A 65,318-nucleotide genomic window follows, 5' to 3' on the forward strand; every position below is an offset into this window, starting at 1 on the left:
GGGGTACGGGAGGGCCGAGGGGCAAGGGCTGTCCAAGGATGGGGATCCGAATGCTGATCCCACGGGCGAAAGAAGAAAGCCAGGGCTGATGGTTCATTTCCAGCATGGGCTTGGAGGCGGGCAGACCTCGGGTCGGTCCGTCTGGACTCTAACCTCTTGTCTGTAAAATGGGGTGATAATAACAGTACTTGCTTTGTGGTAGATGAGGTCACAAAGGCCTTAGGCAGTTCCTGGCCCCCGTGGGGGCTCGCCTCCGTTGGGGAGCCTTTATCTCCATGGTTTTTCTAGCCTGGGAGGTTGGGAAGCTGAAGCTAAAGGCTGAGCAACACCTTGTAGGACAAAGAACCCAAGGGCTGGAGCAAAGGGAGTGGCGGGGGAGGGTGCGTCTGGGGAATGGCGCACAGGCAAACGGGAGGTGACAAGGAGGAGAGGGTGGCCGGGATCCGAGCAGTCTCAAGGTCACACAGGGCAGGCCGGCCGGACAACTGGCTGGCTTTTCCACACGCGGGCGGTGTCAGTGAGGATGCTTCTGGGGGCAAGGAGCAGGCATCCTGACTCAGGCTGGCATTAGCAGTGAGGACATCAGAACGAGACGTACCCGGTGGCCCCGGGGTGGGGTGGGGGATGGGAGGGGGCGCTGTCCGTTCTTCAGCAAAAGCTTAATCCCCAGGGAACAGTGGAGGCCACCTGCTTGAGTCCAACAGGAGGGAGAGAGGGCATCCCACCGCCATTGGTCCAAAGTCCCTCCCTTCTGAACGCGGCAGCCCAGGTCTCCGGAGATGCTGGGCACTGGTTGGCTTAGAACAGAACTTGAGCTGGCTTACAGAAAACAAGGCCCAGCCTGGAGCTGGGGTGGCCCCAGAACTGGGGAGGGTGGGGTGGATGGGGGAGAGCAGGCAGGAGCCTGATCTCTCTCTCCCTCTCTCCCTCCCTCTCTTTCCCAGGCTCAGAGCATGAGGGCTGGGTCCACCTCACCTTAATGTCCACAGCATCCAGAACAGGGCTCGGCACCGCGCGGGAGCTTCATGAGGGCTTGTTAAACAAATGCTGAATGGTGCCCCATTTCTGTAAGCTCAGAGAATCATGAGAGAGCAGCCATCAGTTAAATAAACAAACCTACAGACTAGGGTTTCTCAGGACACTATCTGGAATCGCCAGGGCAATGGGGGTGGCCTGAATAATCTCCCCTAAAGACATCCAGGTCATAATGCCTGGAATCTGTGATGTTACCTTACAAGGCACCAGGGACATCAAAGATGTGATTACATTAAGGGTCTTCAGAGGGAGAGGTTATCCTGGTTTGTCTGCACCCCCCCCCCCGGGTGGCCCCCCAGTAGGGAAAGAAAGGAGGAACTCGTGGAGAGTGGACCCTATACCAGGGCTGGAAGGGGCAGGTTTGGGGAAGGGCGGTGCGAGGGGAGCCAGCTCTGTCTTGCATTTGGGACACCTGCTTCTCGCCTGTCCTTGCCTCTAACCAGCTGGCCACTGATCGTGAGCACCTGCCTTTCCCCTTCCATCCCTTTAGCCCACAGGACAGAGCTCAGGAGCAGGGCCCCCATATCCTGTTGGAAGGCGCGACGTCCACGCGTTTGCTTTTAGCACTAATGGCTTTTGTGGGGATGCAGACCCCCCCCCAAGTTCTGCGGCTCCCCGCTGTCGACCCCAACTGGCTGAGCTTGCCCAGCTCCGAGGACTTGTGGGTCTTTCCCCGCTCCGTTCCCAGGCATAAAGCAACCTTGCAAATAGGGGTTGCGGGTGCCCAGCCCGGCCCCTGGTAGGCTGTTGGCACACGGGGCGAAGTCCAGCCCTTCTTTCTACCAACCCAGGCTCAACCGGTGGCTCCTTCAGTATCACTCCCCTCCTGACACACCCTTGATGGCTCCCCATTGCCTCCGGCAGTGGTTTCCAAACCTCCCATTTTAGCAGAGAGACTTTCCTCCTGCCCTTATGATTGTAAAACGGTCGAATGCTGAGCAGCTCAGGTCAAGGCAGGGGTGAGGGGCAAGGCTGGCCTCCTGCCGCACCCTCCCCTCCTCCCCTCTTCTCCGAGCACAACAGCACACCGCTGGCAAACCATTAGCCAAAAGATAAGAAAGGTATGGAGGTGGCCCACACATCTCCCACCCCTCCTTGGTTCCCACCCCTTCCTTGGCAGGCCTCCTGGGTGAAGGGTCATGGCTACAAGGAACCTCCGCAGGAGAACCTACTCCCCAGGGGAGTCCCTACCTCCCTACAGAGGCACCTGCACGTGTCTGATTGATCACTACTCGAAGCCATGCTGGCCCCTGGGATACACAAGGCAGAAGTGCCCACCTTCAGAGAGCAGGAAGCTTCCAGGAGGGGCCTGGCACCCAGGAAGCGAGTACAAGGATAAGATGGTTGCCCGTGGCAACAAGTGCCACATAAACCAAAGAAGGAAGGACCGGGGGACATTAGTAGACCAGGTGGTAGGCCAGGGCCTCTCTGGGAAGGTGACAATGAAGCTGAGACCTGAAGGATGAGAAGGAATGCTGTGTGACACCAAGGACTGAGAACAAAGAATTTCAGAAGCGGGAACAGCAAGTGCAAAGGCCCTGGGGCTCTGTGTGCTCCTAGGCCAGAATGGAGGAATAAAGAAAAGCGTCCCATCAAGTCCCTCCACAAGAAGACAGGTCCGTGGATGTTCAGAGCAGCTTCCTCAGAGCCTGGGACCAGAAGAGAACTGGGACAGCCAGGGACAGAAGGGACAAACAATGAAATAAACCGAGCAATGAGAAAAGGACAAGCTGGAGCGAAGCGAAGGATCTCAGAGATACCACGCTGAGGGACCGGAGGGCACACTCCCAGTGCGTTTGTGTAGACGGGCAAGAGTGTCTATGGTCATGGAGGTCAGACTCCCGGTTCCCGCCTGGGGAGGGGGCGTGAGGGAACCCTCTGGAGGGCTGGGAACGTTCAATATCTCGTTCAAGGTGGCGGTCATGCGGTGACACCGATGTGAGACGGTGTGGAGCCGTGCACGCAAAACTGGAGAATTTCAACCCGTGTAAAGTACACCTCAAGGAAGTACGGGCAATAAGATAGAGCGCCGTTGGCCCTATTTGGAAAGGAAAAAAGCCCACCTCAGCCCAGCCCACCTCGTCCACATCAGGAGGCATCTTTCTCTTTTTTTTTTTTTTTTTTTCCAACGTTTATTTATTTTTGGGATAGAGAGAGACAGAGCATGAACGGGGGAGGGGCAGAGAGAGAGGGAGACACAGAATCGGAAACAGGCTCCAGGCTCTGAGCCATCAGCCCAGAGCCCGGCGCGGGGCTCGAACTCCCGGACCGCGAGATCGTGACCTGGCTGAAGTCGGACGCTTAACCGACCAAGCCACCCAGGCGCCCCAGGAGGCATCTTTCTTTTTTTTTTTTTTTTAATTTTTTTTTCAACGTTTATTTATTTTTGGGACAGAGAGAGACAGAGCATGAACGGGGGAGGGGCAGAGACAGAGGGAGACACAGAATCTGAAACAGGCTGCAGGCTCCGAGCGGTCAGCACAGAGCCCGACGCGGGGCTCGAACTCACGGGCCGTGAGATCATGACCTGAGCCGAAGTCGGACGCTTAACCGACCAAGCCACCCAGGCGCCCCAGGAGGCATCTTTCGACCCTCGTCTGAGGTCAGATCCGGGGCTGACCGTACTGGAAACACAACCCAGACCCCATCTCTCCATCATCTACATGAGCCTGCAGCCCCCACCCCACCGCCACCACCCGCTCCTCTTTCCAGCTCCTTCCCCTCCCTCCTGGGGCCTGAGGCCTGGAGAGGTTCCAAGGGTGGGGACGGGGTGGACCCGGACACCCGCCATCCGCCATCCGGCACCTCCCCACCTCCCGGAGCAGCTAGGCTGTAACCCGAGAGCCTTCGGTTAAGCGGATTTCTCCCGGGGCAGGACCCCCTCCGGTTCTGGAATGTGCAGCCTGGGGTGGGGGGGGCGGGGCCGGGAAGGGGTAACAAAGGGTGAAGCCGCTTTGAAATTCTGCTTCCTGCCCCCCCCTTCCCCATACCCGCCCCCACCCCAGCCCCAGCCCCAGCACTGAACAAACAGGCTCTCTCCTCCCGGCCAGTCTTTGTTGGGAGTGGAGGGGCACCGGCCTACATCCTGACCCCCCACCCCGCACCCGTCCTCTGGGCCGTCCTGCTCCCGCTGGCCGTCCCCCCAAGCTCACCGCCGGCTCCCCTGGGGCCAGAGCAGGAGACCCAGGGGGGCTCTTCTGCCACCTGATGGGGACCCTAATGTCCGGCCCACCCGTCAGGGCCCTGGGGGGAGGAGGCAGCGACTGAGGTCGTGGGATGCCATTACCTGCCACCCTGGGGGGGGGGGGGACCTGCCGCCTGCTCACACCTCCTCTTGCGCACCCCGCTGACCGGGGCTTTCCTACAGCTCCCAGAGTGCCATGGGGCTGGGACGAGGCTGTGGCCTCTGTGGGGGGGCCCTGTCTGCAGATTGCCCCAGGCTGGTCCCACTCCCAAGTAAGAAAACTGGGGAGCAGAGGGGCATCGGTGACCGCCGGCCCCTCTCCCCTCCTTCAGACTTCTCCCAGGGTGAAGACAGGGCCTTTGGGGAGGAGCCAGCCACGCCGGAGGCTTGAGAGTGTTGACCTGCAGTCCACACACGATGACCTACGCCCGTGATGACAGACGGGCACCCGTGGGCCACACGGACCTGCCTCCCACAGAGCTCCCAGGTCGGTCAGTGCTGCCAACAGTTGAAGCCCCCCGAGTGTCCTCTGGAAAGCCCAGCCTTGTGGTGGCTTCGGCCACTTTCCCAGGAGACGCCCTGGCCCACCCACCGCCCCACCGCTGAGGTCCCCAGCTCGGCCTCCCTCCCGCCTTCCTGTCCCTCCTCCCTGTCCTGAGAACCCACCTCCTTCCAGCCCCCTCCTCCCCCTCCTACCTCCCTTCTTGCCCTCCCATGGCTGAACCCCACCCTCGCCCCCCCCCCCAATTCCCATCTGCACCCAGTCCTAGCACGCAAGACTCCGCCAAGACCACGGACAAGACCACCAAATGGTCCTTGGAACCTTTCCATCCACGGAGCCTGCTGCCCTTGGACCACTGGACCCCACGTGGGGACCCCTCGCTCCCTTCTCAGCCTCTCGTCAGCCAACAGTCCCCCAGCACTGCCCTGCCGAGGGTCAGGGGCTGGGGCTGGGGCTGGGGGCGGCGGGACAGCCAGCCCGTTGGAGGAAGTCCCCAACCTGGTCTCTCAGTGCAAGGAAAGCAAAGGCAGAGGTGGGCTCAGATGGTGCCATCCTGACAGCAGAGAATGTTCCAGAAGTTGAGCTGGGATGGGGTGGGGCCAAGAGGCTGAGGGGCCCTCCGCAGGGCACAGGACCCGCCAGATGTGGTCCAGCCACAGGAGGTCTGCAGGGGTCCTCTGCGGCCTCACCTTCTCCAAGCAGCTTAGCCCATTCTACCTGGCTGAGTTGGGGGTCTCCTCTGTGCTCCCCCAGGCCCCTGCGCTGACCACTCTGGGCTGTCCTTGTCTCCACTGCTCTGTCCTCACACCAGCCGGCCCTCTAGGGTTCTGCTCATTGACAGGCGCAGGGAGATAAGGGAGTGAATGAACGAACGAACGAACGAATGAATGAAGAGCCTTTCCACCAACTGCTCATTACAGGTTCCCCTATCCTTGCAGGTCACGCCCACCCTCCGGGGAGGAATTTGCTCCCTCCCCAGCCTTGTGCTGGTCATTAACTCGGTGCCTGGACCTGCCTGGTTAATGAATAATTAAGCTGGACAGGATCTGACCTCAGGCTGACCTTGAGCCTCCCCACAGGTCATCCCCGCCCTCCCCCCACCCCCCACCCCCCAGTCTGGATATGTGACCGATTCTCAGTGACCCTTCCCTTCCTCCCTGCTGCTGTGTTGGGCATCGGCATCACGGGGAAGTGCCAGGCGCAGAGAAGTCGTGGCCCTGCCCCTGGGGCCCTCCACCCTGCTCATGAGGCCACCCCCTCCCCGGGGACTCCCTTACCTCCACACTCTGTGCCAAAGCCCAGAAGGGGCAGAACTGAGCACAGGCACACGGGCCTCCAGCTGGGCTCCGTCCCTGATGCACTGAGCCCTCTGGGGCCCAGCTGTCCCCCGCCCCCCTCCACCGGGCCTCGGATTCCCCGCCAGTCAAGCAAGGAGGATGTTTTCGGCAGGACTACAGAGTGGCAATCCTCTACATGACGTCTACATTCCATGACGCCGTGGACACGCGTCGGTGTCACGACCGATCCCGACGAGACCCCGGAGACCACTGGGTTGTGTCCAGTGATGGCGTGAAATCACGCAGCAAGTTGGGGCAGGGCTGGGAGATGGCTGCTAGTCTCCTGAGCTGCGGTCCCGGCCTCCCTCCTTATTGAGCCTTGTCCACGATTCCATTCTATTCATCCATTCACTCATTCACGTATTCGTTCATTCAGCAGATATGTTGGGCTGAGCTCAGCATGAGGGGCCAAGGTCTCGCCCTCGGGGATGCCCCACCTAGGGGACACGGTCACCCCAGGCAGGAGGTAATGGGGTCTGGGGAGCCATGACAGGGGCCGGGAGAGAAGCCAATGGATTTAAGAATCATTAGGAAGTAGGGGAGCCTGGGTGGCTCAGTCGGTTAAGCGGCCAACTTGGGCTCAGGTCATGATCTCTCGGTCCGTGAGTTTGAGCCCCGTGTCGGGCTCTGTGCTGACAGCTCAGAGCCCGGAGCCTGTTTCAGATTCTGTGTCTCTCTCTGTCTGACTCTCCCCTGTTCATGCTCTGTCTCTCCCTGTCTCAAAAATAAATAAAACGTTAAAAAAATAAAAAAATAAAAAATGAAGAAGGAACCATGAGAGAACAATAGTCTGGTGCTGTCACAGGGATGGGAATAGTGCCCGTTCCCAACAGCCAGACTGGTAAACTCAGCATTCACGGGGCAGGGGGTAGAGCACTCAGGAGGGTGTTGCTTCAGAGATGGGGAAGAATTAGTCTCAGACCGAGCACTGCTAAAACCCACCTAACAAATCATCAAGCAAGACCCAAACGGATCAATTGGTTCCCAAGCAATTTACTGCTTTCCAGAACAAAACTCAAGAAGATTGATAAGAATACAAAAATATCCAACCTTCACAATGTCTGGTATCCAACAGAAAATTATCAGACATTTGGGCGCCTGAGTGGCTCAGTCAGTTAAGCAGCCTACTTCGGCTCAGGTCATCATCTCTCGGTCCGTGAGTTCCATCCCCACGTCGGGCTCTGTGCTGATAGCTCAGAGCCTGGAGCCTGCTTCCAATTCTGTGTCTCCCTCTCTCTCTGCCCCTCCTCTGCTCGCGCTCTGTCTCTCCCTCTCAAAAATAGATAAACGTTAAAAAAATAAAAAAGAAAGAAAGAAAGTTACCAGACATCTTCTTTGACAAAACACCAAATGGAGAACGATGCTGGTGCCACGGAAGGGCCTGGAGAGCCCAGGCCTGTGGCTTCCACAGAGGCTTCGGCAGCAACATGTGGGGCCGGAGTCATGGCCATGGTCAAGGCTGGGCCAGGACCACGGAACTCACAGAGGAAACACCAAGGACAAGGAGTGGATCTCCATCAACAAGCTGAGCCAACTGGTCGACATCATGAAGATCAAGTCCCTGAAAGAGATCTCTCTCTTCTCCCTGCCCATCAAGGAATCTGAGATCATTGACTTTTTCCTAGAGACATCTCAGGAAGTGATGAGGTTTGAGGTTTTGAAAATTATGCCTGTGTGAAAGCAGACCCAGGCTGGCCAGAGGACCAGGTGCAAGGCATTTGTTGCCATTGGAGAGTACAAAGGACACGTAGGTCTGGGTGTTAAGTTCTCTAAGGAGGTAGCCACTGCCTTCCATGAGGCCATCGTCCTGGACAAGCCTTCCACCATCTCATGTGGCGAAGCTACTGGGGGAACAAGATCGGCGAGGCCCACACTATCCCATGCAAGGGGACCAGACACTGTGACTCTGTGCTGGACGCCTTATCCCCTACACCAGGGGCAGGGGCATTATCTCGGCCCCTGTGCCCAAGACGATACTGATGATGGCAGGCATTGATGACTGCTACCTCTCCACCAGGGGCTACACTGCCACCCTGGGCCACTTCACCAAGGCCACTTTTGATGCTATTCCCAAGACCTACAGCTACTGTGCCCCTGACCTCTGGAAAGAGACGGTATTCACCAAGTCTCCCTGTCAGGAATTCACTGACCAGCTTGCGAAGACCCACACCAGAGTCTCTGTGCAGAAGACCCAGGCTCCAGCTGTGGCCACCACATGGTTTTACACAAGAAAAATAAAGTCAGTTAAAGCCCATTAAGAAAGAAAGAAAGAAAGAAAGAAAGAAAGAAAGAAAGAAAGAGACAGAAAATTACCAGACATACAAAGAAGCACGAAACAATGATCTGTAAAGAAAAGAGTAATTAAGCAATTGAAACTGACCCAGCACTGACACAGATGTTAGAGTCAGCAGAGAAGGATTCTAAAACAGTTTTTATAACTGTATTTTATATTTTCAAAATGTGAAGTAGAGACATTAAGATATCAAAAAAGATCCCAATTGAACTTAGAAGAGTTGAAACATACAATGTCTGAGATGAAAGGTATACTGAATGGGATTAATGGCAGATTAGACAAAACAGAAGAAAAGATTAGTGAGTTGAGGTGCCTGGGTGGTTCAGTCGGTTGAACTTCCGACTTCAGCTCAGGTCATGATCTCTAGGTTCATGAGTTCAAGCCCCGCATCAGGCTGACTGCTGTCAGTGCAGAGCCCCGTTCAGATCCGCTGTCCCCCTCTCTTTCTGCCCCTCCCCTGCTTCTTCTTCTCTCTCTGTCTCTCTCAAAACTAAATAAACATGTTAAAAAAAAAAAAAGATTAGGGAGATTGAAAGCATAGCAGGAAAAAACTATCCAAAATGAAACAGAAAAAAAAAATTTTTTTTTTTCAATTTTAAAAAGAGAGAGAGGAGGTACCTGGGTGGCTCCATGGATTGAGCGTCTGACTTCGGCTCAGGTCATGATCTCACGGTCCGTGAGTTCAAGCCCACATCAAGCTCATTGCCGTCAGAGCAAAGCCTGCTTTGGATCTTTCCTCCCCCTTTCTCTCTGCCTCTCCCCCACTCATGCTCTCTCAAAAATAAATAAACCTCGAAAAATTAAAAAGAGAGAGAGAGAAAGTGGAAGCCGGGGAGAGGGGCAGAGGGAGAGGGAGAGAGAGAGAGAGAAAGAGAGAGAGAGAGAATCTTAAGCAGACTCCGCACTCAATGCAGAGCCCAATGCAGGGCTCCAGCCCACGACCCTGGGATCAAGACCGGAGTCGAAATCAAAAGCTGGACACTCAACCGACTGAGCTACCCAGGTGCCGCACACACACACAAATTTTCTAGTGGAAAGAGCATCAGTGAGCTGTAGGACATTTCCAAACAGCCTGATGTATTGGTATTTGGAGTCCAAGAGGAAGGGGGAGAAAGAACAGGAAAAAAAAAACACTGGAGGAAATGGTGGCTGCTGTGTTTCCAGACTTAGAAAAATGTATGTCCAAGAAGCTCAGTGAACCCCAAGTGCAGACACTTGGTGACTGATTGCATGTGGAGGGTAAGGAAGGAGAATCAGGCAAGGGTGAGGTCCCAGCTTCCTGCCCGGGAGCCAAGGGCTGGGGTACCACCCGCTGAGCGGGAGACACGTGGGGTGGGATGGACCCGTGGGGGGCCGTGGGGACACGGTGACAGCAGACATGACGGGTCTGGCGTTGAGAAGGCAATGACCTGGAGGTGGGAGTCCAGGAGCCCGTGGACGCGGTGGGCACTTCAGGGAGGGCATCCGCCCTGGCCCACCCTCAGTTCATCAAAAGGCAAAGCCAGCAGAGCCAGCAGGGGAGATGGGACACGCAGAGAGGGCACAGGAAATCCAAAGGGCGTGGCGTCGGGGGGTGGGGGGGAAGCCGTCTTGAGGAGAGCTTGGTCTAACGTGGCAATGATGTCACTAAGAGGTGAAGCCTGGTGAGGCTGGCTTGGGTTCCTCCGGGCCCTGGGCTGGCCCTAGGGCAGGACTGGCCCACAATACTGTACAGAAAGTGATAGACGTGAGGGGTCCCGGGCAGGAGCAGGACCTATAGGACAGGGTTTTCTGGAAGGGACGGGGTGGGGGACCGGCCAGCGCAAGCTACTTCTCAGGAGCGAGAGGGCTCTCTGGGCAGCAGGCGGGGTGGAGGCGGGGGTGACTGCGTTTCCAGCTTCAGAGGCACAGCCCCGTAAGCCGTGACCACAGGTGGAGAGGACCGCAGTGCAGGGCAACCGGTGGACCCCCGCGATGACAGCGTGGACGAAAGGCAAGGCCAGCGTGTGGACCCGCGGGTCCTCGTGGTGCCCCGGAGGGTTCCTCTGAGCGGGGAGAGGAGGCCTCCAAGGACTTCCAGAGACGAGTAGCTCTACCTGGGGTGAGTAGTGACCCCAGGGACGGGGGGTGCAGGAGCCACAAGGGTGGGGGGTGAGTAAGTTGCAGGGGCGAGGGGAGCGGTGCACAAGGAGGCACGCGGTGGTGGGCGGAGGGGCATCCCGGACTTAGGTGAGGGATCACAGTGAGAGAGAGGGAGGGAGAGCGAGGGTGCGCGCCTGCTGGTTTCCTGCACGCGGGCTCCGTTTCTGCCACCTGAGGAAGGTGATTTGCGCATCTCGCCTTCGTAGGCAGCTCTGGTTGCCTAGGAGGGGACCCCCGGCCCAGCCCCAGCCTGGGCCTTGAAGCCGGGGCCGCAGGATGGCGAGAAAGCCAAGAGGAGCCAGACCCCAAGGCCTGGCCGCTGGAGCCCCCCACGGCTTGAGCGGAGGCTGGGGTGCAGGTGCAGGGCGGCGGAGGCTGGCCTCCGAAAGATCAGAAGCTCCTGAGAGCCTCCCCTGGCAGGGGACCCTGTAGGGGTGAGCCCTCCGCCTGCTCATCAAGGCCACCTGCTGTCTCCTGCCCCCCCCCCCTTGCCATCGGCCCTGGAGGCCATTTCCTGGACCCCAGCTGGGCGCAGGGGGGCAGCTGGGCGGTCCTGGCCGGCTTCTGCCTCCCTCTTCAGCATCCCCTAGCAGGCAAGCCGCAGCCAAGCGCTGCCCTGTTCTCTCTGTTCTCCAGGGCTCTGCCGCCATATCCAAAGCACCCACCTCCCCATGGCAGTGTGCTGTGCTCCCTAGCGAGGGTGGGATTGCACACCCCCGCGCGTAGGCTTGGAACGTGCGCGGGGGCCAACACAGACACAGGCACAAACATAAGCAGCCTCAGAAACGTGAGCGCGCGCGCGCGCGCGCTGGGGAGCGTCCCCTGCGCCGACGTTCACACGCGAGCACGGAGGGGGGGCGGAAATGAAACCACAAAGGTGGGTGTGCCAAACATGGGTACGTGCATCCCCGTGTGCGCCAGGGTGCACGCACCGTGCACCCACAACGCCAATGCACCTCAGATGGACAGGCACACACGGGTTCCATACACATTCACGCAACTCCACGCGCCCCGTGTGCTTCCAAGCGTTCCCAGAGAGGTGCGCCCACGCGCGCAGATGGGCACCGAAAACCAGGTGCAAACAGATACACACAGGCACATACAAGATGCACATACAAACCTGTGCAAAGGCGCACATCTACGTAAGCGCATGCGGGCATATGGGCAGGTGCATGGTTATTCACGCAGACACGGAGTGACTCACGCTCATACGTAGCAATAATACACACGCGCCCACGTACACCGTGCATAGACTTGTACACATACAAAGATGTACTTGCGAGGATGTATGTGTCTCCATAAATTCCTGCATGCTTACGAACGCAAGCGCTCGCGCACATTCCTAGAGACATACACAGATATCGGCACGCTCCGCGGAAAGCTTCACGTGCTGGTGAGAGCGCAGAGCGCCCCTCTGGTTCACAGCCACATCCCTGATGCCCAGCACAGGGCCTGGTGCACAGGGATTTGCTAAGCGGAACATCGGGGAACAGCCTCAGCAAAGGCTCAGAGGCAGGAGATTCCTGAGGACTGGCCAGGAGTCTCATGGGACTGGGTGGGGATAGGATGGGACTGGGTGGCCAAGGCTTCCAGTGGTCGACTGGGGAGGGGGTGTTCAGGGCCAGGTCCCTCCTGGGCTTCACCTCCCTCCCTGCACCCCGCCTCCCCTCCATCCCCACTCACACTCCCCCCACGCCCCCTCACATTGTGCTGACAGCAGGTGCAGTCAGATACTGGCAGGGGGGGCAAAACATAGGGGAGGAGGGAGAGGGGTCACAGGAAACACATGGCCTTGAGGCCAGGTAGGCAGGTCCTGGACCCACAGGCAGGTCACAGGGTGAGGACTTGATTCTCCTGGGAGCCCCCAGAAGCACATTCTAGGCGATGCGCTATATGGAACTCTACAAAGTGAATCTACTTGTATAACCAGCATCTATCTAAATAATAAATAAATAAATAAATAAATAAATAAATAAATACAACATATCCCACTCTCTAGAAGGCAGGGAGGGTCTTTTTTTTTTTTTTTTTTTTAATGTTTATTTTTGAGAGACAGAGGGACAGAGCATGAGCAGGGGAGGGGCAGAGAGACAGGGGGGAGGCACGGAATCCGAAGCAGGCTCCAGGCTCTGAGCTGTCAGTACAGAGCCCAACGCGGGGCTTGAACTCAGGGGGCTCGAACGCACGCACGGACTGTGAGCTTTGTTTTCCCTTGTAGCCAGCAAGGGGACACTCAGCTCAGGACCCCTTTGCCCCGGGCCACCACACCCTCATCTTCTCACGTTAGCCAGGGTCCCAGCAGCCCCAATGGGTGAGAGGCAGGGACAGTTCGTCAGCCCCCACCCTGTGGTCCTGCCTCTCCTCTGCATCAGGCCCAGGCTCCTGTGGCCAGCCGAGGGGTCACCATCTCCCCTATCGGGGGAGAGACCTTGTTCCAGATCTTGAGCAGCACCTCTGGAGCCCCCATTTTGGAAGCCAGGAAAGCTGGGGGGAAAGAGCACAGAGCCCTTGAGTGTCTATGCTGGCCCACCCCTTTGAGCCTCTTGTTGACCCGGCCCAAGGCCCCATGGCTTTAAGGAAAGACTCGAACTCAGGGCCGACCCACTCCAAACTCCATAGCCCCTTCAGCAGCGGAGATCACGACCATTATTTTACAGATGAGGAAACTGAGGCTCAGAGAGACCAAGAACAGAACCAAGATTCCCATGCAGGAGTTTTGAACGCCAGGCTTCCGGTTGTGGGGCTGAACTTGACCCCGGCATTCCCCTGCTCAAAGCCCTCCCCATTCACTCAGGACAAACCTCCTTCACAGGTCCCGAGCCCTCCATGGCCTGACCCTGCCAACCTCACCCGCCTCTCCTGCCCACTAGCACACTGGTCCTTCCCAGATCGATGACCCCAGTGCCTTTTGGACTCCAGGTATCGATATGCAGCTGTCATGGGGCTCGGTACTCGTCTTGCCCCAGGAGAGGAGGGACAGGCGCTGTCTCCTTTCAGCTGCGCCCACTGTGCGCAGCACGCTTCCTGGCACACAGTAGGTGCTCAGTGGAGGGATGAATGAGCCTGTGGCAGGCTGGCAGGCAGGGGAAGGTCAGCAGAGGGAAGGGTGGTAAGCACAAACAGGGGCCTGATGCGGAGGGATTTGCTAGGTGGAACATCGGGGAACAGCCCCGGCAAAGGCTCAGAGGCAGGAGACTTCTGAGGACTGGCCAGGAGCCTCCTGTGACTGGATGAGGATAGGATGGGACTAAGTGGCCAAGGCAGGAGTGGCTCCCACCCTCTGCACCCTCTGTGTAGGAGGTCTGGGCTTGGGACAAGGACTTGCCCAAGATCACGAGCTGGTGAGTGGACAGGCAGGATTAAAACTCAGATCCTCCCCAGCCCCCAGCCCAGTTCGGGGTTGGGAGACCCTTCCCTCCTCACCCCCCTTCCCCTCTCTCTCTCCTCTCTCCCTCCTTCCTAGAGGATGCAGGGCCAAACTGCCCTAAGACAGGGGGGTTGGAGGTCCCTGACCTGGGGCTCCTTCCTCCCTGACCACACCCCTAGCCCAGGCTCTGGGATATGTCAGCACCCTGCTGAGAAGAGCCCACCCCCCTGGGGTCTCCCCTCTGAGAGCTGTGGCTTTGTAGAGTCCTGGGGCCACTAGCTCACTGTGTGGCCTCCTGGGGCCACTAGCTCACTGTGTGGCCTAGATGAGGCGTTCTCCCCTCTCTGAGTTCCGCTTTCTCATCTACAAAAAGGGGATAAGACACAGCTCCTAGAGGCGCTGGGCAGAATCGGTGGTATAAACTCAAAATAACCCCCCAACAAGCTCCCTCCCGGGCAGCCACAAACGCAGGCTCTTCTCACGAACCCTCACATTGTAGCCTCTCGGTAAGCAAGACGTGGGAACTACCCTGGTTTATAGAGGAGGAAACTGAGGCTCAGAGAGGTCACGCCACCTCCCCAGGCAGCAGGGCCCCGAAGCCCAGCTTCCAGGGGCGGGAGTGGCTCCCACCCTCTGCACCTGCCGCCCTCCCTCCGCGGGAGCCACCCTGCCCCGCCCCCCCCCCCCCCCCCCCCAGCGTCGGTCCTTCCTCGGGGCCAGCTCGAGGGCTCCCCCGAAGCAGGGCCCGCGGGCGGGGTGGCCGAGTGAGCGGGGACGCGGGCAGTGGGAGGGGGCGCCTGCCCCGCGCCGGCCGACGAGGGTCGATACTGCGGCGGGATGAATGGGAGAGGCGAGCCGGGCGGCGGGGAGGGAGGGGGGAGGGGGAGGGGGCAGAGGAGGAGCGGGAGGGCTGCCCGCCCCCCACCCCCACCCCCACCCCCACCCCCGCCCGGCGGGCCCGGCCCGGGTGTGCCGCCGTCAGCGCCGAGCGCGGCCCCGCGGCCCCGCCGAGGGATCGATAACTAATTTCACCGCAGCGGCCGCCCCAGTTTTTTCCCGATAATTGTGCGCCGGCAGCTGCGAGCGAGGCCCCCGGCCCGGCGCGCGGCCCCCGCCCGCGCCCGATCAATTGACATCGCCACCGGGCGGCAGGAAAACTCATTTTTCTCTCCCTCCCCGGCTCCCGGTGGGCGCGGGCTAAGCCCCGCCTCGGGCCGGGGGCTGGGAGGGGAGGGGCGGGGCGGGGGGCACGAGGGGAGGGCCCAGGGCGTGGAGTGGCGGGGGGGGGGGGGGGGGGGCGGCCGGGGGGGAGGAGGCTCCCGGGGAATCCGAGGAAGCCGGAGGGGAGGGCGTGGGGGGTGCCTCAGTTTCTCCACTCTACGCCTAGGGGCGTGGCCGACGGCCTCGACGCAGGGCCGGCCCCGCCCCCTTCGCTGTTTCCGGAGCGGGAGGGCGAAGCCACCCCTGGCAGCTGGGTGGAAGGGCTGAGCGCGCCGGCGCCGGGGCCCGGACGCTGGGCTTCGCACCCGGTCTCCAGCGCTTACGGCCGTGACCTTGGGCTCGGTCCTCCCTCTGGGCGCTGCCTCTCTGAGCCTCCGTTTCCCCGTCTTCCCAAAGGGGCCCGACAGAGTCCGGGGCACGCAGAGCTGTTGATCAGAGGCAGTGGGGCGGTGCACATCAATGGTGGCTCTCAGCGAGCGAGCGGGGAGGAAATCAGCGGTTACTAAGCGCCTACTGTGCGCCAGGCCCGTTGGAGGCGTTGGGGACAGACGAAAACCCCTGCCCTCGTGTTCTCGCGAGATGCACGATAGATATAATGTATAAGCGACGTAAACGGTGAGAAGATAGGAAACGAGCAGGGCGAGTGGGATAGGGGATGGGAGAGAGGGAGAGGCCCCTTGGCAAAGCTCTGCGCTGCCGGCTCTCAACCTGCTGGCTGCTCAAGGTCGCAGGAAACCTGCAGACTTGGCATTCTCTCCAGGAGGGTGGTCAGGAGGAGGGAGAGAAAGAGGAGGGAGGAGGCACGACGTGGATCGGAGGAGTCAAAGAGGGGGGCAAGTCAGAGGCCAGAGTGGCGGCAGGAGGGGGTCCAGAGAGAAAGGGGGTGCAGGCAGAGGGAGAAGGGAGGGCAAGAATTCTGATGGCCAAGGAGTCCTGGAGGGTCAGGGGCAGAAGGGACTCGGGTAGCTGACTTGCCCTAGCCGGGTCACTGAGGCTCACAGAGGGGCAGGAGTCTGTCCCATGCCACAGTATATAGGAGGGGGACAGCAGTGGGCCCCTGGCTACTGTTTCCAGACCCTGGAGAAGGGTGAGAGGCCCAGGGGAAGGAGAGAAGAGAGAATTACGGAGGGGAGGGAGTGGTGTGGGGGGCGGCCCATAGGCTGGGTCAGGAGGCGCTGGGGAGCCTTAACTGTGCCTCTCAGAGGCCAGCCAGAGCTTCCCCGGGGCTCAGTACAACTTCTACACCTTCCGGAGGATTCGGAATGACTGGTTGGGACTCAGGGAATCCCATCTGCTGACCAGACCCTTCCCTGCCCCCATCTGGGCAAACTAGTTACCAAACTCTGACAGAGAAGTCCTAAGGCTTCTCTGCAGGGTAGGGAAGCCGGGCAGGAGGGGGGGGGGGGGCGCGGGCAGGCTGCTGGGAGTGAAGGGGGTGTGCAATCCAGGGCTGAGCAAACCTCAGGACTCTCCCCCTGCCTCGGATTTCTCATCTTGTGAAAGGTGAGGTGTTGTTGGGGCTCTGAGGTTCTGTCAGTTTCTCTTCCCTCCAAATTCCTGGCACACGGAGCCCGCAAGGGGTTGAGAGAGAGCAGTGACTCCGCAGATTGAAAGGCCGATTGCCAGCAAGCAAATGAGGCTAGCCCAGGAAGCCGGAAGTGGGAAGTGGGAAGTGGGAAGCGGGGCCTGGGAAGTGGGAAGCGGGGCGGGGCTGGCTGGCCGGGACTTAGAACAAGACCGGGCGAAGCCCCGCCCACCCTTTTGTCCGATCCATCCACCTACCCAGACCTCCGATCAGTCGTTCGGCACATTTAGGAAGCACCTACTGTGTGCGAGGCACTATGGAGGGGGGTGACCTGGCCCATCCTCTCCCTCTCCCCACGACCCCTACATTTTCTCTGGGGAGTGTGGTCGTGGGAACACCGGATGGGGACTCGAGGCCGGACTTAGGTCCGCCTGGTGGCCTAGGCCGCAGGCTCCTTGGCCTCTTGGCACCTTGGCGTTCTGCTGCCCGGTACACAGAAGCCACGGCCAGCCAATGATGCTGCGTCCCCAGTAGCTGGCACCCAACGTCCGGGATCAAGCTGTGGAAATAAGATTGCCTCCCTCCGTCCCTTCCAATGTCCTCCTTCCTTCCTCTATTGGATTTGCCCTTCTCCTGCCGGCCACCTTAGGTTTGTCGGGTAAGAGGTCCCGGTTACCTGCGCTGGGGGAGGGGGAGGGGAGGGGAGCCAGGAGGCCGGGCTGTGGACAGTTGGGGAGGGCTGCAACCCGCACTCTCAGGGTGTCACTGAACTCAGAGCTTTGACTGCCCTCTGACCACTTTGGGGTCCCCGCACCAGAGATCAGCGGGCAAAGACAGGAGTAACTGTTCAGGCGTGGGTCGTCCACCCCAGAGGCAGCAACTGTCTGCAGAAAGTCTCTACAGGGCCCGCAGGTAGCCGGTGACGCGAAGGGGGCTCTAATGGCCTGGACCCCGTGGAGGACAGGGACAGAGCCGAGTGCTGCAAGGGGTGGACTGTATGAGCCGCTCTCGTGCAGGACTTCAAGCCTCTTAAGCCAGGCCAGCTGCAGGGGCCAGCTCCAGGCAGCCACAGCCCCCACCAAGCTTCGGCCTGTGTCTTTCTTGTGTCTCACTTCCTGTCCTAAGGCTTCTCCGATGCCCGGGGTGGGACACGCCTCCCTGCCCAGGGAACCCGCTCAGCAGCCATAGAGGCCCAGCCACAACATCCCACAGGCCAACCCTTGATCCAGGGCAGACATAGCCTCGGGATAAACGCCTCCCCCGTTCTTCCCCCGGCAGGTGGTCCTGAGATGCACGTCATGAGGAATCTCCGACAAGCCCGAGGGACTGGCCACCCAGACTTCCCTAATGGTGAGCTCAATACCGTGTGTTTGTATCTGCTCTTTTCTGTGTCACTCTCCCCCCTCTCCACCCCTCACTCTTGCCCCTGGGCGCACGCTTCCAAGCCAACTCCCTGGCCCTTCTTTTCACCTGCTTTCAGGGACCCGAAACAGGCGTTATGGACTGACTTGTGTACCCAGCCCACCGCCAGATTCGTAGGGTGAAGTCTTTTCTTTTTTCTTAAGTTTGTTTTTAATGATTTGTGTAAACGCCCCCCCCCCCCCCCCCGCCGATTCATAGGGCGAAGTCTCTTTTCTTAAGTTTTTTTTTAATGTCTATTTATTTGGGGGGGGAGGGGCAGCAAGAGAGGGGGACAGAGGATCCGAAGCAGACTCCCGTGCTGACAGCCGAGAGCCCGACGCGGGGCTCAAACTCACAAACCGCGAGATCATGGCCGGAGCTAAAGGCTTGACAGAGGGAGCCACCCAGGCGCCCCTCGTCTGGTGGAGTCTTAGCCCCCAGTACCTCAGAATGTGACTGGACTAGGACATAGAGCCTTTATTTATTTTTTTTTTAATTTTTTTTTCAACGTTTTTTATTTATTTTTGGGACAGAGAGAGACAGAGCATGAATGGGGTAGGGGCAGAGAGAGAGGGAGACACAGAATCGGAAACAGGCTCCAGGCTCCGAGCCATCAGCCCAGAGCCCGACGCGGGGCTCGAACTCACGGACCGCGAGATCGTGACCTGGCTGAAGTCGGACGCTTCACCGACTGCGCCACCCAGGCGCCCCAACATAGAGCCTTTAAAGAGGGAATTAAGGTAGAATGAGGTCATTAGGGTGGGCCCCAATCTAACATGGCTGGCGTCCTTTAAGAAGAGGAAATTAGGACATAGACATGCACAGAGGAAGGACCGTGCGAAGACACGGGGAGGCGATGGCTGTGTGCGAGCCAGGGAGGTTTGCTTCAGGAGAAACCAAACCTACCCAGACCTTGATCGTGCCCTTCCAGCCTCCAGAACTGTGAGAAAACACACTTCTGTTGCTTAAGCCCCCCCGGTCCGTGGTGCTGTGTCACAGGCGCCCTGGCGAACTAACACACAGGTCCGTTCTGTGTGAATCCCAGTTTTTACAACCAGAGAAACTGAGGCTTCAAATGGCAAAGGACCCCCCCCCCTGCCCCGCCCCCGGGTGGTACAGCTGGTAAGAGGCAGGGCCCAAATTCAAACAGGGGTCCTTGGGCGGTGGAGGGCAAGCCCTTGACACTAGAGGTGCTAGGGAACCAAGGGAGAGCCTCTGGTCCAGAAATCCAGAGGCCCCTCTTCCCCTGCCCCCCAGCAGCCGTCCACACGCTTTATTGCCCTGCCTTTGGAGGACCCTCTGGCTCCCTCCTCGGGGCCTCTGTTTTCACGGCTGCTGCTGCAGTGCTGAGCTCTTCCAGCTCATTCCCTCCCTCCCCTCCTCTGAAGGCTCCTCCTCATCAGCTAACCCGCTCACAGCGCACACGCGTGTGCACGCACACACGCACGCACGCACACGCACGCACACTCGGTGCTCACCTCTTTTTGGCAGCCACTCTGAGGCTCTCTCTACCACCCTCCCTAAGGCCTGCTGCAGACTAGCTGCAGAGTGGCTTTGGGGATGCCCCCCCCGAAGACCACACCGTGTCCCTCCCTGTGTCCCCAGTGCCCAAGTGAGCCCCCTCCTGCCCCAGCGGCACCCTGTGCCGAGCACCACGCCGGGAATCGTGCTCAGATCGTTTCACTGGCTCCCGCCCGCCCTGTGGCAGAGACTGGTATTGTCTCCATCTCATACAGGAGCAACTGGGGCCCAGAGAAGGACAGGGCTCTGCCTAAGGACTCACAGCAGTGAGCGATAGGGCTGGGATTCATCCTGGCCAAACTCAAGAGAATTGAATTTATTCCAAGATGTCACGGAACTCTCCCTGAGAGCGGACTGCAATTTGGGGCAGAGGGCAAAGACTGAGCAGGACAGCCAGAGGTCGCTCCCTCCCCCACCACCTGGCCCTTGAGAGTTCCATCCTCCAAAGGACAAGTATGAACCTCCGTCCAGTCTGCGCTCATTCCTGTGTGGCCACCTGACCCTCAGGTAAAAGGGTGTTGTGTAGAGACCATCAAAGATCCCACTCTGGCTGGGGTGGGGTGGGGGGGTGGCGGGGAGGGACGTAGGCAAAGACCAACCTTTTGCGAGCACCTCCGACGTGCCGAGCTCCTGGTCATTTTATAGCAATGGAAGGGGGAACCAAGCCTGGGCTCTGACCCCCAGAGCGCTTGGTCTAGTGGAGAAAACACACCCAGTTATCCCACCAGCAGCTGTAACTTTCAGACTCAGCAGATGCTGGGACGGGTGAAGGCGGTCAGTAATGGGAGCGGCAGATCTGGAGAACAAGGAGCAGTTAGCCAGGGGAAGGGGGAAGGAACAGCCTGTGCAAAGGGCCTGTACAGGGAGGGACAGAGGGAGGAGACGGGGCAGACAAAAGGAGCAGGCCTGTGCACTGGAGCTGGTGGAGGCTTCTGGAAGGGGCTGGAAGGGCTCCCAAGGGCTGGGCTGTGCAGGGCCCTGTGAGCCACATTAAAGGTTCTTGTCTATTCAGCAGAGATTTGTGTATTGAAGATCCCTGCAATCAGCTGTCCGGGATGGAGAATAGGGTCAAAGCACAGAAGCAGGTAGAAAAGCGAGGGGTTGGCTTGGGTCCAGGTGAGAGGGCCTGGGGAAGTGACAGCTGGCACGAATATTAAAAAAAGAAAAAAAAAAAAAGACCCAAGACTCCGCACAGGAGCGGGTCAATAACATCCAGTCTTGATTTCAAAGCGGGAGGGGGCCTCCGAGATTCCCAGCGTGTGGACACAGGGGTTTTACAGGCACAGGGAAACAGAGGCCCAGAGAGAGGAACCGTCTTGCCCCCACGTGACTCTGCCAGTTCATTCATTCAGCTGAGTTTACTGAGTGCCTACTAGGCGCCAGGCGCCGGGCTAGGGTCTGGGGATAATACAGAGACGAGCCAGACAGATCTGTCCTGCTGCGCTGGGTGGGGGTGGGGGGGGGGGGTCCAGAAGCACCATCCCCTGGACACACCGAAGGTTCCAGCCCCTTCCCCCCATTCAGCGGAGGGGCCCAGGCTGGCTGGGGGTCACGGGGAGGTCAGGGAGGAAGGAAGGAAAATGTGTCCTCCTGGGGCGTGTTCTGCTCTCTCTCCAACAACAAAGGAGCCTCAGTGAGTCTGCTCCGTGGGGAGGTGGGGGGAGGGGACAAAGGTGGGGAGCCACGCGCTGTGGCCTCCCCTTGCTCCAGCCCCCTCCAAGGCACAGTCTGGGCCAAATCCCTGTCCTCCCCTCCACCCCCCATCACTAACTGCAGGAACAGGGGTGCCGGGGGCGGGGGGGGGGGGGGCTCAGACAGTTAAGTGTCCGACTCTTGGTTTCGGCTCAGGTCATGATCTCACGGTTTATGGGTTTGAGTCACATGCATGTGACTGCAGCTTCCTTGCTCATGCATCCAGATGTGTGAATTCATTCATTCATTCATTCATTCATTCAGTAGTGTTCTGAGCACCTGCTCTGGGCCGGATTCTGTGCTGGGTGCTGGTGACAGGGGAAGACACAGGATTCTGGGTCCCCGCCATTGGGGGCGCATGGCCTCAAAGAAGGACGCTCGGGAGCCATTATTGAACAAGGTAGTGCTGAGACCAGGGGAGCACACAGGAGGGAGGGACCACGTAGTGAGACCGGAGGGACGATCACCCCAGTAAGGGTGGCATTCAGGGAAGGCTACTTGGAGGAGGCGATAGCTTTCCAAGACCCAAAGACTGGACAGGGGCCTCAGGAGCCAGACGGGGCTGGGGTCTCGTAGGCCATGGTGAAGATCTGAACTTCTCCCTTGGGTAGGGAGGGGCTGTGAGCAGGGGAGAACCAGGTCAAAGGTAAACTTCGGAATGTTCTTCCACGCAGTATATACACCTGCGTACGCGTTCCTGTGCAAGCGAACCTGCGCGTGTGCCCCTGTTCACAAGTACCTACACAGGGATACACCTGCGTGCCCGGCCCCGCGCAGAGCTCTTCACAAACACGGCATCCAGTGTATCTAATCTGTGCCATTTACGGAGGAGGGCACCGAGGCTCAGAGAGATGGAGAGATTTGCCCAGAGATGCCCGTGATGGCTCAGAGACTCCGAGCCTGGGCAACTTGTTTCCAGCTTGTGCTTGTGACCACAGGGCTCCTGGTGAAGACAGACAGGGGGTTAGAGGGCAGCTCTCCTTTTGAAGGAGGTGCTAATGTGTCCTTCCACTCACCTTGTAGGCTGGGGGGGGGGGGGGGGGCCCAGAGACCCAGCCGGTCAAACAGGCTGTACTTGTTCCCTGGGGAAACTACAGATGGAAAGGCCCAGGGAAGGACCCTCGTATGACCAGGTGGCTTCATGAAGCTCCCACCCCTGCCCCTTGGCCCTTTAATCGTTTGCAAAGCAGGGTCGCTCAGATTATTTCTTTTCTTTCTGGAACATCAGAGCTGGCTAAGACCTGGCTAAGCTGGAGGTGAGGTGGTGCAGCCCTTCTGCATCAGTTTTCCGTGGCTGCTGTGACCCATGACCCGCAAATTTAGTGGCGTTAACGACACGCATTTATTCTCTTACGGGCTGGAGGCCAGAAGACCCAAGGCCAAGGTGTCGGAGGGCCGTGTTCCCTTCGTGGGCTCTAGAGGAGAATCTGTTTCCTTGCTTTCTCTAGCTTCTAGAGGCTGCCCACAGTCTTTGGCTTGCGGCCCCTTACTCTTTCCTCAAAGCCAACGGCAAAGCATCTTCCGATTTCTCTCTCTCTGACGCTGATCTTCCTGCCTCTTTTTTTATCAGGGCCTTTCCTCACTCCTCCGTTTTATACCCGCTGCTGCACCTTGTTCGTGCTTAATAAAGAAGCACACTTATTACGACATCACAAACGTGTCTTTAAAAAATCTTGATAGCTGTGTTTCAGGCACAGAAAAAGTCATGACCCACCCCGTGCCCTGCGTATGTGCGCGCACACACACACACACACACACACACACACACACACTGCTGGGAAAAGGCTCGGGACCTTGGATGTTTGGACAAGCTGAGGCTGAAGCCTGCGGGGAATCTGGTGGGGGCTTGGCAGACGGGTGATCGGTGTCTAAGGAGCTTCAGGAGGTGGCCTCTCTGAGTCGCCTTGGATCAGGCCAGGCTCAGTCCTGGAGGCCACAGCCTGGGCCCCGAGCCAGCCCAAGGGGCAGGGGGAGGAACCCTTATCGAGGGGCACCCAGTCCATTAATGGGGCACACGGAGACAACGGCACATTCAGTCAAGTCAAACACCATAGAGACAATCAGCTTTGGAGCCAGCGGGCCTTAGGTTCAAATCCTAGCTCTGCTACTTACCGGCTGGGTGGCCAGGGGCAGCTGACTTGACCAATACTTAAGGATTGTTGTGAGGATTATAGGAATGACTTCAAAGGACAATACTACATACCCGTTAGCTGCCATGATGGTGGCAATGACCATGATTCTCCCTATTGTTATAGGCCGGGAGGCCGGGACTGGAGGCAGTCTGCCAGGGATCTCTTCCATAAGAGGTAGTCGGAAGAAAGGGTATTCTAGGCTAGCGGGTCAGGCCCTTTCTACTTCCGGCCACATTGGGGCCAGCCTCGGCCAGCCCGCCTCCTCCTCCTCGGAGGCTCGCTTCCCGTTTCTCCATTCCCACCTCTGGCCAGTCCGTTCCAGGTGGTCTGAAATCCAGGCTGGGCTTTTCTTCTAGCCCAACTTAATCCCTCCTGCTTCTGTGGGTCCCACTCAGTGAGCCCCCTCACCGGAGGAGTGGGGACAGCCTGGGCTGAGTTCTGTAGGTGCCCAGGTCCTGCGGGGTCCTGCTCCACCTACCCAGACCCTGCGCGGTCCCCCTGGCCTGTGCCACACCAACCTGCCCTCCCTCTCTGCGGCAGGTCCTTCCCGTGTCTCCCACTCACACAATCCAGCCCCCTCACGGTGCCCTCTGCCCTCCCACCACTTAACTCTCCCTGTCCTGGCCTTTGCTTCCAAGCTGCCACTTTCTCCAGGAAGCCTTCCCTGATGTCTGCCGCTGGGTGTAGTTCTATCATCATAGCCCTTATTTGCGGGTCTATTTTATTTGTCTGTTTCCCCCACTCGGGGATGGATCTGCCCTTGCCCAAGCTGGCACACAGTAGGTGCTCAGTAAACATTTGTTAAAGGTGGGAAGGAGGAGATGAGTCCAGCCCTCCGGGAAACAGGAGAAAACAGGCTGAGAAGCTTGACAGCGGTGGGGGTCAGCTCTCCTGCCTGCTGCCCACCATAACGGGAGCCCCCTGTTTTCTGTCCTCTCTCTCCTCTGCTGAACCCAGCAGACAGCACAGTGGGGTGGGCTGGCCTGGGGAAAGCGGGAGTGGCGGTAGTAGGGAGCTGCAGACAGAATGCCCAATGCCCTGGGGAGAGGAAAGCTGAGCTCTGAGTCTCTAGAAAAGCTGGAGCTGGCGGGGAGGGGAGGCTGAGGCTCACATCTGGCTTTGCCCACCCAGGCAGGCGCTCCTGCGGGTAGCGCATTCATCCCTGCATCACTACCACCCCCTACACCCTGCCTGACCCCCCCCCCATTCTCCTCCTCCTGGGGAGGCACTGGAGGGCCCCTTTCAGAGCTGTCCTGGGGTCTGTGTGCATGTACATAGCCAGTTATACGGTGGTGTGTGTGTGTGTGTGTGTGTGTGTGTGTGTGTGTGTGTGTGTAAACCTCAGTTCCTGAGGCACTGGAACCTACTTGAGGCTCCTGGCCAATTTGCTCCTGTGTTTTTTAACTTATGGAAACCCCCCCAAAGGAGGGTACCTGGGCCCTGTCCCCCTCTGAGGCGCCTTGGTTGAACAGAGTCCCAGGATGGAATCTAGCCTGGGGTGGGACGGGGGGGGGGGGGCTCTCTTTGCTGAGCCCTACCTAGCACTGCGCTGAGAGAGGCCCAGGAAACCAGCAGACTGAGCAGAGGGTTCAGCGCCCATGATGCCGCAGAGCATCATGGGATCCCGGGGCAGGGAATCAAGAGGCTGGGGCCGTCAGTGGTTGATGCCAAGGGCAGCAGCTGGGGGCCCTGTGCAGTCAGGACAAGGCCCCGGCTGGAGGTGGGGAGAAAGGTCACCCAGCTTTGTGATCCAAGGATATGGCGGACGCCTACCTGTGATGTACCCTAGGAGTCTGGAATTCTCTCCGCTGCCCCCCCCCCCCCCCACGCTGGCTTGCCCCAAAGGCTTCTTAGTATCATGACTGGTATGACTGAAGAACTCCTCTCTGTTTTCCCGGCGCCCACCCACCCAGGGCCAGGCAGGGGGCTGCGAGGGTGCCCTCCTGGAGCTCACAGCTAGGGGGCAGCAGGCGGAGGATTAGGAGAGTTTGTGCTGCGACGGTGCGGGGGGCGGTGGAGGGGGGGATCGCTGAGGCCGTGGGGGCCTGGCAGGGGGGTAGGGGGAGCGGTTTCCGGGCAGGCCCACGCAAAGAGATGAAGCCCAGACCGAGGGGCCGACCCTAAGGCCGGGGAGTCAAAGATGGGAAGGGCGTTTCTGGCAGGAGGAACAGCAAGGGCCCGGGACGGGGCGATATCGGGGAACCACAGTCGTTCCGTCCGGCCCGCGGGCCGAGGGGAAGCGTGGCAACGGGTGGCGGAGGCGGCGCACCCACCCGCGGGGCTTTGAACGCCGAGGACAGCCCGCCCTCTCGCTCCTGGGGCGGGGCTTCCCCCCCCACCCCCGCCTCCGTGGGCGGGGCCCGGGGAAAAGCTGGACGACCGCGGCCGCCCTTTCAAGTCGGCCTCCCGGAGGCTCCCGAGCCGGCCGGGCGCGGGGGGGGGGGGGGCGCGCTGCGCCGACTTCAAAGCCCGGCGCCCCCAGCCAGATCCGGTTGCGGAAGGGGCGGGCGAGCCGGGGCGGGAGGCAGGTTTCGGCGGATTCCCCTTTCATCCCGCGGCTGGGCGGGCGCAGACCTCCGGGAGGCCCCGCACGTCTCTGCCGGGCAAGTCCGCGCACGGCCGCGAGCAGCGCCGCCGGGCCGGGCGGGGCGGCGCGACCTCGGGCCGGTCCCTGCCCTTCTTCGGGCCTCGGGCACCTCTCCCCACCCCCACCCCCACCCCCACCCCACCCCCGTGCGCAGGAAGCCTCGGCGCGGGGCCTTCTTGGGAGGGACGTTGGGGGACACCGGGGACGTCTGGACCGACGAGATCGGGCAGGGAGCCGGGGCCCGCGGTGGCGCACCTGCCCCTCACTGCCCCTCAGTCCGCGGGAGGGAAGTCTCCGAGCCCCCCCCCACCCAGCCCCTGCAGCGTTCCCACCCTACCCGCCCACCGTGCCCCGAAGCTTGAAGGAGTGGACGCTGCCCGTCCTTCCCCCGCGGTTGAGATTGAACACACCCCTTCTTGTGAAATCTTTCTGAAGTCACAACAGTAACAACGATAATGGCCACACGCCGTCCCACCGAAGCCTCACAGGGTGGTTAGGGACATCCTTCCTCAGGTGAACAGCTTGAGGCCCAGAGAGGGGACTGGACTTGCCCCAGGTCGCACAACCAAAAAAACCGGAGCCAGACGCACGCTGTGTGGACACGATGCCCTTGGTTCCCGTGGATTCTGCGCTCCGCTGTTCGGGCCCGCTGCCCCCGTATTGATCAGGACCCAGGCGAGGGGTAGGGTGAGGCCAGGATGGGAATAATGAGGGTCGATGACTGATTTGGCACGGACAGCCGGCAGCAGCTCAAGAGGAAGGTGTCTCCGTCGCCCCCATTTTACAGATGGGTAAGCTGAGGCACCGGGAGGTCGTACGGCCAGCTAAGCAGCCAGGTCCGGTATTGACCTAGGTTTCTGTTGGCTCCAGGGACTTGAGGCTTAGCCGCTGCCGCGGGGGTGAGAAAACCGGAGCGCTTGACCCCCAGAGCACTTAACCGTATGTCAACTTCCAGGCCAGGAACCAGCTGAGTCAGCCCCTGAACCCCAGCTGGGATGTGCTGGTCTATGCCTGCTATTCAGCAGAGGGACAGAGGCACAGAGAAGTGGAGGATGGGCCGCAGTGGCCGGGAAGTGACAGAGGCCGACTTTGCACAAGGCCTGTGTGGCTCCTGGGCCCCAGCGCTCCACTTGATAGCTTTGGTGGGAGAGAGGACTGCCGTTGCCATGGCCGTCGGCCCACCCCCATGGGCCAGGCAACGCAGTTAAAGAGCCCTTGAAGGGTTTCTCTGCACACGGCCTTAGCTGCCAAGAGGGGGCAGTTTTAACGGGCCTCCCCAGGATGCCAGGTGCACTCAGGCTGGTGGGACAGGATGGGTGCCCGGGTATGAGGCAAATACCACCCCAACCCACAGATTTAAAATTCCTCCCTGGAAAATCAGATAATCAAGGAAGTCAACTACCGTGAAATGAGTATGATCCCTGCCAGAAACCCAGAGGGAGCATCAGAACATCATCGCGTGGCAAGTACAGGCGGGTGACCCACCCCCTCGTTTTGCAGGCCGGGAAACTGAGGCACAGAACATAGCAGGGAGAGTCACACAGAGAGGATCCCTTCTCCTTGCCCAGCATTTATGGAGGGCCTCCTGTGTGGCGGACTCTGTCGACCCCCCCCCTTCTGTGGCTACGCCCTTGAGCTCCGGGCCTGCCGAGAACGGTCCCCTGTGTGGCAGTAATCTTACCGTTGTTCGCTTCTGACCCAGGAGGGTTTCCTCGAGGAGGAGACATCTAAGCTGAGACCTGATCTTAAGGAGGAGTCAGTGAAGCTGGTGAGAAGAACATTTCAGGCGGCGGGGAAGACATGTGCAAAGGTCCTGCGGCATGAAGGGGTTTGGCTCAGGAGAGTAAAGAAACCAGAAGCCTGCGGCAAGGGTAAGGGGGCAGTGCATGGCGGAGAAGCCAGGAGGAGACAGAGGGGGCAGGACCCGGGTCTTGGGGGAGCCTGCCTCGGCCAAGTCAGTGCTGTGGGCTCAGCCGATGCAGGAGGCCAAGGGGAGGCCTCCCAGGGAGCGCCCAGGGCTACCCGGACTTGGTTTGGGCTTCTCAGAAGTGTGCTGTGGGCTGTTTGGACCACAGGACGCACAGCTGCTTGTGGGGGTTGGGCAAGACGTATCCTCCTCCGTGGATGGGGAGGGGGGAGAAGGGAAAAGGAGGAAGAGGGACAGAGAGGAGGGAGGGAAGGGGAAGGCCATGCCGGGTAGCAGTCACCGCAAGGAGGCCTCTGCACCACGGGGACCCCCGCTGTCGGTTCCTTCGGTTCCTTCCCTGACGGTAACATCACCTCCGCCAGTGGGGGTGCCCCTGTGCTGGCACCAGGCCAAGGGAATCTCCTCCAGGTGGGTCTCATCTGACCCTCACAAAGGACTGGACCCCAGTCACCTGCTTGGCCAGACCCCAAGCCTGGCCGCTTAACCTGGGGCTCTCCATCCCCACGTCTCTCCGGACTTAACCCACAGGTTTACTCAGATGTCCAGCACCGTGTGTGTGTGTGTGTGTGTGTGTGCGCGCGCGCACGCGTGCAGATGTTAGGTTAGGAGTGCAGACTGGGCCAGACTGGTTGGCCTTAGATCCTGGCTTAGCCACTTGCGGGCTGTGTGACCTTGGGTAAGCGACCCAACCTCTCTGTGCCTCAGTTGTGAGGAGGTAATGAGTTAATCTGAGAAACCCCATAGCACAGCCCCTGAAACAGAGTAAGTGCTCACTTTTAGCTACTAAAAGGCTGACCAGAAGATTCATTTAGGGACGGGCTCTACACTGAAGGGAGGGGAGTGGCGCCTGGGTGGCTCAGTCCCCTGGGTAAGGGTTCGACTCTTGATTTCGGGTCAGGTCGCGATCTCAAGGTTTGTGAGATCGAGCCCTTGCGACAGCGTGGAGCCTGCTTGGGATTCTCTTTCTTCTTCTTCTTCTCTCTCTCTCTCTCTCCTCCTTCCCCCCAATAAATAAATAAACATTAAATAAATAAGTAAATAAACACACAAACTGAAGGGAGTGGGTCTGTGGATGGTCCTCCGAACGTCCTAGAAGCTCCCAGAATTGACTGCAAAGCTTTGGGCGTAGGTACGTTTTTCTGAACTGAGAAAGAAGATCCTCAGCTTTTATCACAAAGTCTCACGACCCCCAAAAGTTGGGCATCCTGGAGCCAGCGTGGACGGCGTCCCCTGTGCCTGGAGGGTCCACCTTTATACAACTTTCGAGGGGCTGCGTGTTGCCCGCCCCCAGCTGGGCCCCTGCAGGTGGGTGCTAAGCTGTCCTGTAGACCCACCACCGGCACCCACACGTGGGGGTGGGGGGGCATGTGTGCGCAGGGACAATGAGCCCCTAACTCAAAGGGAAGTATTTTTAAGGCCGAGCAACACCGCACATTGTATCCAAACCGGCTCCTTTCTCCGGGATGGGGAGGCTTAGAAACAGACTTCAAAGGCCAGCTTTGAATAAACAAAACACAATAAAAATAACTCTGGGAACCCAAATGCTGAATCACAGCCCCAGGCCAGCCCTCCCTGACAATAGGCGCAGGGCCTTAGGGCTGGGGCCTGGGGGGGGGGGGGGGGGGGGGGCCGCCAGGCATCCTCAGTTGCCTCGCTCCCCCCCACCCCAGCAGGCCACCTGGCCCAGCCCCACCCTCCTGGCCTTGCTGGGACCCCCACCAGCTCCATTCTGGTGCCTCTGTCAGGCTGGAAGGGTCTTTTGCCCAATTCTTACCTGTTGAGGACAGGAGAGGGGCTGGGTGTCTGGCTGGGTGTCTGGCTGGGTGTCTGGCCAAGGCAGGCACTGTGCATGGGTGACCAGAACGCCCACCTTGCTGGGTGACAGTCCGGATGTCTCCATCAGTAAAGTTAAACGACCCCCCCCCCCCCCGAAAGAGCCTTCTATGGTATCTCAGACTGTGAAGTGAGAACACAAAGTGCAAAATAGTGTGTATGATACAGAACGTATGGAGAATTGACATTACACTATAAAAATAGAGGCCTGTCCATACTCCCTCGTCTGTGCGCGGAGTATCTCTGGAAGGTGCCCAGGAAACAGGGTTACCTAGTGGGAGGGGCCAGGACTGGGTGCTGGGGGGGGGGTGCTGGGAGGGGTTTGGTGTTTGGGGCTTGTATCTGCCCATCTGCCCAGCCTCCCTCTGTCTGGCCTCTCGGTCTCTGCCCAGCCAGCCGGAACTCGCCACAAGCCTTCCAACCAGCCAGGCGGGGGTCCAGGCTTCAGGCCAGTGCACCTGCGGGTGGCTCGAACCCTCTTCCTGGGCAGTCTATGTGGCCCCCGCAAAGCACTCGCCAGTTTAACGTCTGTGTCCAGGACCAGCCACACAATTTGCAAGGCCCCAGGGCAGAACGGAAACGCAAGGCTCCTTGCTTACAGTCGATCGTGGGGGCGCCTCTCTGGCTCAGTCGGTGAAGCGTCCAACTCCTGATTTCGGCTCAGGTCAGGTCATGATCTCACGGGTTCGTGAGATCGGGCCCCCTGTGGGGCTCTGTGCTGCCAGCACAGAGCCCGCTTGGGATTCTCTCTCTCCCTCTCTCTCTCTGCCCTTTCCCCATCTCAAAATAATAAGTAGATAGATAGATCGATCCAAGTAAATAATAAAAATAAATAAAATGGATTGAGAATTTCTAGATCACTCCAGAAGACCATTAAGCCCGGGGCAGGGCCCTTCTCCCGCAGGAGTCACACATCGGTGAAGCCGGGCCCCTCTGGATCTCCCTCACCAAGGCCCCCTGAGCTAGGAACACCATCTCTTCTGTTCCTGGAGCCCAGGACGGAGCCTGGTACACAGTAGGTGCTCCATTAATGTGTTCTGTGAATGAATGAAGGAGCAGCAGTGGAACCGAGGAGCAGCAGCCAGAGCCAGCCTGCTTACGGGGGCCGCAGCCCTGCCCTCTTGGCAGGAGGAAAAGGGAGCTTCTGCCCTGCACTCCCCGCACACCCGCCTGTGCTTCCCCCCCCACTCCCATCACGGCATGAGCCACTGTTACCTTCTCTGGAGCTTAGCTGTGTGACCGTAGGGAAGTGACTTACCCTCTCTGTGCCCTGTTCTTCATCAGTAACTTTGGGCTCGGGGCTCTACTGCATCCCAGAGTTGTGCCCTCCTTCCCGGATAGGTAAGCTTTAAACCTGGCCATCTTTCAACTCCTTCTGCCACCAGCAGTCACCAGCTCAGTAACTGCCACACAGTCATCATTCCTCTGTTGACTCCCGGCTGCGCTCTAAGCTCGGTGAGGGCAAGGCCCAGGTCTGTCCTGCTCGCCCTCGTTGATATTACAGAATGGCTGTGGCTGTTACAAGTCACTGGCAAGCCAACCTGGCCGGGGGCAGGGGGGTGGGGGGGGGTGGCGGTGGGCAGGGGCATCTTCCCCCGGAGAACACAGTCTGGGTCCTCAAGGTGCCTGGAAAGTGTCTCAGCCAGCAGGTACTTGTAGGACGATCCTTTTAGGGGATTGCTGGGCCCTGCAGCGGGAGAGCAGGAAGCCTGCCCAGAGCCCAGCAGGGGGAGGGGGGCTCCCTGGAAGCTTGGGGGTGTCACCGCAGTCCCCAGAGCGGCCAGGTGCAGAAAATAAACCAGGCAAACCCTGGTGGGTGAGTCATTAGTGGTCCCCAAGGCCCCCTGATGAGAGATGGCAGGCAAGCCGCTCCTGGGGTCCGAGTGCACCCTTCAGGAAAGTTCCGGAGCCCATCCTGGTGGGTCCCATCCCTGCTTCTGGGTTGGACTCTGCCCAGCACCCAAAACTGGTTCCGGTGGGCCCCGGGGACACAATGAGCACGTCTTGCTTCCTGAGGCTGTTTATAGGAGAATGTTGAGGCTTACACGGGGCTGCTTGGAGGAGGCAGCATGCGTTGTCTCCAAGCAGGGCTTAGATGGCCTTCGACAGGAGCCCCTGGAAGGTACAGACCATCTGTCACTCAGGACATATTTAGGAGAGAATGACAAAGGGGCCCAGAGGGGCAGAAATGTTGGGGAGAGGGAGGGGGAGGGATTTAGATAAATGACAAAGGCAGAGGGACTGGAAGGAGCAGTGGACAGCACCTCATGGCTCGTGGAACACCGGCCTTTGCTTCTTTCCAGTCCTCTCTGGCCCCTTGCCCTCCCCCCGCCCAGCCCGTGTTGGGACTTGTGGCACCAGCCTCACGGCAGACCGTGGCTGCCACCTCCCTACCCGGAGCTCCCCGTGGCTCTGTCCAGGTCTCACCCCGCCCCCATCTCATGGCCCCGGAAGGCCCAGGTGTCCACCCCATGCCCCGTGAAGTGGCTTGGGTCCCCCTCTGTGCTCCCAAAGCCACGGGACCCCCACCCTAGCCTTGACACTCTGTCCCGGAATTGCCCCTTTGAGCCCATGTCCCCCGCTGGACTGTGGCTTCCTGAGAGCCGAGTTGATCATTCTGGGGCCTGCTGTGTGCCCAGGGCCCCGTCTGTGTGTGGCACACAGTAGGCGCTCAACAAAGTGCCTTCGTAATGCAACAGGCTGCGTTCCCCAGGGCGGCTCATGTCCCCAGAGCCCCACTGGGGACTGGCTTCACTCGGGTTCCCATTGCTAGAGGGACTTAGAAGCCTGTCTCTGGCTGGCCCCTCCGCCTGGAGCCAGGACGGCCTTTCCCACTTCATCCCCCCTGGGAAATCTTGCGACTCCCTGTCTCCACGCCCTCCCCAAATTTCCACCTCTCCAAACAAACCTCTCCCCCTAATCGAGGCTCCCGGGTGGCTCAGTCGGTTAAGCGGCCAACTTCGGCTCAGGTCACGATCTCGCGGTTTGTGAGTTTGAGCCCCACGTCGGGCTCTGTGCTGACAGCTCGGGGCCTGGAGTCTGCTTCTGATTCTGTCTCTCTCTGTCTCTCTGCCCCTCTCTTACTCATACTCTGCCTCTCTCTCAAAAATAAACATTAAAAAAATTAAAAAATAAAACAAACATTAAAAAAAAATTTGTTTTAAACAAAAAAACCTCTCTCCCTGATCGTGCCCTGCTTCTCCCCGGTGCCCTTGTGCTGGAGTGTGGACCCGGGCAGGAAGCGTCTTCCAGAACATTCCACTTCGCCCCAGGGGGAGAGGGAGCCCACACCGCATGGGGACACGGGCACCTGCTAAGTGACGCAGTTGTGTGTTCGTGTCATCTGCCTAATTTGAATTCTGACTCCGCCACTTAATCCATGTGACCTTGGGAAAGAGCTTAACGTCTCTGGGTCCGGGTCCCACATGAACGGTTGTACTGAGAGCAGTTTCTGAGAGAAGAGCCAGAGGCAGGGCGCTGGCTTAGGACCCAGTCCCAGCTCCGGCTCCCACGTGTGTGCCAGCCTGGGCAAGACCCCTAATCTCTCTGCACCTTGGAGTCCTTATGAGCAAATGGGGCTCGGGCGACGCCCTCACAGGGTGGAGAGGTCCGGGGAGGTAGGGAGAGACAGGGGAGAGGAGCAGCCATTGTCCTGCCTCTCCATCACTTCCTTCTGCCCTGGGTCAGGGGTCACTCCTCCCTCTCGGCCACCCACCAGCCGGAACCAGCCCCCACGGCCACCACCTGGGTCTGACACAGCTCTGCCACGTGGCCTGGGGCAGGGGCAGGGGTGCAGGGGTGCCGGGGATGGAATGGGGCCCGGGGATATGAGAGCTCAGGGCGAGGCAGAAGAGCTGGGGTGAGTGGGGGAGAGTGCACCTGCCCGTGCACCCCGCCCCCCATGGGGGTCCGTTCCGGTGGGTGTGAGGTTCGGGGGGACAGAAGCCGCCGTGGCCACTTTCCGGGCCTTCCAGACATGCTTCTGCCTGCAGCCCAGGAGGGGGCTGGCCACCTGCCAGCTCTCAGGGGAAATGCACCCGCGAAAAGGGCCCGATGGGGACCCCTGGGGGAGAGGACCCTGGGTGCTATCAGGGAGGAGGAGAGGGAGGGAGAGACCCAGAACCCGGGGACAGCTGGACAGGACCTGGAAAGGCGCCCATCCTCCTGCAGCCTCCGTCCCTTGCTCCCCCCCCTCACCTTGCTGCTCACCCCAAGTTCAAGGAAGCCCTGCCCGCCCAGGGGCCTGTTGGACCTCCAGGAGCCCCCAGGACAGCCGGCACTGGGGCGGGCCCTCTTGACACAGAATCCCTGCTGTCGAGGAGGCAGAGAGGGAGAGAGAAGGGAGTAGGGCAGCCTGGGCAGAGAGGAAAAGCAGAAACCCGGGGCGGGGAGGAAGCCAGGAGGGGATGGGCGAGGCCGCGGGGAGGCGGGGAGGCGCGGGACCCCCCCCCCACCCCGCCCCGGGTGCAGGGTCCCCCCTCCCTCCGCCCCGGACGCCAACCGGGATGGTCCCAGCCGCCCCCACTCCCTCCCCCTCCCTCGTGTGCTCCACGCGGGCCTCGATTTCCAGCGCCGTGGGAAGCCGCGGTGTGGGGAGCGGGCCGTCCCCCCGAGGTCCGCCGCGAACCCGGGGCAGGTGGAAGGCGGCGGCGCGGGCCCGCGGCGGGAGGAGCGCGCGGGCGGGAGACGCGAGCGAGCTCAGCGCTAGGGGAAAAGTTTCCGACCCCTTCGCCGGAGGCTGAGAAGTTTCGGCCGCACTGGGCGGCGCCAAAGCCAGGCCAACACTGCCCCCTGGTGGGCGCGGCGCGGCGCTGCAGCGGGCGGCGGGGCGAGGGCGCGCCTCGGCCCTCCGGGAGAAACTGAGGTTCAGAGAGGGCGAGGTGGGGGCGGCGCAAGGTCGCTGGGAGGGGGTGCGGTAGAACCAGGCCTCCTCTGAGATCCGCGGGCTCTCCAGGAAACGGAGATAGCAGGGCGGGGTGGGGGTGTCGTGAATGCGCAGAAAAGGGGATCAGGGACCGAAACCCCATCCGGTGCCCCTGGAAGGGGAGGTGTAGCCTTGCCCCCATCCCATTCCCCACAGGGTTTCTCCAAACTGCCTAGACCTGTGGCCTTTCTTCTGGAAGCAGGGCACCCCTGAAAAGCAAATCTTCCCCATCCACTACCCTCCTGGCCCTAAGATCTCCACAGCCTGTCCCCTCCAGCCGTCCTTCCCCTACCCCCCCCCCCCCAACTCCCCTACCCTCGCCGCGTCCTATCCTTCCCTTCTCCGCAGGTGCCTGGGTGTGGATTCCGTGGCTGTTTCCTCACTGGCCAGGAGGTGGCGATAAAGACCTGGTTGGGGCCCCAGCGCAGCTTCGCGGACAGAGGGAAGGGGGAGGAGGGGGCTTAAACTTCGCTCAGGAGATTGGGCCCAACCTGGCAGACGGCTGTACGGGGGCGGCGGTGGGGGTCGGTGCAGGGATCAGATAACCTCCGCCTCGTCTTTTGCCGCCTCTTGATGGGATTTTGAGCACCGCCCGCTCCTCCCCCCACCCACCGCTGGGGGAGAAACATCTGGCCCCCACCCACGCTGCTGCTCGCCCCCCCCCCCCCCGCCTCCCCCCCGGGACCAGGTGGTGTGAACCTGGCCTGGGGAACGCAGAAGGCAAACGCTTGTCCACCCGGTGGGAGTCTGGCCCCCTTCCCTCCATGGTGGAGGTCAGCAGGTAGATAGACACTGGGGCTGGGGCTCGGGGCAGGTGTGGGCTGATCTAGGTCGACAGAGGCTTGGTCCCAGACTTGAGGCGTGGCAGGGCCTCCCATCTTCCAGGAGAGGGGTTCACTTGGAATAAGCCTTGGGCCTTGAGGGTGCCTTGCCCCCACCCCTCAGCTTCATCCCAGCCATGACCTTGTCCTCTCCCTCCCTTCGGTCCAGGACTCCCAGAGAGCAGCAGTCTGGCACCTAGAGAGCCTTGTAGGGTGAGACCCGGCAGCAGGTCCCAGCCACCTAGAATGTATGTTTATTTGTGGGACAGGAAGGGCCTCTTCTCAGCCCCGTGTCCACACGTGGGCTTGGGCTCCAGTGGTCATTCACCTGGGCGCCTGCTGTGGTGTCACAGAAGGCAGGAGCCCTTAGGGCGGCCTCGGTTCAGGACCAGCGCCACGCTGGGCAGGAAGGACTCCTGGAGTGACAGGGAGGGAACAGCTGGGCGCTGCGGGGCCTCTGGCCAGGAGACGGGGCTCTCTGGGCCCAGGGGGTTCTCTGCCACTGCCCAAGAGGGCAGGCAACTGGGGTCAGCCCCGTTTTCCAGAGGAAGAGACGGAAATGCAAAGAGAGCCCAGCGCTCGCAAGTACTGGGCTGGGGGGCTGGGATCCGGATCCGTCCGACCCCTTAGCCCCAGGGGGCCCGGCCACCCCGCTGGGCAGGGGTGCTCTAGGAGACGCTGCCAGCAGGGGCTTACCAGCTTCTGGCTCCAGGAGCTGGGCGATCTGTCCACCTGCTCCAGGATGCTGTGGGCTTCCAGGAAGGTTTTGAGGCCACTTTGCGGCCTCTGGGTGGTGGCCCTGGGGATGAAGGGCAGGCTGCTTTTCATGGAGGCATCCTCAGAGAGGTGGCCCTGTGGCTCCTGGGGGGCCCTGAGGGGAACAGAGGTCTGTGAGCTGCACGGCCCCCGAATCCCTAGTCCCCCCGTGGCTTCCCCCGGGCCCTCAGAGGCCCAGACCCTTAGCCTGCCGGCTGCGGGGTGGGGAAGTCTACGGGGCGAGGGCGGGGTGGGGGGCGCCCTGGCGATGCGTGTGGATCCTGCCTCTTCCCCCTGGAAGCCTCACAGGCCCGGGCAGTCCCAGCCGAACGAGATGCTGGCCGTGGCCTCCTCCTGGGCCCTGGGGCACAGGGCTTTGGGCAAACGCTCCAGCCATCTCCCGACACTCCTGAACACCCGTTCTGATGTCATTGACCCGGTGGCTATCCCCTTCTCGATGTGGCCCTGCCGGACTGGAGGAGAGAGGGCTCCAGTGAGAACTCTACCTGGAGGGGGCACCGGGTGGCACCCCCACTCTCCCCTCCTCCCTCTAGCAGGGAAGGCCGGGCCGAACCCCGTCTCCATGGCAACCCAAGGCTCCCCAGCGCCTTATGGCTGCCTCCAGAGAAGGCTCAGGTTTTAAAACTATCTTGCGTGACTGTCTCTGCCTTTATTACCCACGCTGTGCCCCACCACACACGTACCCACTCCCGCGGCAGCCCCCACAAGGGCCTTCTTTCCCGTAGTGGGAAGGCCAGTCACGCCCCCATCGAAATCCAGAGACAATACCGAGATTTCTGCAGGGATGGAGGGGGCTGGGAAGTCAGCAGCCGAGCCCCACTCCGGCGCCCCGGGATGTGACCACAGCTCCTGGGGCCCGTGGCTGACAAGGAGGCTTCTCCCAGCCAACTGCCATTCCCACGAAACCGTGTCTCCCTGGGGGAACCGCGGCTTCTCTTGTCGGCCACCGTGTGTCACCTGCTCTCGGGGCTTTGGCTTCCCCATCCAACGACGAGAAGTTGGGCGAAACTGCAGCTTCTATTTGCAATTTCCTATGACCTTAAGGGGCCTGGGGAGGGTCCCTTCCTAATCAGCGAAGGTCCGGGATTTGGGGGCTTTAACCCACAGCTAGGCTTTGGAGCAGCCTCTGCTCAAACTGCACACAGTCGGTGCTCAATAAATGGATGCAAGCTGTTGGAGGCCCTGGGGCAGCTAGATCCTGTGAAGTGAAGAGGCCGGGCAGATGGAGAAGGGGGCGGGGGGGGGGGGGGGGGGATGAGCAGGGCAGGTGGTAAAGGTTATACCAGAGCAAGGACACGGTATTCTTCCCACCTGCCTCTTGACACCTTTAGAAAACACTGGAAACTATGCCAACGCAGACACTACCACATCCATCCCCCGCCAAAGAGCTGAGAGCAAACTTCCATCCCAGAACCCAGGCCCGGTGGCTGCCGGCTTCTTTGCTGGACCAGGCAGTGCCTGCCTCCCCCAGAGAGACGGTTTGATCTTCTGGACCTTTCTGGGCATCTCCTCAGCCAGGCAGGCCTTCATGGATATGGGGAGAAGATGCTTTCGGTGGCTTCCCGTCTTCTTCAGCCCCTGTAGGCCATGGAGGGGACCAGACGTGGGGTCAGGAGGCTGTGGGGCCTGTCCCCAACGTGGGCAGATATGACACGTGCGAGCCCTTGGCAGGAAGAAGTCCTCCCGTGGTGCCCGGGCCCGGGCACCCATTGTTCCCTCCATGGCGGCTGCTCCCTGGTGCCACCCACGTTGGGACACCTCTGCAGGACCTCAGCCCCTCTCCTTGGCCCTCGAGGAGCCTCCGACACTCTCCGGAGAAGCCAGTGCAGGTACCTTTTCCGTAGGGTCAGTGGATTCCTGGCCTTTTCTGGGCAGCCCTCACTCCCAGGACCCAGGGCCGCCGCCTCTGCTCTCTCGGCTCCAGGCTGGAACTTTCTGGAGTCCTGGGGCTCCCCCTGCTGTCTGCTTACCTGCCAAGGCACGTTCCCAGTAGCGGAGCGCGCTGTCCCGCAGGGTCTCATCAGCAAATCGCACGCGGAAGGGGCAGAAGCGCCTATGCTTCTTCCCGGAGCCTTCTCCCGAGGAGCTGTGAGTGAGCACAGCCTTGAGCTTGGGGGCCTGGACACCGTGGGGCCTGGCGAGAGAGGCAAGGGGGCCGGCTGAGTCCCCAGCCCCACGTTCCACCCGGGCCACACACACCCGCTGGACCAGAGCTCGCCGTGCATCCTGAGAGCCCCAGCAGCCGGCCTCTCCTGAATACCCCACGCCGGCCGGGCGATGGGGTCAGGCACGTGACGGGCATCAGTCTACCCGTCACGCCCACACCACCCTGGGCGACATGATTATTGTTCCCATTTTACAGACGAGGAGAACTGAGGCACACAGAGATGTTCTGCAACTGCCCAAGGTCCTACGGCCGGTAAAGGGTGGAGCCAAGATCCGAATCTTAGCTCCAGAGCCGGCACTCTTATATATCAATCAGTTCAGCAGCGAGAATACGGCCCTTCCCGGCCACGTGACCCGGGGCAGCCCGCACCCACGTCTCCATTTTGCAGTTTCCCCCTTTAAGTTACATATTGTGTCTCGTAGGTATGATAACAGCATCCTTATAAGAGGGTGCTAGGTCTCCGATAACTTACTTGAGGCATCCAGGACGCATTTATTGCTATTAATTTCAGCCTCAAGGGCAAGGCTGCAGAAGGGCCGGCCCGATCCGTCCGTGGATCTGTTATTCAGAAACGCCACGTTCAACTCTAAGTACACACAGATGGACGTATCCGCAGCCATTTATCCGACCGCATCTCTGTGTCTGAGTGGATCCCCGGAAGGGATCCTATCATCAGCCCACTAAGGAGCCAGGAAGCCAGGAGATGTCAGGACAGTGCCAGGCTATGGGCATTGGGACCTAGCGCTCCCCCAGCTGCCTGCTCTGTGCTGGCCGCAGGGCCATATACAGGTGCACCCCAGCCCTGCCCCTAGGGCTGGAATCTCAGCTTCTCCCGTCAAAGGCCCCCGGAGCCTAATCCGACGCACCCCGCTGTCCCCTGCGGGGCCTACCAGGGAATCTCGCACACCATAAGGCGCGCAAGCATTCGGTCTTCAATGCGAAACGCTGCGAATGTGTCTCTCTCTGCCGTGTGTCATAGTGGGGATAACGAGTTCCACACTTTTCCTTATTATATCTTGGGAGAAGTGTGTTTATTTGGCCCCACTGATTTAAAGTTCCCGGGTTGGCAACTGGGTTCCGCTCCCGGCACCCACGCCGATCCGTTGGTGGCGCCGGCCTGGAGCGCTGTGTCAGGGAGGGTTCGAGGCCCAGTGGGGAAAAATGCTGTGATCCGATGATAACTGTCAGCCATGGGCCCAGAACGAGAAGGAACGGCATGGATGTCACGTATTTACTCTTTGGTCTTTAAACTCATGGGCGATGTTTTTCACCTTTCACCTCTCTAAGCCTGTGTATGCTGGGGGACTTTTTTCTGCATTCTTTTTCCTCTCCATTAGAGCTATGGCATCGAGTGCAGGTAAGCTCTAATGCCCAGGCTCTTCTCCAGCCTATCCCTTGTCTTATTTCCCCCCATATTTCCCTCTAACTCTAATCAGAGTTAGAGGAAGAAATGGACCGGTGAATGGGACGAACGACTGGGTGGGTGGATGGACGGACGGACTGATGAATGAGTTCAGGAAAAGGTCTGAATAGAAGGACTGGATCTTAGGAGGAGGCATAGACGTATGGACGGGTGGATGGATGGCTAGACAGACAGGCATGTGGACTCATCTCTGGCTTTATAACGAGATTACAGATGGACAGTATCCTGGATTTACAAGTGCGTGGAAAGGTTTGTAGATGATTGATCATTGGATTCCTGGATGGTGGGTAGAATTGTCAGAGTGTGCGGATAGAGGGATGACCGGCTAGATGGACGAATGGAGGGACTGACGGATCAACAGAAGACCTGACTCACGGATAGACACATAGATGTATGTATCGGTGGACAGATGGATGGACTCACAGGTGAAAGACAGAGGAAAGAACAGAAGAAACGCTTTCTCCCACCCCCCATAATGCCAGCCTCGTGTAACTCACTGGTTGGCCTTTTTGAAGGTGATGAATTGCGAGCGATCTCTCTTCAGGGTCCCCAGGGCAGGTATCCGACGCAGCAAAATCTTCTTAAGACTATTCTGGAAGTACGATGACTGACCCCTTGAAGACACACGAGCCACACCTGGCGTGAGTGGCCAGGGTCCCCACCCTCGGAGCACTGATGGCAACCCTGTCCCCACCAGCAGGTCAGCGACACTCACCGCAGGTCTGAAGGGAAGGAACAGTGGGGACACCGGGGAAGGTGCTGGCAGTGCTCTGACACACTCTTTTTTGATTGCCGTGCTGAGGATGCTGGGAGCCAGGAGGAGGGGGAAAGAGCTATGAGCCTTCCCTTGGGGACAGTCCTCACTAGGCTTTGCCCAGTTACGCGGCCTTGGGCCTCAGTTTCCTCATCTGTACTACAGGGGCAATGGTAGACCCGCCCTCAAGGGGCGGTCGTCAGGGCTCTGCCAGGCGTCCTCAACTAACAGCAGCTTCATTCATTCCAGAAATGACTCCGCCCCGCCCCCTGGGGTCCTGGGCGGGGCCTCACTCGGTGGCGTCGCCCGGACGCACTCTGCCCCCGTCCGCTGCAGGAACTCCCGGAACTTGCTGGGGAGGAGCTCTCCTTGGAGCGCGAGCCGGGAGTCCGGGGTCTCCCTGGCCCAGCCCCTGCAGGGGTCCTCGCTCTCTCCAGGCCGGGGCGCGGGGTCCCGGGGCGCACCGGCCCGGAGCAGGGGCGGCAGCAGGGGCGACCTCAGCTTCGCCCGGTTCTGCGCCGCCCGCTGGGCCCCGGTGGGCAGGGTGGGCAGGCTCAGCGGGGCGCTCCTGACACCCACCCCCAGCTCTGGGAGCAAGGACCCGCCCCACCACCCGTCGTCGCTCCCCGAGGCCCTCGAGCCCCGGGTGGCCCCCGCGCCAGATACTCCCCGGATTTGGGGCAGGGGCAAACTGGGCAGCAGCGGGTCTTTCCTTTGGCGAGCGCGGTCGCCGGGGAGCCCCTTGGGCGCCACCTGCTGGGTCCAGGGGTTGGGGGACGCCACCTGCTGCGTCCAGGGGTTGGGGTGACGCCGGGTCATGTCTGGCCCTGCGCTCAGCTCAGGGCGTCCTCACGCCTCAGTCGGGGCGGGGGGTGCCGTGTAAAGTGCAGAGGAGGGCGTAGACCAGCCCCCAGGCCATAGTGCCCAGAGCCCCAGAGCCGGGTCGTGTGGTTTGGGGGTAACGCCCCCGGTTCGCCAGGCAGTGAGCGGCTTCAGGCTAGAGCTCGCCTAGCCTCTGTTTCCTCACCTGCCAAATGGTCACGTCATTTGTGACCTCTCTGAGTTGCTGTGACGTCTAGGTGAGGGGGCGCGCTACTATTATCGATGTTGTTAGCATTTTAAACTTTTTGAAATTCAGGATTTAGTCTCAGTTCCGCTGCTTACTAGCTTCACAACCTTGGACAGGCCAATCGATTACCTTTTCTTAGTGCCTTTATCTGTAGAATGGGGGTGACGGAGCACCTGCCCCCTTTGTGGCTCAGCACACGGGAGTGCTGCTGTCCTGTTCACGCTGTTAGCGCTCCACGGGGAATTAGGAAACCACGGGGAATTAGGCTTGAAAGGAGAGACTCGCCCAGCAGTTGCGCGGTCCTGCTGGGGCCCCAGGGCCCCTTGGGTGGAGAGCTTGCTGAAAATGCGGATGCCCCAGGTTCTAACTCAGTAGGTCTGGGGTGGGGCCAAGACACCTATTTTTAACAAACTTCCCCTTTGGGAGACAGAGCTCCACGCCTGCCCCCAGCATCTTGACACTGGGTTGGAGGTCGGGGGGAGGTCTTGGAGCCTGGTTCCTCCCTATCACACCCCAGCCCCAGATTATTGTCAGCTCTGAGCTGGCTCCTGGTATCACACTCACCCTAGTGGGGCTTCTGGGTGAGTCCTGAGGAGGTCCCTTGAGTTTGGAGCCCCCTAACTGGTGGGTTGGTCCTTGAGAGAGCCCATCTTCCCGGCCTGGTCCATCTGCTGGACCCTCCCTGCTCTCCCTCCAGGCCTCCCTCCTGGGCCTCTTCAGGGTCATTGTGATCCGCCCCTCACCCAAGGCCATTCGAGGAGCGATGGTCTCTCAGGCCTGGAGACAGAGGGTGGGGCTTTGTGCCCAGAAAGCCAAAGCTGCCCGCACAAGGGGGTGGTGGGACTCCTGACCAGGGCAGCCGGGCCCAAGCCAGCGGTGGAAACGCCAGGGTTCCGCTACCCTCTCTGGATTTGGGAGGCCCAGGTGGGTCAAGTTTGGGCTGGGTAGGTCTGGAAGCCCAGCTTCCACTGGAAGGCTGGGCAGTGAGAAGGCAGTGGGCTTGGAAACCAAGAGAACTGATTTCCAGTCCAGGCTCTGCTTCCATTTGGTTCAAAATGCTGGACAAGCTGTCCTTTCTCAGGGCTCCGTGGTAAAACAGACTGTTGGACCCCATCCGTGACTCTTGGCTGGGAGGAGGCAGGGGAGAAGCTTGCGTTGTGAAATTGGAGTGGGGGAGAAGGATTGTTTGGCCCAGCAATTTCACTGGCATGGTATAATTTGACAATTTTACAAGTCAGCCTGGAGGAAGTATCAGAGCCGATGTACTTCCATTTTCTGCAAATACTCTTCAACCAGGGATGGAAGGGTGTACCTCCCTGGGAAGTTGGAATATTGAGTGGGGAAGGTGAACATTTTTTACGTTTATTCTAAGAGTACATGAATTTTTTAAAATAATGGATGAGGAACACCAGACTAACTACATGATTTCTTTTTCTTTTTTTTTTCAATGTTTACTTATTTTTGAAAGACAGAGCATGAGCGGGGAGGGGCAGAAAGAGAGGGAGACACAGAATCTGAGGCAGGTTCCTGGCTCTGAGCGGTCAGCACAGAGCCTGACGCGGGGCTCGAACTCATGAACTATGAGATCATGACCTGATGATTGATGAAGCTGGATGCTCCACCGACTGAGCCATCCAAAAAAAAAGGTAGGGGTGGATTTTTAGGCACCCCTGGAAAAGCTGGGCTCAGAGCTGCCCCCAAAGGAAGAATCCACATCCAGCAATTGAGATTGTTCAGGATTTATCCTCTTCCCTTAGAGACCACGGAAAAATGAAGCTTGGGAGAGGGGCCCAGGCCAGGGGAACCAAGTTTGATTTGGAGTACTCTGGAGAGGATGCCAAATAATATATACATAAACAGATTTGGGGGACTCAGCTGCAGCCTGTCCCCCTCCCCAGCTTTCATGTCATTAGAGCAAACACACCTGAAGTACTTCCTGTGTGCAAAGCCCAGAGGAAGGCATCTAAGACCAGGACGTCAGTTTAGGAAAAATGAACTTATGATAAATATTGTCTATTTACTGACAGCACACTGCAGGCACAGGGCTGAAGGCTCCACCGGCAATATCCTACAAATTTAACACTCAGAGCATTGGGAAGTGAGTAAGCACGCCAGTCTGGAAGAAGAGGACTCCTTGGAGAGGGTCACAAGTCCTACCACGTGCAAACCCATCATATTTCCATCAAGATTGCTTTCAGGTATCCCTCCAGAATTTCTACACATGGGAGGAACCTGTGGGAGGGCAGGCTTTTTGGAATGGAAACTTCAAGGATTTGTTCTGCTTAATTGAGGTAGCATCCCCTTGGCGCCATCAAGGGTTCTTTTTCTTCTTCTTTTCTTTTTTTCTTTCTCTTTCTCTTGGCTCTGCATATTATTTTAAGGTGCAAATTGTTATGGGTACGATTTGGGGAATGAGGCTCCTCCCCTCTTTCTCCCCGGTGGAAAACCCACAGAACGCTCGTTTTTAAAAGTCCAGCCTTCAGCCTCCTAACGAAGTGGAGGCAGGAGAGGCTCGGCGGCGCCCAGGCTCTTTTAAGACTGAGAGGTGCTTCCAGGAACCAGAAAGCCGACCGGGGCGGGGCAAACCGGCCGTGGGGCGGAGCTAGTCGCGGCCCCGCCCCCGGGCGCCCGGAAGTGACGTGTGCGGACAAAGGCAGCGCGCGCCGCGAGTTGTCGCGTCTGGCCGTGGTCTGGCGGAGCTGGCGGTGGGCTTGTGGGGGGTTCGCTGCCGCCGCCGCCCTCCCTTCGGCTTCCTGTTCCTCGTCCTCTTCTCCCGGGTCCCGGGAGCCCCCACCCGGGGTGAGTAGCGCGAGGCGGAGCGGCGGCCGGCGGGGGAGAGGTGGCCCCGACCGCCAACTGCCTCGGCGTCCTGAGGTCCCGGCTCGTCACGTGACCCGGCGCGAGCTGCCGGGGCCCCACGTGCGCGTCCCGGGGAGGTCGGACAAGGGGGTCGCTGGGGGCTGGTGGAAGGGGAAGGCCGAAGCACCCGGAGCCTGGACGGGGCAGCCCCTCCCCCGACGCCCTTCCGGGGTCGCAGCTAGTCCCTTTCCCTGCCTGAGCCTCAGTTTCCCCTGGAGAAGCGGGGATAAGGAGAGCAGGCACTCGGAGAGTCGGTGTCAGGGTTCAGTAAAATGCTCAGGTCAGAGCCGGGCACAGAGCAGTGCCCGCTGCATGGGAGTTGCTATCTTATTTCACCTTGGATCCAGCCCCAGTTACGGTCGACACAGGTGCCGCTCAGAAGAGAGCTCGCCAGCCAAGAGCCCTTGGAGCCAAGGTCAGCCTGTTTGCGGAGGGGCTGCCAGATCGAACGAAAGGCCCGGGCTCTGCTGCCCATCAGCGCGGCGGGATGACTCTGGGACAGAGACAGCTGGTGTCAGAGGCCCTGACGGTGGGGTGGGGCAGGATTGCAGACGGTCTGGACCTCTAGAATCATTGCCCTGGTAGGGCCTTGACTGTGGTAAGACGTCTGGGTTCCCTCCGTGTGCTCTTCCTGGTTTCCTGTGTGCATTGAAGGCACATCACTCCCTTAGTGGAATGGTTTTCTAGCGGTGGGGGGGGGGGGGGAGGGTTGGAACGCTTTGGTGGCGACCAGAAGCTATAGAGTCACAGAGATAGCGTCCCACTCCCCTCTCCTGCAGGTCTGCAGAGCTGTTTTTGAGTGTCCCGAGTCCACCACCCAGCGTAACAGTAATAATCCCTTAGATGTGTCCAACGCTCTACAGTTCATAGGGCATTTCAGGGTATTTATCTCGTTTGATCTCTGGGATTGCCAGTGAGAATTGATGAGAATCTCATTTGGCAGAAATAATGCGTGCCTGGCACTCTATGGGTCACTTGATGCTTTTATACCCACCTTTAATCATCCCAGCCTTCCTGTGACGTCAGCATTGCTGTTCCTGTTTTATAGATAAAGAAGTGTACTTAACCGAGGTGAAGTGTCTTATGTGAGCTTACACAACACAGCCAGTGAGAAGCAAAGCTAGGATTCAGACCTGGTGTATTTGACTCCACCAGAGACTTGGGGTTTTTGGTTGGTTTTTTTTTAAATTTTTTAAAATGTTTTTGAATTTATTTTTGAGACAGAGATAGAGAGACGGTGAGACAGCACAAGTGGGGGAGGGGCAGAGAGAGAGGGAGACACGGAATCCAAAGCAGGCTCCGGGCTCCGAGCTGTCTGCACAGAACCCAATGCGGGGCTCGAACTCACGAGCCGGGAGATCATGACCTGAGCCGAAGTCGGACGCTCAACCGACTGAGCCACCTGGGCGCCCCAGAGCCTTAGTTTGTTTTTAAATCTCTCCCCACTGCCCCCCCCTTTTTTTTTTTTTTGGTTTTCTTTCTCCTTCCTTTGCTTTCTTTTTCGTAGAGCACCTTGCCATTCCCTTATGTCCAGCTGCTGTCACCGATCCAGGGAGAGCAGGCCCTGTCCAGCAGGCTGCAAGAGGGAGGAGGTAACTCCAGGCAGACTCCTGCCTCCTGTGGCCTCCAGGCTTTTGCAGAGAGGGTGTGATGCCTCCACAAAGCACTGACCGGCACGGCTCGGACACCGTTCTTTTCCAGGGGTCCTGGGAGAAGTGGTAGCTGGGGCGACTGCCCACCTGTCCCCCTAAACACCTTGGAGGGAAAGAGGAGGTGACAGAGCCCACTCTGAGCAAAGGGCCTCTCTTCCTCTTCCGGCTCGCCTGGCGTGCCCACAGAGCCAGACTGCCCTTTCCCTAGCCCTGGAGCCCTGCAGCCCCTCACCCCCGCCGGGCAGAGTATAGGGGGACTTCCTGCCATTTGACTGACGACTGTTCCCTCTGGCTCCCAGGGACCTCCTGCCCACTCCAGTCGGGACGCTGGGAGACAAAGTGTAGACCGGGCCCCACGGAGTCACGTTTACTAATGAATCAGCTGTTGGAACAAATGTCAAAATTATGCTTGCCATGTCTCGGCCCAGACGTCCCTCCCCTGGCCTGTTCCTAGAATCTGCCCGTAAGTGGAGTTCTTGTAAATTAGATTATTCAGAGAACCTTGACATTTAAAGAGACCATGTTGGAAAGCTTTCGGTAAAGCAAAAACTCGCGTTGTCGGTAATGGCCTTCAGTGTTCCCAGTTTGGAACGGTTGGATTTCCGTAGGTTTTCTGAAAGGTGGAAAATGACTGGCCAGACAAGGCTCGTTCTTTGGGTCATTCAACAACCAACTAGCAGACAGCCACCTTGTATCAGGTGCTGCGCTAAGGGGGTGTGAGGTCATGTCCCTGCCTCCAGGAAGCTTACCTCCTGGGAGGAAAGGCAGACACCGCCAGGGGAGGGTCGGGCCCCACATTTATGCTGGTCAGCTGGCGGGAGCAAACTTTCTGTTGAAGGCCTGTGTGCTGCGTGTGGTTCGAGAGCGATACAGGGGTCGATCTCGGGGTGTCGCGGGTGTTCTCCAAGGAGCTCCCGGGCCAGTGGGGAGACAGCTGCGAGGGCGAAACCAGTGGTTCGCCAAGACTGGTGGGGGCTGGTGGGGAAGGGTCGGCATTGCCAGGCTCCCGTGTGAGCGCTGCGTGGGGGCGCCGCTGGCCGATGCCGTCCTTCCTGGGTGGTGGTGGCTGTGGGGCCCCCAAACCCAGCTCCTTCGTGACGTTCAGGCTAGTGGCCCGCCCGGGGCCCGCAGCGATGCCCACTCTACCACAGCTGGCGTTCCTGGGTATCGGGAGGTTTCTGCGTTCCTTTGCTTACCGTGTATCTCAGGGTCGCAGCGAGAGTTCATTCTTGCCGGGCCGTGTGCCGCTGTCTCTTTCTGGGTGGGATGTGGCGGCGAGCCAGCGTGGAGAGACGCCGTGTTTAGAACCAGGGCCCCTCCGGCCTGCTCCCCCGAAGGGCTCTTCGATGGACACGGCGGTGGGAACTTGTCTTCACTGTGGTCCCAGACCCTCGTACCTGAACAGTGGAGCTGGAACATCAGCCTGAGAGCTGATTGGAGGATCTGAGGGGGGTTGGAGGACTCTCCCTGCGCCGCAGAAGGGCTCGAGAAGGTGGACACGGTGACAGTCACAGATCTAAGAACTGGACCCGCTAGGGCACGTGGAAGCTGTCGGTTCTCTTCTGGTTCCTCAGGGGGCTGGCGTGTGGCCTCGTCCGTGGGGGACGTCCGAGTCCGGGAAGAAGCCAGGAAGGTGGGGAGGAGGGCCCTCCCCTGGTGGCCCCGCTGGCTGGCTGGGTTGCCCGGAAAGGGCTCACCGAGGCATCAGTGAGGAGCAGTCCTGAGTTGTTGGGCAGAGGTGAGCCTGCTGCTTCTGGAAGATTCCTGGTCTCGTAGGACAAGTTCAGAGTACAGTTGTGCATCGGGGGCTAGGCTCGTAATGAACGTGGCCGGTGAAAATGCTTCAGCTTTTCTCGTGTTCCGTTCCCCGTCCTTCTCTTGTGGTCTCTAAATTCTGATCTGAGGGCTGCATGCCCGTCCTCGGGGGGGGGGGGGGGGCACTTTCCTGCTTCCGGTCTGATTACTTGTCTCGGAACCCTTAAGTAGTTCTCCATCCCGGGGGTTTTCTCTTGTTTTCGAGCACTCTCCCCGGGTTCCACACGAGGCTTTCCTCAGTTGCCCTGCGTTCCAGGAGTCAGCGACTTAGCGGCCACCCAGTGGAGTGATATAAAGGTGGCGGATCGGGGGGCTTTCACCCCTGCGCTAAGGGACTCGTGTGGGCTTGGTGCCGGGGACACAGTGGTGAAAAGGTGCGGTCACGCCTCCGGAGCTTCCATCCGGGCGGAGGCAACAGTGTAATCGCAGATACACACACGCGTTCTGGAGGCAGCGAGCGGACTGGATCGGGGCTGGAGGAAGCCTCCTTGGCGGGGCTGGTCAGGGAGGGCCTCTGAGCACGTGACACTCAGGCTGTGAGCCTGTGCCGAGGATGAGCTGCCCACGAGGGAGGAGCGTGGCCTCTTGCCCCTGGGTGAGGCACCCAGCCCTCTTCTGCATCAGATCCCGCTGCACTGCGGGGTGAGGCGGGGTGAGGCGGGGTGATCGTGGCGCCGGGCTCATGGTCGGTCGTGACGATCCAGTGGCCGATGGGAAGCGCGCACGTGCGGAGCATGCACTGCTGACCCGCCCCAGACCCTGTCTGGTCTCCCTTCTGTGCTGCCACCCCTTGCCCCGGCTCCTGCTGGTCCCCGTGTGCCTGTTGTCCCGCCGCAGCTCCCGGCCCAGCCGCCCACCTGGGGCCCTTCAGAAACCCTCGGCTGGTTGATTTCCCATCACCAACAGGCTAGACCCCCGTCCCCCACCTGTCCTCGGGGGGCCCCCCTGCAATCCAGGCCCAGTCTGCCTGTCTGAGCCCCCCTCCCATAACACCCTCTTCCTCTGTCTGCGTTCCTGCCAGCCCAGGCCATCTCTGCCTCTGCCTGTGCCCTCCCCGGCCGCCTAGCATTCCTGGTCTTTGAGGGCCGAGCTCGGGTTGCCAACCCGGCCGCCCCCCACCCATCTGCCCCTCTCTGAGTTCCCACAGCACTTGTGGCTCAGCAAGCGGCCTGTCTCTGCCTTGTGTTCTGCTCGCTTCTGTCTCCCGCTGGACCGGAAGCTCTCTGAGGGCCGGGCTTTATCTCAGAGCAACCAGACCAGCACTTGCAAGCGTGTAGTGAGCTGGGGGAAGAGTGCCCGCGCCTCCCCGCGCCTCCCGGCAGAGGTGTGACCCTTCTCTCCCTCCCTGGCCTGAGTGGCCGGCCCTGCCCCCCGGCCCCGGCTCTTGCTTTGTAGCTGCCCCTCCCCTGTTCTCCCGACACCCTCTTGTCCTGTCTGCTTTCACTCTTGCCCGGATTCCACACAGCTGCCAACACAGCCTTCCAGAACACGTCCGCCTGCTTAACCTAGAGTAGCTCAGGCTCACTGCTCTTTAGGGAGGAGTCTAATGTCATGTCCCCCCGGACCCTGTGTTTCCAGTCGCGACGGCTCTCCGTGCGCCGTTCGCACCTCTCCCCCTGGAGCAGGCTTGCCCGTTGGCTTAGTGAGCTCTTCCTCACCTTTCCTTTCGGCTGATGTGTTGTCATCCCTGGGGATTCCTTCTTTGACTCCCTGGGGCAGTGCCTCCCCTGGGGTGGGCCGCGCCCGCACCTTGTGTTTGTCTGCGGCCCTGCACGGTTGCCATTGTGTGCGGGGCGGGGGGGGGGCGGTTTCCTTGGGGCTGTCTCCTCCGTTCCCAGCACAGCGCCTGGCACAGGGTCCGGCTCATGGTTAACAAAGGACCGGACCCCACAGCGAGCTTCGTTCTGTGCTCAGCAGAGAGAGGGAGGGAGGTGTGTGGACTCCCCCAGCCCCTCCCGGGACCAGCTGGGACGTCTACCGTGGAAGGCTGGGGCTCCTTGCTTTGCTTTCCTCAAGTGTAGATTGGGGTTCTCTAGCCGAGGGGGAGAAGCCGTGGGGTCAGGTGTCACGTACCGTAAGGGAAGGACTCGCAGCCCAGGACTCTGGGTCTCCTCCTCGGGTACAAAGGGGACTTTGCAAAATGACTTGCATACAAGAGGCAAAGCCCTGTCATGCAACGTGTATACGTGGTTTTGGGGACACTGGACATTTCCCTGCAGCGGGCAGGGTTGTGTGACCGTTGAAGCGTGGAGGTGAGACTGGGGCTCTGTGCCTTGTTGATCTGCTTTTTCTTGTTCAGGAGGCACTGCTGCTGAGTTTGGTGCCTGAGCTGAGTCGGTTGGTGACAGCATGACGAGTGAGGTGATCGAAGATGAGAAACAGTTCTATTCGAAGGCTAAGACGTACTGGAAGGAAGTCCCGCCCACCGTGGACGGCATGCTCGGGGGGTATGGCCACATCTCCAGCATCGACATCAGCAGCTCCCGGAAGTTCCTGCAGAGGTTTTTGAGGGTAGGCAGGTCTGGTGTGCTCTCCAGGAGCAGAGGATGTGGCCCTGGCGGCCCCACCTGGTTTGCACGGGGCGCCACCTCTTACGCGTACCCCGCAAGGCCTCTGGTTAGCTGTTGGCGTCAGTGACCCAGGCCTCAAAGGCTGGGGCGGGGGTGGCGCGTGGACCGGGGCCTCTGTCTCGAGGCTGCCAGACGGGAGCTGGCCGCCGTGCCGGGGCTCCCGGACACCAGAACGGAGCCTCCCCTTAACTGTTCGGTTCTGCCGAGGCCAAGTCCTTTGCTGTCTTGCCGAGTTTGCGGGCCCCTGGGCCATGATGTTGGCCGTTCTGCTGAAGGCAGGCTCCCAGCTCCTCACCCCCTCGCCCGCTCTGCCCTCCTCTGTGCCGGGCTGGCATCTCCCTGGCCCTCCCCCTCCTCCTCCTCTCTCCCCTGGCGAGCGTCAGAGGCTGCGTGCTCCCCACGCTACTTGCTGTTCCCCCGCCCACGTTCCATCTTCCCAGGTCTGTGAAAACGGGTGAGAATCCCTGACCACCCTTTCATTCTCTCACTGCTTGAGTTCTTTTCACATTCTGTTGTTTTAACGGGGTCTCGGGAGTAAGAGGGATTAAACGCACCCATTCAGGCGCTCACCTGTAAGTGCAGGTTGGCGCTCAGCTTAGAAACGTGTGGCCCGGGACGAGAACGTGCCGCGCTCCTACCCACTGACGACCCCACGCCTGCCAGCCCCCAGCCTGTGCCCGGTCCTCTGATTTGAGTAACCTGGGAGCTCGGGAGGAACAGTCCCTTCACGGGGACAGGGTCCCTCTGGCTTTCTGAGCCGTCCTCACGGAGTCTGTGCCTTCCCTGCTTCTTAGGAAGGCCCAAACAAGACGGGGACCTCCTGTGCCTTGGACTGCGGAGCCGGCATAGGCCGGATCACCAAGCGGCTGCTCCTGCCGCTCTTTGGAGTGGTGGATATGGTGGACGTGACCGAAGACTTTCTGATTAAAGCCAAGACCTACCTGGGGGAGGAGGGCAAGAGGGTGAGGAACTACTTCTGCTGCGGCCTCCAGGACTTCAGCCCCGAGCCTAATTCCTACGACGTCATCTGGATCCAGTGGGTGATAGGTGAGCTTCTCGCGGCCCTCTCCACCTCCCACACACCTCCCGCGGCAGAGGTGGGTCCCCCCCCCCGCCACCGCCCTGAGGCCTTGGGGGCCCCTGCAGCAGGCGGGGCGGCGGGGATTTCTCCGGTCCTCCCTGGGTCCGCCAGGACTGTGGGAAACATTCCCTGCAAGTACCCTTTCCGTGTTGTGTCAGTACCTGTTATAGGACCCATTTGGGGGCAGTTTTGTGTTGAAAAAACGTCAATGAGCAAGAACTTAGGCACATCGAAGAAAGCGGGAATGAGTTTTTGTAAGTTTTTTTAAGTTTATTTTGAGAGAGCACGTACACGCGTGCAGGGGAAGGGCAGAGAGAGAATCCCGAGCTGTCGGCGCAGAGCCTGACGCGGGGCTTGAGCTCACGAATCGTTGAGACCATGATCTGAGCCAAAATCCAGTTGGGCCGCTTAGCTGACTGAGCCACCCAGGCACCCGGTGTTTAGTAAGAGGAAGCTCCGAAGCCGTGGCTGTCCCTGCTGCTCAGAGAGCGAGCTCCACCCTGCCGCCCCCTCCCGCACCCACTTAGCCCAACGGCGCACCCCACGTGCTCTTCCTGGGCTGCTGACCCGGCCGCAGGCCACCGTACCAGCAGCTGGCCACCCGTTCCACGGTGGACTCCAGACCTGCCAGGGACACACTGGGCCCGGCCCTGTATTTTGGGCTTCTAAAAAGCCTGTCTGGAGTTTTAGGGCAGGGAAGAGAAGGAACTCCGGTGTGCTCCCGCAATCCAGGCCTGACGGGGGTGGGTGGAGAGTGGGGTTGGGCAGGGCCCAGAAGTCGCCCGGTGAGGGTGAGACCCCAGCTGCATGCTTTGTGACTGCCCTGGGTGGGTGACTTCTGAGCCGGTTTTCTCTTACGTCACCTGGGGGTTGGTAAACGTCTCCGGGCTGCCGAGAGCCAGGGAGGCTGTGTTCATACAGAGGGCGAGCTCAGGGAGTCGGGAAGCTGAAGGGAACGGCCAGGGGCAGGTACACACTTGTGCCGCTCCCTAGTGACCCTAGCCTCTGTGGTCCCCAGGTCACCTGACTGATCAGCACCTGGCCGAGTTCCTGCGGCGCTGCAAGCAGGGCCTGCGCCCCAATGGCATCATTGTCATCAAAGACAACATGGCCCAGGAGGGCGTGATCCTGGATGACGTGGACAGCAGCGTGTGCCGGGGCCTCGAGGTGGTCCACAGGATCATCCGCAGCGCGGGCCTCAGCCTGCTAGCCCAGGAGCGCCAGGAGAACCTTCCCGACGAGATCTATCACGTGTACAGCTTAGCCCTGAGATGAGCAGGGACCGGCAGGAGTAAGGGACCAGCGCCGCGCAGGGTGGGGGGCTGGCAGCGGGGCAAGACCCGGAGGCTCCATGACGATGGCTCGGGGACGCGGAGCAAGACCTCGAAATACACCTGTCTGCCGCCGCTCACTGGACTCTTTTTCAAAAGGCCTGACGGGGACCCAGCGGGGAAGGGTGTGGCCCACACGGAGCGGAGAGGCTGGAGCCCGGCTCTGCTGCCCTGGCAGGCAGGGACCGCAGTACAGACCCGTGTGACTCCAGGGCCCCTGGCGAGTCCCCGGATGCCCCTTACCACCACCTGGCCTTCCGGCCCCAGGCCTGGGTGCCTTAAGAGAACTCTTGGCTGTTGAGGACTTTTTCCCGGGGCGGGGCGCGGCGCGCCCCGGAGGAGGAGGGAGAGGGGCCAGGCAGCGGAGCCGCGGCCAGCCGTCTGCACCCTCCCTGCCTGAGCCTTTGCGGTGCCTCCTGCAGCCGCCGGGACGTTCACGTTCTAAGTTCTGTTTGGCGATTGAGCCCTGGTGTCCCTAACGTGAGCGTCACAACAGCCTACGGCAAGGGGAGTCCGTAGCCTCACTCTGGGCTGTGCCTCGCGGCTTCTCGGTGAACGTTCGCCAAAGTCACAAAATAAAAGGGTGAATCCCGTATTGGAAAGGTCCTGGCCGGTCTGGGGCGGAGGTCGTCTTTACGGGGCAGCAGCGTCATGCTGCCTGAAAACCGTGCCCCCCACGTGCTGCCGTCCCTTCGTGCTGCCCACACGGTGGCCGCGGCGGGAGCCTTGATCCTAGGCTGGGGAGGGGCACCGAGGGGCCGGAACGTTACACAAGGATCTTGAGAGCCAAGAACAACGGCTCATGTTAGCGTGAATCATTTACTTGCCTCAGCTTCCTTCCTAGGCAGTGACACAATCCAGTGACCCACGCGCCTCGCACTCGGCTCGCTGGGGGCTCAGCCTGTACAGCAGCACAGTCAGCCGTCAGCACCGGTGGCTTTCTTTGCCACACGGACCCCGCGCAACATGGAGACATCTTGGAAAGGGCTGTCCTGGTCATGCAGGATTACTTTGTAGCAGAAGGCACGGTCCCCCGAGATCCCAGGTTTGGCACAGAGCTGCCACCAGAGCCCGGTCCGGGGCCGTTGGGTGACCTGGCCCCAGAGCTGCCAGAGGCAGCAGGGCTCGGCTCGCTCTTCTCCTTAGTCCGCCGGAAGCACTCCTGTGGGTGACGTAATCTCACGGGGGGAGGGGGGAAGGGCGGCCTAGGCCGGGCCGCGCCCTGACGGGCCCACGTGCTTCCTCGCATCCGCTGGGCCCCTCGCAGGACAGACCAGCCTCCTGCGGCTCTCAGCGGGACCCGGCCTCACAGCTACCCTGCCCGGTGCTCCCCTCAAATTAACAGAGTGTATGCTTGTCCCAAGTCTAAACCCTGTCCCTTTTCCCAGTGTGGTTGAGACTTGGGGGGCGGTCCCCCTGGAAGACCGAGCCTTTTCCCACTGGAATGACTAGCTGCCAGGCCCCACCTGGTTTTCTTGGTACTCAGTATGGATGAAGTCTCGTCTCCCAACCCGTGCCTTCTGACAGAAGGCCCGAAGGTTCTCCCCAAGGCTGCCACGGGTACCGAAATCCGCCAGCGGTCTGAGCTGCCCAGACCCCGCCGCCTTCAGTCGGGGAGTGATCAGATGTCCTCCTCCGTGGTACCGCTGTGCTCACTAAGGAGGTACCACTTCAGCCTGTCGGGCAGAGGCAGGGCTTTGACCTTCACATCCACAGGCCAGGGCTGAAGGTAGAGGCGGATGTAAACGCGACACAGGTGCTTGAGGGACGGGGGGTAGCTCTCCAGCTGCCTCAAGGAGAAGTGAAGGGCCTGGATCTTCTCTGCCAGGCTGCCCACGGGATGGATATCGAAGTTTTCAGGCAGCTGGAGTTTCTGGGAATTAGTCACCATGAGATCCAGGACGGTCTCGGCTTTGCGCAGGAGGTCCACGTGGCTCTCGTCTTCCGCGCAGCCCGGGTGCGAACAGAGCCTCTCGAAGATGATGTGGAAGCCAGACCAGCAGGACGCACCGTGGAGGGAACAGTTATAGGCTGCTCCGGACTCCAGCAGGAAGCGCAGGAGAGGGAAATGCAGTTTGAAGCTCTTAAGGCAGATGTGGGTGAGGGACTCGTGGGCCGGGCACTCGCTGGGGTCGGCCCCGTGGGCCAGCAGCAGCTTCGTGACTTGGAAGCAGAAGCGGCTGATCATCTGGGCCTCGTCCTTGTCCCCTCCCACCGTCTCCCCGAGCAGGAAGATGATGCAGGTGAACACGGTGTCCCCGTCTTTGGTGGTGGCCTTGACATCTGCCCCTGCAAGGGCCGGTCAAGAAAACAGAAGGTGGGAGAAGATCTCAAACCCCTGCAAAGTGACACTTAACGTTTCACAGCGAGAGGACAGGGAACTGCGGACGCGCCTCACCTCCTTCCAGCAAGAGCCGGATGTTCTCGGTGTTGTAGATCTGCACCCCGTCACTGCTGGCCAATGCGTGCAGCAGCGCGGTCTTCCCTACAGAGAAAGAGAATGAGGAGGAGTCTGGGCCAGGAAGCCAAGGTCGGGGCAACCCCTGAGGTGCAGGGAAAACAGGATCAGAAAATGAACTTTGTTTTTTGTGTCTTTTTAAATTTTTTAATGTCTACTCATTTTTGAGAGAGAGAGAGAGACAGAGCGTGAGCAGGGGGAGGGGCAGAGAGAGGAGACACAGAATCCAAAGCAGGCTCCAGGCCCCGAGCCATCAGCACAGAACCTGGTGCGGGGCTCGAACCCACGAACCGTGAGATCATGACCTGAGCCGAAGTCGGACACTCAACCGACTGAGCCACCCAGGCGCCCCTAAGTTTATTCATTTTGAGAGAGAGAGAGAAAATGTGTGGAGGAGCAGGGGAGGAGCAGGGAGAGAATCCCAAGCAGGCCCTGTGCTGTCAGCAAGGAGCCCTGCTCAGGACTCCATCCCACAAACCTGAGATCATGACCTGAGCTGAAATCAAGAGTCGGGTGCCCGACCGAGCCGCCCAGGCACCCCATCCAAAGATCTTATATTTTTAAGTCATCTCTGCACCTAACGTGGGGCTCGAACTCACAACCCCGAGATCAAGAGTTGCAGCCAGACAACCCCAGAAGGCCAACTTCAAAAAGGACTGACCTCTCAGAGCCAGGGCTGAGGGTGACAGGTTTCTGGTCATTGTCTTTCCACCCGCACAAAACCAGGAACAGAATGGTTCCTGGACACTCAGACGCTGCCTGAGGCCTGGGCCGAGGCTTTCCCGAGAAGCCACGGCTCCCTCGGCAGAATCTGAGCGCACACATGCCCCGCCTCCTCCCCCAGAGAGCCCTCAAGCGGCCGGCGCGGGGCCAAGGGCTGTGCCGCTTCTACTTCCCTAAAGCCTCTGCGGCGGGTCAGCAAGATGCACCCGTGCGTCCGCTGCGCTGCGTCATCGCGCGAGCTGCGTCCAGCCCACACGCCCACCTAGCCGCTGTTCTGGGCTGCCGTGGGTGTCCCGCACAAGGCACCTGGCACACGGCCGTCCCGCTTTCCCGCCGGGGGCACCCACCGTGCTTGTCGGCCGCGTTGACGTCTGCCCCGAGGTCCAGGAGGCGCTGCAGGCAGGGCAGGCGCTCCGGCTCCTCGCTGGCCAGGTCCAAGGGGCTGCTCTCGTGGATCTGAGGCAAGAGAGCACAGCCGAGTTGGCCTGGGAAGCTGCTCGTGCCCCCCGCCCCCCCCCCCCCCGCTCGCCACGTCCCTGCTTCAGAGCAGGCTGGGCCCCGCCCTTACCCGGTCCCTCCGGTTAATGTCGGCCCCGTGGCGCACCAGCAGCTCCACCATGTCGGGCTGGTTTCGCAGGACAGCGATGTGCAGGGCGGTGTAGTAGGTGACGGGGTCTGAAGGCGCAGACACGGCTGATGTCAGTCCTGCCCATCACCACCTCCTCGCGGGACCCCAGGACCTGGCCTCGGGCTCAGCCCCAGCACACCCGCCCCCTGGGGTGGCCCAGGCTCCCGGCACCACCAGGGGTCAGGGTCAGGACACAGCCGTCCTCATCAGATACTAGAGCACAAGCTCTGCAGTCAGAGCTCGGTCAGGGTCCTGGCGCCATTCCAGTGGCGGGGGTGGGGGTGGGGGTGGGGGTGGGGGCAGCTAATCTGTCTGGGATTTACTCTCCTCTTCTGTAAAACGGACCCATAAGACAGGGCGCCCCTTCTCGGGCGGCTGGGAGAAACACCCAGAGTGACAACTCCTCAACCCCAGTAGTGACAGCCACGTTCTCAAAGCCAGTGTCCGGGTAACTGACTTTGTAACGGCCCCCGCCCCTCAGCTCTTGGGCTGGCCTCCGGGAGCCTAGGACCCTAGCGCCCTCTAAGCCTGTCATCAGATTGGGGGGGGGGGGAGAAGGCACGCCTGGCCACAGCCTGGGTCAGCTCAAAGACCCCCATCTGGTCCCAGGTCAGCCCTGAACGTCTCCTGGTTGACCCGCCCTCCCGGCGAGCAAGCCAGAGAGGAAACCGGTTCCATCCCCACCGCCGGCACTTAGAAGCTAGAAGCCAACCCGGTCCTGCCGCGACTTACACCCAGCGTAGCTTCTGTGTCTGCCCCTCTCCCTCTGGCGTGAGCCAAAATGTGAGATGGCTCAGAACGAGGCTCTCCCCGCGCTCTGGGCACAGTGCCACCAGCCGCGTTTTCACGATAACGGAAGCAGGGATTTCGCTGGGAGCCGGGAGAGTTTGCTGAATCAGTCACACGGCGGAAGCGGCAACAAACTCGCTCTTGGAGCAGAGGTGGGAAGCAGGGGGACGGGCTGCCTCAGTGGTCCCCCGCGAAAGGAAGGAGGGAGGCAGCTCCCGAGAGAACAAGAACAGCGCCTGAAGACGTGGCCCACCCAAAGCCCAGCCACACTGAAGCCACCTACCCGCCCCTGGCCCCCCTGGGCTCCAGCTGACCTTCAAAGTTGAGGTTGGCCCCGTTGCGCAGGAGAACATCGGCCGCCCGGGTCAGCCCCAGCTCGGCCATCTTCAGCAGGGCGTTGCTCACACCTTCCTGGTAAAACGGGGAGTGGGCCTTTCTCTCCAGCAGCTCAGTGAGAACCAGGATCCGGCTCTCCTCGCTGGCAACATAACTGGACCTGGGGCGGGAGAGGGGCGGAGCGGGTGAGGGTGGGCACGGCTGTGGGACCCGCCAGCCTGGGCGGGCGGGTGGTCTCCCCCCCCCCCCCCCCCCACCCCCCCCACGGCAGGGCCCTGGTTCTGCGGGGCAGAACGTCTCTTCGGAAAAGGTCTGCGGTAAAGACAGAGCGAGCTGGATCTTTTAACCCCAGCCGGCCCCTCGGGTTTGCTGAGAAAGAACTGGGGCTTTCTCCAGCCTCCTCCCAAGGTGCCCAGAGAATCTGGTCCCTGGCTTGGGAACAAAGCCTCACACAGCCGTGCTGCTGCGACCACTCCTTCCCCGGGCACGGACCATCCCTGAGCTGCAGAAGTTGCCAGAGCAGCCCAGGCAACACCCCCCGCAGCCAGGCCCTCCTCCCCCGCCCACACTCGGAGGCTTTTAGCTTCCCAGTCCCCAGAAGGTGGCCCTTCACACCCCAGCCCCAACGCCACCTGCCCGGCCAGCGCCGACCTCCAAGACCTGCCGAGCCTTTCCCCAAAAGCGCAGGCCCGCGGACAGCTCGGCGAACCTGCACGCGGCTCTCTTTCCCTGGCCACCACCTGCTCCTCTGAGTGAGGCTTCCCCTCCCCACCAGTGCTCCCGACTCCCTTAGCGTCATCCATCCGCCACCCTTCAGTCGTCAAGATCAAGGTTCCATCCTTACTGCCTGGGCAGGAATCCCTCTCGTTCCCCAGCCCCGGGGAGGGGGGAGCGCACCATGCATACAAAGCAAAAATTCTGGGACTACAAAAGCCCCCCCCCCCCCAAAGGGCCGGGGGGTTGGGGAAACACCTTACAGTGTGTTTTCAGAACAAGTCTCAAAGTGAACAGAGCGGTGATGAAGAAAAACCTGTGTTTCCACCCAAGTCCCTAGAGAGACGCATGATAACCGCTGTGTTTCAAATTCCAAAGGATCCCAGAAACACACACCGGCTTCCCCATTTCCTCTGCGCTCTTCTCCATTGCACGGACTATGCAGACACCTGACTCGTGATCCTCAGTCTCTCTCCTCTGATGCAGAAGCACCAGGAAGGCTGGGGGGTTTTGTTTAGCTCGCTGACGTATCCCTGAACGCCTCACTCTCTGACACCGTTCCGACAAGTTCACGGATACACCCGCTCCTGTCTACGTAAAATGCAAACTCATTTACAGAAAGTTCAGGTTCGCACCGCTCTGGGGTAAAACCCGAGGCCCTCGGACTCCACCCTGCTCCCCTGCAACCGGCAGCAGGCCGACAGCGCACAGGGTGGGGCACGGAGGCGGAGGCCCGGCCGCCACTCCACCCTGCAGGCCTCCCTCCGCCGGCCTCGAGCACCCTCCATCCTGCCGAGGGCAAGATTCGAGCCAGGTGCAGGACCTCACGCTCGAAGCAACGCAACTTCATCTGCGGAGCGGGGCCGCAGCCGCCCCCGTCCCCGCCACACTTGCAGTGACAACCGAAGGGCGGCAGCGTCGGCGGCAAGGAAGCTAGTTACCCGTCCAGAGGCTCCTGCCGCTCAGGGTCCTGGATCCCCAGGGAGCCCAGAATCGCATCCACCAGCGGCTGGTACTCGAAGATGATCCTCCGGAAGCCGTGCAGGAACGGCATGGCGGCGGCCCCGGGCGCGGCAGGGTGGCCGCACCTTCCGCCGAGGCCCAGACGCCGACTGTGCGCGCTCCGGAGGCAGCGGGCTCGACCCGGCTTCTGCAGGTCCAGCCCCCGCGCCCCGCCGGCCGGCCCGCCTTCCACCCCGCTTGCTCCGCGCCGGAAGTGACCCCCGCACTTCCGGGCCGCAGCGCTCAGGAAAGCGAGCGGCGGCGACAGCGCCCCCTGCGGGCTCGGAGGAACCGCGGCGCGACCCGGGGAGAGCGCTGGGGGTGTCCCGGACACCGGCCCCCGGGGAGTGGAGGGCGAGGACCTGCCGGCCAACCTGATCGCCACCCACCGCGGGCCCGCCTCGGCCCGGCCCGGCCCGGCCCGGCCCTGCTCCGCCCTGCGATCCCGTCCGCGGCCGCTGGGCGCCGTCCGAGCTCCGCCCATAGCGCGCCCTGGTTGGCCGCTGCGCTAGCACCCGGGCGGTGGAGGTGACTCGAACCCCGGGCGCCGCCCAGCCGCCCTGGACTCGGATCGGACCAGGACTCCGTCCGGCTTGGCCTGGCTCTCGCCTCTCCCCAACGCTGAGTGGATGCCCACACGCCCCGACGGGTGGTGGGGACAATTCCTTATTCTCTGTCCCCAGGAGCTCCTGGCCCTTCAGGCTGCCATGCCAGCTCCTTCCAATTTCCGCCTGGATGGCCTCAGTGACCTTTAATTTTCTAATCCGTTAAAGAGGGGATACTCGCACGCACCCGAGATTCTTGGATCAAGAACTCTGTAATATCGGGGAAGTGGAATCTTATCAGGAAGGAACCCTTAGGCATCTTCCTGTAAGGCCATACATGTGAACCTCCACAACCCGGAGTCCCATATTGGAGGCCTGATGTCTTCCTGATTCTGGAAAAGCCCTTTCTGAGGAGGTGTGCGGGTCTCGACGCTGGCATGGTGCCTCGGCCTCCCGCCCCCACCACGTGCCCTTGGAAATCCCTCCCATCTGGTACCTGCCAGAGGCAAGAGTTGTTGAGCGAAGGCGAGAAGGTCTAGAGAGGCATTTGAAGACAATCCGACGTGCCTGTGATTTGTCTGTGTGCTCCCCTCCACCCCCTCCAAGAGCAGAACGGATTGACCCAGGAGACACCATCAAGCACTCTTGCTAGGTCGCTCCCCGGGGACCCAGCAGCGACTAGTAGGCGGCAGGGGCTGCGCAGTTCATTGCTGGCTGTTACTGTTGCTAAGTTTACAAGGTTGTTGTGCCGATCAAGTGGCAAGCTGTCGAAATCCTCATCGGGCGCTCAAAACACCTTTTGGCCTCCACCATCATTGCCTAACGGGGCAAGAAAGAGGGGTGGGAGTGGGCAGCTTGGGCTTGGCAGAAGGGATGCAGACCACGGGGTCTGTGGCTCCCAGCACATGCCTGCCTTGGCCCTCACCCCAGAAAAGAAGCGTCGTCTTGAATGACACTGGGAAATTTTGCTCACGTTGATATGGAGCTATCTCATAAAATCAGAAGATTGGGCGCCTGGGCCCAAATTCCCATCTGGCCACAATGAGCATCTGAATGGGGCACTTGCCCCCGTGTGCCTCGGTCCCCCAAGGTGTTACCCTGGTGGGTGGAGGGATGTCTGCCTCTATTTTAAGGGTCCACAGCCTGCCTCTCGATTGATTCCAAGGTCCTGAATGGTGTAGCAGCCGACAGGCAACCCAGAGCCTCCGTAGCCCTTCCCATTCGATTCAAGGCCCCTTGCTCCGTGGCACAGGTCAGGGGCCTGAGGCACCCAGAGGGGCCCGACTTACCCCAGGGCAGGTGGTGAGTAACCGGAGGAGGCCTGTTGAGAATGGGTCCGGGGCAGACCGGGGGCGACCACCTCAGCTGAGGCCGGCTTCTGCCTGCCTCCACTGGTTTCCTAAGGCTGGCGTAGCAAAGCGTCACAAACTGGGCGGTCCTGGGAGCCAGAAGTCCGAAATCAAAGCGTCGGCAGGGACAGACTCCCTCCAAAGACTCTAAGGGAGAGTTTCCTTTCTTGCCTCTGACAGCTTCTGGTGGCCCCCGGCTTTCCTTAGCTTATGGCCGCTTCACTCCAATTCTTGCCTACCTCTGCGTTCAAGTGGCCTTCCTCCCTATATCCGTGTCCCTCCTGCCCAAGTCGCCTTGTCCTTTCTGAACGGCCCCAGCCCTTGGATTGAGGGCCCATCCTGATCTGGTATGAATTCGTCTTAACTTGATCGCATTTGCCAAAGAAAAACAAACCTCTACTTCCAAATAAGGTCCCAGTCAAAAGTACCAGAGGCCGGGGCTTGAACATGTCTCTTTGCAGGACCCAGTTGAGACCGCGCTGATGGGTGACCCCAGGCATGGCCCTTCTGGTCTCTGGGCCTCAGTTTCCTCACCTGTAACCTGAAGGCGCTTCAAGCTCTGACGGTCTCGGAGCGCACGAAGAGGTCCTTGTTGCCAATCTCAACAAGTCCCATTAAGCGAGTGATGGTATCTGCCTATTTTTCAAACGAGGAAACGGGCTCAGAGAGGTTTAGAGGCTCGCCCAATGTTGCACAGCTGGGTTGAGACTCTAACCCAGGTCTGGGGGCGGGGGTGCTCTTCCAAATATCTGGCCTTCTGCCTCGCGGCTCCTCTGGGTGTGGGGCTCAGAGGGTCTGCACAAGCAGGAGTAAGGATCTGACCCCTGCTCTGTCACAGCCCCTGGGCATCACACTGTGGAGCCGCCCTGCCGCCTGCCTGTCGCCCAGGCCCCTATCTTTAGAAAGTTCCTTGACCCTTGCCCCCCCTCCTGTCAGCACGGGCAACCTTGTTTTCTCCATCTGCCTCCCATTAAGGCCCTGTCACTCAGAGCCTCTGATTTTCAAGTTCTGAACCTTCTCTCTTCTTTCCTTGCCACTGCCCCCTCGCTGCCCTGCCAGCCTAGCCACCTCCGGCCACCTAATTCCAGGATTCCTGGGCAGCCTGGGTGTCCTGGAGCCAGGCACTGCGTGCTCGGACTCTGGCTGATCTGTCCCTGCCCCAGGGAGCTTGGGAGTCCCTCTGACTGCGCAATGTGTAGAGAGGGATAGCCTTAATATATAAAGAACTGTTGAAAATCAACAACAAGCAGACAAAAGCACTAACAGAAAAATGGGCCGAGGACACACCCCGGTGAGTCACAACGGATGAGAAACTGTTAACAGACATGAAGGGAGAAGTCTAGCCTCTCCAGGTGTCCAACACCAACAGTGATAAGAGCTGCCCTATGGGACTTACCTCATATGAGACTCTGCCCCAGAGCGGTTCAACAAAGTGAGTCCGAGAATAGTACGTACGGCACGATTCCCCCTTGGGAAAAAGTGCCGTGTATATGTGTGCCCACGTATGCATGTGTATGGAGGCAGGGGTCATTGCCACGGCCCCACGGCAAGATGTCAGCGGTGATGGCTTCCGGGCGCTGGGATCTCGGGAAGTTTTATCTTCTTTGTGTTTCTGTGTATTTCCTACCTTTGTACCAATGGGTGTCTTTCTTGCCTGAGACTCGGGACGCCGAATCAGCCACAGGCAGCGAATCAGGCCCTGCACACTCCTCCCGTATCTCGGGCATCTATCCATGAACACCGGGGCCGGGCCCCGCGCTGTCCACAAAATCTTTCTCCTCCCAACGCTGTCAAGTGACATCCGCCCAGCACACAGGTCACCTGCCCCGGAGGCCCCCCGAGCCCCCTTCTTCTGGGCCCTCCCAGCCTGGAATTAGCACCTGATTTGTTTCCTTCCCCCCTGTCCCCTGGGGCATCACAGGGCCCAGCGGGACGGTGAGGGATAAATTGTTAACAACGGTGGACTTTGGTGGAGTGCTTCGCTGTGTCCTGTGAATTGAATTAGAAGCCTGACGCGCGTGTGAGCTCATTGACCAGTCGTGACAGCCCCGGAAGGAAGTGGTGGCAGGGTTCCTACGTCATCGTAGCCTGAGGCTGAGAGACAGGCCGACTCACAGCCAGCGGGCCCAGCCGGGGTTCACACCCTGGCTCTGAAGACCCTGGCTCTTAACCTGTCCCAGCCCTCACGTGCCCACCCGTTCTCAGAAACGCTTACACGTGTGTGCCCGTCACCAGTCACACTCACAAGACGTGCTCACACCCTGTCACACTCTCCCCAACATAGCCTCACACACCTACCCTCTCTCACACATACTTTCTCAGACACATCGTTGTACACACACACACACACACACACACACGCACACGCACAGGGGCACCGAGGCACAGAGCTGGAGGGCTGGGCCTATTTCCAAAGCTCGGTCATGGGCCCGCCTCACCACCCCCCCCCTCCCCGCCACACACACACCAGGCTTCCTCCAGGCTCCCCTGCCCCCCTCCCCGCCCCCGCTTGCCCCTCCCCTGTCCTCCTTCCCCACCCCCACACCCTGACCCCACCCTGACACCGGACCCTCAAGACCAGAACCTGTTTGGCCCTCTTTGGAAGGACGAGGCCCCGATTCTCCTCTTCCAGAGGCCCAATCCTCTGTGGGCGCAGGGGGAAACTGAGGGACCAGGAAGCCAGGAGGAGCAGGCGGTGGGATCTTGGCTGGGCCGGGGAAGACTTTCCTGTCCCCTCCCTCCCTCCGTTTGTTCTCCTAAGAAGCACCGAGGGGAACCCACCCCTGCTGACCAAGGGCAGCCTCCTCCCTGACATGGTCCCTCCCCCCGCCCCCCAGACACTACCAGGAGGTCCTGGTGCCTGGCTTCTCCAGATGAGGTGGGTCCTCAGGGCCTTATAAGCCCAGGCGGACAGGCTGTGAAGGTGCTCCGAGCCTGTCTTAGCTGTTCAAGCTGCCGTAGCAAAATACCGTAGACCGGGGGGCTTAAACGGCATTCATTCCTCCCGGTTCCGGAGGCTGGGGAGTCCAAGATCAAGGCGCCAGTAAGGTGGGCTTCATGTTGAGGCCTCACCTCTTGGCTCACGGGCGGCCACTCTCACTCTGTGCTCACTTCTTCCTGCGCGTGCAAAGAACGCATTTTGGCAGCTCTTGTCCTCCTGGTAAGGGCGCTAATCCCATCCTGGGGTTCCACCCTCATGACCTCATCCAACCTAATTAGGTAATTACCTTCCAACGGCCCCCCCCTCCTAATACCATCAGCTCGGAGGTCAGGGCTTCAACATATGAACTTGGGGGGCACAAACGTTCGGTCCATACAGAGCCCTTCAGGCCCCCTCGCCCCAAGACAGGAAGGCTTCTGGGGCCCAGGCTCGGGCCTGGCCCTTTCCCAGCCTCACTGCCCCGTCTACACAAGACGACGGTGGTTTCGGGGCGCCTGGGGGCGGTCAGTCGGTTGAGCGTCCGACTACGGCTCAGGTCGTGATCTCACGGTTCTGTGAGTTCGGGCCCCGTGTCGGGCTCTGTGCTGACAGCCCGGAGCCCGGGGCCTGCTTCGGATTCTGCGCCTCCCTCTCTCTCTGCCCGGTCCCCGCTCACACGCTGTCTCTCTCCCTCTCTTTCTCTCAAAAATGAATAAACATTTAAAAAAAACAAACAAGGGGCGCCTGGGTGGCGCAGTCGGTTAAGCGTCCGACTTCAGCCAGGTCACGATCTCGCGGTCCGGGAGTTCGAGCCCCGCGTCGGGCTCTGGGCTGATGGCTCGGAGCCTGGAGCCTGTTTCCGATTCTGTGTCTCCCTCTCTCTCTGCCCCTCCCCCGGTCATGCTCTGTCTCTCTCTGTCCCAAAAATAAATA

The 65,318-nt window shown here is 60.2% G+C and overlaps 3 protein-coding genes and 1 pseudogene across 6 annotated transcripts; 2 read left to right on the forward strand and 2 right to left on the reverse strand.

Moving 5' to 3' along the window:
• Window positions 1-7,408: 7,408 nt before the first annotated feature.
• LOC121034368 (40S ribosomal protein S2-like) lies at window positions 7,409-8,316 on the forward strand (annotated as a pseudogene).
• Window positions 8,317-35,624: 27,308 nt separating this feature from the next.
• CUNH9orf50 (chromosome unknown C9orf50 homolog) lies at window positions 35,625-42,143 on the reverse strand. The gene is made up of 7 exons (XM_040482614.1): window positions 40,838-42,143; window positions 40,506-40,596; window positions 40,288-40,404; window positions 38,171-38,334; window positions 36,487-36,652; window positions 36,120-36,294; window positions 35,625-35,839 (listed from the first exon to the last, which is right to left on the reverse strand). Exons 1-7 carry the CDS (start codon window positions 41,361-41,363, stop codon window positions 35,771-35,773), a joined length of 1,308 nt encoding a protein of 435 aa, XP_040338548.1. The 5' UTR covers window positions 41,364-42,143; the 3' UTR covers window positions 35,625-35,770.
• A 2,107-nt stretch (window positions 42,144-44,250) lies between these two features.
• Window positions 44,251-53,529, forward strand: NTMT1 (N-terminal Xaa-Pro-Lys N-methyltransferase 1). 3 transcript variants are annotated; one of them, XM_040482616.1, is made up of 4 exons: window positions 44,251-44,412; window positions 50,239-50,450; window positions 51,304-51,556; window positions 52,609-53,529. In XM_040482616.1, exons 2-4 carry the CDS (start codon window positions 50,289-50,291, stop codon window positions 52,863-52,865), a joined length of 672 nt encoding a protein of 223 aa, XP_040338550.1. In that variant the 5' UTR covers window positions 44,251-44,412; window positions 50,239-50,288; the 3' UTR covers window positions 52,866-53,529. The 3 variants fall into 3 exon arrangements, with proteins under 3 accessions (XP_040338550.1, XP_040338551.1, XP_040338552.1); XM_040482617.1 differs by lacking the exon at window positions 44,251-44,412 and adding an exon at window positions 44,648-44,887; XM_040482618.1 differs by lacking the exon at window positions 44,251-44,412 and having other exon boundaries at window positions 50,280-50,386.
• Window positions 53,530-53,720: 191 nt separating this feature from the next.
• ASB6 (ankyrin repeat and SOCS box containing 6) lies at window positions 53,721-59,776 on the reverse strand. Of its 2 annotated transcripts, XM_040482612.1 has the most exons (6): window positions 59,511-59,769; window positions 57,834-58,015; window positions 56,671-56,777; window positions 56,450-56,558; window positions 55,320-55,406; window positions 53,721-55,210 (listed from the first exon to the last, which is right to left on the reverse strand). In XM_040482612.1, the coding sequence occupies exons 1-6, from the start codon at window positions 59,621-59,623 to the stop codon at window positions 54,543-54,545; spliced, it is 1,266 nt and encodes a 421-aa protein (XP_040338546.1). In that variant the 5' UTR covers window positions 59,624-59,769; the 3' UTR covers window positions 53,721-54,542. The 2 variants fall into 2 exon arrangements, with proteins under 2 accessions (XP_040338546.1, XP_040338547.1); XM_040482613.1 differs by lacking the exon at window positions 56,450-56,558 and having other exon boundaries at window positions 55,106-55,210; window positions 59,511-59,776.
• Window positions 59,777-65,318: the final 5,542 nt, after the last annotated feature.

Source organism: Herpailurus yagouaroundi, unplaced genomic scaffold, assembly GCF_014898765.1.
Source record: "Herpailurus yagouaroundi ecotype Mexico unplaced genomic scaffold, PumYag 160, whole genome shotgun sequence".
Taxonomy (NCBI): Eukaryota; Metazoa; Chordata; class Mammalia; order Carnivora; family Felidae; genus Herpailurus; species Herpailurus yagouaroundi.

Bases quoted from the DNA above. Each gene is read 5' to 3' on its own strand.
- CUNH9orf50 (XM_040482614.1), bottom strand. From the start codon at position 41,363: ATGACCCGGCGTCACCCCAACCCCTGGACGCAGCAGGTGGCGTCCCCC. The intron at 36,295-36,486 runs GTGAGGCTTCCA...TGTTCCCCTCAG, and splicing joins GGCTGGGACTGCCCGGGCCT to GGCCCCCCAGGAGCCACAGG. The intron at 35,840-36,119 runs GTAAGCCCCTGC...CTGTCACTCCAG, and splicing joins GCTCCTGGAGCCAGAAGCTG to GAGTCCTTCCTGCCCAGCGT.
- NTMT1 (XM_040482616.1), top strand. From the start codon at position 50,289: ATGACGAGTGAGGTGATCGAAGATGAGAAACAGTTCTATTCGAAGGCT. The intron at 50,451-51,303 runs GTAGGCAGGTCT...CCTGCTTCTTAG, and splicing joins TCCTGCAGAGGTTTTTGAGG to GAAGGCCCAAACAAGACGGG. The intron at 51,557-52,608 runs GTGAGCTTCTCG...TGTGGTCCCCAG, and splicing joins CTGGATCCAGTGGGTGATAG to GTCACCTGACTGATCAGCAC.
- ASB6 (XM_040482612.1), bottom strand. From the start codon at position 59,623: ATGCCGTTCCTGCACGGCTTCCGGAGGATCATCTTCGAGTACCAGCCG. The intron at 58,016-59,510 runs GTAACTAGCTTC...CTCCCGCCCCAG, and splicing joins CGGCAGGAGCCTCTGGACGG to GTCCAGTTATGTTGCCAGCG. The intron at 56,559-56,670 runs GTAAGGGCGGGG...CTCTTGCCTCAG, and splicing joins ACATTAACCGGAGGGACCGG to ATCCACGAGAGCAGCCCCTT.